Genomic DNA, 56,485 nt, shown 5'->3' with positions numbered 1-56,485 from the left:
AAAATAACGCAGTACAAAGGCAGTTTACCTGACGGAAATGAAGGCTCTGTTTACCTGTAGAATTGTATCGTTTTAAAAAAATTGGTACAATAACACAGTGAGTACTTCCGTACTTCAGAATTGTTCAAGTGTTGCTTACCAACTTGTGTCGTTTTGACCCGTTTATGACCACTTGTCTTATACATCTCCATTTCATCTTTTATTTGTTACATTTGTTTTTCTGTGACAGTTCAGTCTGGGTAATTAGCCATGCCATGCTGCGAGGCTCAGGACAGCTGAAAGCTGTCCATGGTTTGAAACACTCGACGGCCTTCACTATTTTACGTGCGTCATTCAAGTTCTTAAAACCGGCTCACCCCTGGACTACCTAAGAGGAAGCCGTACAGGGTCACACAGATTATTCCTTGCGTATGCATACAGCAATTTGTCACTACCTGGAGTGGTGTTGACTAAATTGTCGCGTGCAGTTAATAAAAGCAGTTGTCTTTTGTCGTAGTCAAAACCAGAGCCTTGTCTTCTGTTAGGGAACACTTTGTCGTGGTGACGCGCCATTGCAAAAGACGGAATACATTTTCAATCAAAATTTATTCCGCCTTTCCTAATTTCGTTGTGTACAATTTTACAATTAGATCTATCATATTGACAAATAACTTTAGAGTCATGATCAAGAAATGTACCAAGGTCGCCGAGTTAACTCAATACGCTGTTAGGGTTACAAACTCTCAGCCTCATTTAGAATCCGAAGTTTTTTTTGTAAATTCCTGTCAAAAAAAACTGTCCTCTTGTAGACACTGTTCAATTCCTCGTGGTCTTAACTAATTCTACGTCCTTCTTTTGTTTTGAAAACTGTTAATATGCCATTAAATGTTAATGATTTTGGCGTTGTCATTCTTGCGGTAAGCCTTAATGGTGGGAATCATGAAATAGTTTTGTTTTCACAGACCGGCGTTTTGGCTTCGCGGTAAAGGTCGGTCGTTAATGAAAGGCTCAGCCACTTGAAAATATATCATTTGTCACAACTAATTAAACTTAAAGAACTTTTGTCAGTCCTTTCATTTGCCTTCTGTACCGACACATCAATCAAGTTTCTTATCATTGTATTATAAAGGCAAATTCCTGTTTGCAAGTTTCTAGATAAACATGTGTTCGCCAGAATTAAAAGCTGGGGTATCTCTATGTCGCCTCCATCTCTCAGTTTCCGTTTTGAACTACAATCTTGTCTTTTCTCACTGTGTGAAATTCACCCGCTGTCTCGAGACAATCCCATTACTCAAAAATCTTTGGAATAAAGTAGGCACCATTCAAAATATTTTTGCAACAGGCAGATTTTGGGTGTAAGCTTGGGAAATTTTCTTGAGATGCATGGCACAAATCAGTCTTATTTTATTAGTCTTGCATCAGTACATTCATGTTTTTTCACTAACCTTTCTCAGTCATTTTAAACGTCAACTAAATCTATGTTTGCAAGCAAGGTTAGTTTGATGATCGAAAAACGGAAAAGAAAGTTTTGTTCTTTTCTGAATTGTTCTTATTACACATGCAAGCGTGTTTGAGTGTGCGTGTTTTTTTTTCGGGAAAATATATACGTAAAGAGTTTCGATGTCCGGAAACCAAGCTCAACAAATTTCCGGAAACCAAATTTATCATCAGCTCAAACGGAGGAATTTCAACTGCGATTCAACATAACCCACTGACAAGAAGCTTGCCTCACCACAGAGCACTGAAAAATAAAATGCTCACGGGCTTTTTTCTGTGCGAAAGAAGCGCAATTAACTGATATTAGCTTAACAACAAAGTTAATTACTTCAATATGCGAAGAAGCATACAAAGTGATATGTTTAAGCAAAGATCACTGGGTTCATTAAAACCTCGGGTTTTTTGTTTGCGTTAGACAGTCTCGTTTGCCCGTGGGGTTTTGAGTGATCAGTGAAGTCTTTTGTTTAAATCGGCAAATAAGGCCAGCATTGAAATTACCTTGACAAAAGGGCGCCGGCTACTCTGTTATCATGCTGAAAAATCATAGAATAGAAAACAATAATAACTCTAGTGCTGAGTGAATATGTATTGTTAAAATATCACATTTCGACCAACAGGATTGTAAGAATTTACTTAAGCAAAATGTTTGAACAAAAAACAATTAATGCAGCGTAGAGAATTAGTCTTCAAGGCTCGACGCAGTGAAAGCTTAGAATGTACGCGTTTGGGAGAAATTTGAGGAGGAACGTGCATTCTTGGCGAAGAATAGTGCATTTTCTCGTCACATCTCAATTTACCAAATGTTTCTGAGATGTTGAAAATGGCGACTAACTATTTTGGGCTAATTGATATTCTGACATTTGAAGCGCGTTATTGTGTTATGTGGTTTTACAATGCTTAGTTTGGCAAGGGTTTATTATGCAAAGTTCTCCGCTTTCGCAAGAAAAATACCGTAAAGGTGCAGAGTTTTGTTGGTGTTTCTTGCAAATGAAACGATATTTCGGTTTTGATACATGAAAGAAATAAAATGACATCGACCGTGATTTGGAAAAGGACAGGAAAAATACAAATTAGTTCTTGACATTTGCTCTGTTTAATGTCCAACTGAATTCTGTTATCAACGAAATCATTCGCAGCGAGGAAGGAATTCGCAAATAATACACAGAATTGACTTAACAAATCATTTCGCAACGAAAACATTCTATTTTTAAACTTTAATCGATGATATTGATCAAAAAAGGCATTCAGGTATTCCTAGACCGCGCATGCAGTATTTGTACTTAAAGTGACTCTGAGAAAGTCTGAGAGTGTGTCGGAATCATTCATATTTCATGTGTTGAAATTAGCTCAGATTATCATGAAAACAATACAGTGTTACACATCCTGGCGTTTCCGGGAGCAAGGTATTTACCAAATGACTCATTTTCCTGATGTGTAATTATGTAAGTCAATTCAATTTTGTCTCGGAATGTCCTTAAAAATCTGCGAAACACACGAAAGCTTTTAGTTAGCCGCAAACAACTCAGAATAGCCCCACGCAGGGCAAGTAAACAACAAATCCCAAAATCGATCTCTGGGCCAGATTGTTAGTGCAAGGAAAAGCATTTCTTCTCAGCAGAAGAAAACATCACAAATCTCATAATTTTGATTGATTGATGACAGTCTCGGTAATTTCCACCAATGGCGTCCGAGCCACTGGTGATTTAAGGGCGTGGCTTAGCTGGCGCGCATGAGTACTGGGAGAGTTTAAAGTTTGCCCACGTGGTTACACATTGTCAAAATTTAACAACGTTGTTGATTCTTTCAGTTTGTTATCAGTACTTTTGCACGGCACTGAGCTAAATAGCGTGCACTGTTGTAGCGAGCTACTCGGGCAAATTAAACCATGGAACCTCCTGTGTACTCTCCTCCAGCAACCAACCACTACGAACCGATGGAGGCCGAAACGCCTACACTACCCTATGGCACCGATTACAAATTGAAAATGGTAAATTTGAACGGGGAAGAAATCGCCGCGTTCAATGTCGAGGGGGAAGACCTCCTGTGCTTCCCGCAAGTGTACGAGTATTTTCTCAAAGATCTTGTGTCGGGCATGCACACTGTGTACACAAAACTGAAACGGATGAATATTCAAGGACGGAACTGTAATGTGGAACAAGTTCGAATGATGAGGAGTGTTGGAGCAATAGGTCAAGTTGTAAATCGGTGCAAGCTGATCTCGCGCGAAGATTTCAACAGACTTTATGAAGACTGTTTGCTTTACAGGTAAGAAAGCAGCAGTAATTGTAACTGTTTCTGAACATGTCGCTCCTCGTATTGACAATTCGACGATATTTTTAGGAACAATTCTCCGACTCGATCTCGAAATTCGAAGTTAAACATTAAGAGTTCGACGTAATTAATCATTTCAGTGGAAATGCGGGCTTCCATTGGGAAACCCTCACAATGTGTAGTTACACTTCTTGAATAAGCCATTGTTTAAAATTAAATGATTTCTATTCTGTTGTGCGTGTTATGCAACGAATTTCGTGCAAATTAAAACCGCATTTGCCTCCATTTCTGAAATTGCTCAAGATCCTTTCTGTTTCTTTTCCAACAAAACTTTTGCAAAGGATTTGTTTTAGTATCTCAGTGGATGCGAAGGAACTTTGTTTACATTACGCAATGGAAAAGCTTAAGTCAAAAACAAAGTATTTATGTTAATGGTTCACGGTTTTTTATGGCCCATTTGCTGTTAAACGGATAGCTATGAATTAACATTGTATTTGTTGAGAATATTCATGAATTTGGCTCAATCTGTTAGTTTGCGCGCTCTCATTCTTAAAACAAAAAAAAAAACATTTGTTTGTAAAGCCATGTCTCTTGTTGTGAAAGAGTTTTCATGAAAACTAGTTTCCAGTCAACAGGGAGGCGACAGCCATATGTGCAACGAATTGGCTCTTGAATTGTTTTGCAGTCAGATTGTTTTTTAAAACGATGCCTTTATGCTACTCTGCTTCCCGTTTTGTGAGGGAAATTGTTCCTGAACAAACAACGACGTGTAAACAAAATAGAGAACCCTCAGGAATTAAAGAAAACAAAGAAAGGCGTCAATAACTTGCGTGGCTTGTTTTTATTAAATTTGTTATTGAGCGGGACCTTAAAGTACAGTTTACCTAATTTTTTCCTGAGACTCGCGGGCACTGAACACATTGCCGTTGTGGTTGTTGCAAAGAAATAAGCGAGCAGCAGTTAGCTCTGGTTGTCAGAAAATCGTCACGAGAGAAAAATCATAAACAAATGCATTGTTATACAATTGGCAGATCTAACTAATTCTCCACGGACAACAAATCCTTTTATTAGGTTAAATTAAAATTAAAATTATTGCAGTATTGAAATTGACAATCTAAACTGGGTTACGTAATATGACTAACTCCTGACCATACAGAAGGGTTCGATTCAAGAGTATTCTCTCTCTAACGAAATTATTTTAAAAGTGTAACTCTTGCTACAATTTGTTAGGGGTTAAAAATGTTTTGAACCAAAAATCTGATACTTTGCTGTGTGACATAGACCCTGGGCGTAAAATGATGAAATAGAAATAACAGAAAGATTTTGAAAAACCATGAATCTTCCTCATTACACTGAAAGAAAACAGCCTTTTTTGGGGGAATATCGTTGGGGTCCCATTTCGCAACACCGGGTGCGGGCAGACTTGCGTTGCTGCGAAAAAAAATTCCGTTCTTTTTCTGCGAAACGAACATCAAAATTGTAAAAAGAATGATGCAAAATACTGAATTTCTTTCCATAATCTGTTTTCGTGTTTCAATGCGTCAGAGAAGCAGGAATTTTGGTCAAATGACTGGTTGTGTGGCGCGAGGTCGCTTATCTGTAGAACCTATCGCCAAATTCTCCCAAGAAATACTACAAAACTGTATTGAAACCATTGTACATGTGCACATCAGGGCTTCCAAGGTTGTCCGAGTCAAGTTAAAATCAAATCTTTTCCCACTGAAACTGTTGCTTTTACCGAAAAATGGTACGAAAAGAAATAGAAGTGTTTACGTATCACTTAAGTTTCTGTGAGAAACTTCATTCAAGTTCTAAAATAGGAACATAACTTGATCGTGATAAGGTTCTTTCACGGTTTAACAGCCGCGTGTTACTCGAAGCAGATTATGATGCAACTTTCAAGAGTTTTAATTTTGGTAAATGTCCAAAAATACCACTGGAACATCATTTGTTTCATTGAAAGCGGCCAACATCACTTAACAAGCTCCCATTCGATCGCAATTATCTTTCCGTGATAAATATTGTTTTCAAAAATATTCCTATCATTGGTAGATCAAAATTTAATTGTATCGGTTCATTTTTTCGTACCACGATGCTATCAAATTCAAATCTTTTGAGTAGGAAAGAGATGAGAGAGCGTTAAAAAAAAAACGCCATCTAAAAATAGAATCACGCAAATGGTTCCTCGACTTCTCGTGGTATACATGCGTCCAGCAGGACTTTATACCGATTTGTGAAATTGTCGCTATTCCAATTTGATTCCTCGCGTTTATTCCGTTTCAAATCTCCTCCTTGTTTTGAGTTTTCTCGTGACTCTTAGTTACAAATTACGGATTAATTTAATTTCAATACAAGAGACGGAAATGCTGGGCTTAAGATCCACTTTGAACTAGCCCGCTGATCTTATTAATGACGTGTAGTGCTCTATTTAAATCGAGAAGGTTAATATTTCATTCTGAAATCTCAAGAGATGGCTGATGAAGTCGATGGGTACCAAAAATTGAGAGACTTTGATCAGGTTTGAAGACGGTTGATCTGCACAATGATCTGCTAGAAGATTTATGCCGCCTTTTCAGCGTTTTCTAGCTACACTAGCCTGCTTTCACTCGGCTCCATTTGAACATGTCAAGCAATTCTTGTTAGCTTTTCCCAGTTTGCGTTAATTGTAATGCTCTTTGTATCTTTTCTCTTCAAGTAGTATTCTTGAGAACCAAAACTGAACGAAAGACAAACCACATTCATTTTGATTACCCCCAAAAAAGAAAGAAAACGACTTTTTTCAGGCCCCGTACACATTACGCCGGAAGAATTTGAAAACGCAGCTTTATTTCTACGGTTGGACCTACCGTCCACACTAATCCGTCACGAAAACGGAGCTTTTCGAAAACGTTCTTTAAACCGGAGGAATGTGAAAACGCCGGCTTTTAGTTTTCGTGTGGACGAAGAACATTTGAAAACGGAGCTTTTTGAAACCGATGACCTCGCGATAATCAAGCAATTTCTCTGCCCGAGTTTTTTTCTGAAACACAAATCCAAAATGGCTGGTGATTGTTTGGTCTTTTGTAAAAATTCCTCCGGCGTAGTGTGGACGGAAAACATTTGAAGCGTTTTCAGAGTGAAACCTCCGTTTTCAGACTCCTCCGGGGTGGTGTGAACAGCCCCTTAGAAAATGGGCGGTCCAACAAACAAGATGAACGTGCCCCAGCTGAAAACAAAATATAATGGTGACTAGTATCCACTTTGCAAGGAATTTTAACATTGGTAAATAAAATTTTAAGACACCCATATCTCGAAAACATTTTGCTCCAAAAATAATTTGGCTGGAATTTTCGAAAGAAGCCGAAAAATCAAATATCAGCTTTGAACATTTGGAATGTAATAAAAATATTGCAACTTGACGCTGAAAACTTCTTTGCAAATACTATTATTTTCATTCTTTTCTGATTTAGCCGAGGGCCGTTGATGTATCGCAACAGAATTTGGCTTCTTATTAATTATTCTTCAAGTTCTCGTCAGTTTGAAAACATTTTGTACAGAAGGGAAGCCAAACGAAGTGAAATGGTGAAACGTATTAACTAGATTATGACGAGACTTGTAAACACATAACATGAAACGTGAAATATCGTTCTGGTATATTTTGAATATTGACTAAATTTCCGACAGCATTGGTAATGAATTCTTTAGATTAAATATAGAGAATGTCAAGTTAAAAGTATGCAGTGTCTTAATTTACCGATGATGGATTCATGCCAAACACTGAACAAGCCAACATTTACTTTGCCTTTTCCAAGATGCCCAATGGTGGTTGAAATAAAAGAGGCTTATAGCTAAAAGGTCTTTAACTGAAGCGTTAAACATGTTAAAAAAATGCAGAATAGGTGGAGTTGAAACAACTATAGAAATTTTGGAGGACAGTGAGTTGTTTCTGATGAAGTTATCGGCGAACGAGTATTTTGTAAGCGGATTTTGAATGCGCCGCCATGCTGGTTACACGTCATAGAGCAAGCACTAAGCTTCGAAGAAAGGCGTAAACACATTACGAACTGTCTTTAATTCCCTTCAGTTTCGCTTTCTTGCGTTCCTTATCGTTTAAAGATCAGTTTATGATCAACCAAGCTTTAAAAAATCAGAACATTGTATCCGTAGACGGAAACAATTGTGTCATTTGAAGACGTGGACAGTTTCCGTACTATCATTATTAATTTTGATTTTAATAACATGTCAAAAGAGCAAACATTGCGGAGTAAGTGGTTCAAGAAGATTTGACGCCGTGAGAAGTAAACCAACGACACGTTATCCTGTGGAAACTTTTGTTTTGTGGGCATTTTGTTGACTGTATGAAACCTTTCAAAATCTTCAATACCGTAAACTTCCGCTTTTAAGCCCTCCTCCCCCCGGTTTAAAGGTCCATCTACCTGCAAACCAAAAAATACATCCGGTTATAAGCCCTCCTCCCGGATATAAGCCCTCCTCTAGCCTTCCTTGTTTTGAATTCGTTTCATTATGATGTTTAAAAGCGTAATTGCCAGTAACTAAAAAAACCTATTCAGCTATAGCTCGTTTGGAAACAGTTTTTTTTATTCCGGTTATAAGCCCCCTTGGATACAAGCCCCACCATTTATAAGCTCATCTAAAAGCCCTTACGAAGTTGTATCAGCCCAGGGATTATAAGCGGCAGTTTACGGTATTGCTGTTGGTGTTTTTATATTTGATTAGATATTTTTAGACTGAATAAATTTGATGTAACGTTGTTCTGAGAAGACTAATCTATGCCGACTGGGAAAATATGTTTACTTGGGGGAAATTTTGCACTTGGATAAATATTTTTCTAGTTTCTTCTGATACAAAGATGAACCTATGGGATGAAAATAACCTCTTCACACCTGTGTGTTGAATGGTTCGGAACACTTGGTAGTCTTCCATATCCTATTTTCAAGATAACGGTAATAATACCTGCATGCAGGATTCCAACAGCAAAATGACGAAACAGCTCTTGAACTGTTAGGGCGTAAACATGTTTTTGTTATTGGCTTATTCCCCAGCGGGGGAGGTGGGGCACTTTCTCATATGGGCTACATAGGTATGTGCCGCCCTAAAAGGTATGTTTTATTAGCCGTTTTGGTCAGAATTGCCCATTTTGGACTCAAAGAGGATACGGTGCTTGCACTCTGGTAAGTTTTCAATTGTGTATATATGTTTTATGAGAAGAAGCTACTTTTCCAATTAGCGCGCAAAAAGTCTCGAGCGGGCTTTTATCTGCTATGCTTCGTGTGTAATGCAATTTTCATTGTTTGTGGTTTCAGGGGCCCGGGTAGGCGCAAAAAGAATCCCGACATTCCTCCCGAGCTTCTTAACAACCCTTTTAAACACTTCAAAGTTGACCATCATGCTGACAGACCTGTCAACCTGTCAAACGGAGAACCAATGAAGACAGACGATGTAAACAAGTCAATATCACGTGATCCATCCCCGAACGCTGGTGTCAGTGTGACGTTTGAAGGAGTACGTGATGCTAACAACAATGCAACCGGCGCTGAACGAAAAGACTTGCAGTTTAGGACGCCGATTTCCCGACCACCGGAGCGCGTCGTGAACATGACGTCATCACAAACAGCAATGAATCACACGTCGCCTCATCTTCACGTCAGCCCGCGATACTCTACTACTCACGTGATCCATTCGCCGACGAACACGCCATCGTCACGTATCATTAGCCCGCCCAGCGGTGTTATTTTAGCGCCAAATTCACAGTCATGCGCGTTTAACTTTCCTCCAAGGCCCCAGGTGTCTTTGAGCCCCCAAGGAAACGTATTAAGTCCGCCAACAAATGGCGCTCCACCTGTCAGCGGTGCATCGACTGTACTGAACCACAGTCCTGGGAGATCGCCAAATGTTGGAGACGCTTTGAACGTTGAAGCTTCGGTACCTCATGTCAGCAGTACTGGCACATCTGAGCATGCGGAGTTCAGAAACGTAACCGCCAATGACACAGGTTCGGAAATGTCGGCATCTTCTCCACACGTGTTGTTACGAGAGGTTTGTTACTGAAATTTTTTCGTCGTTGTGATGAAGTGCGTTGTTTTACTCTTTTCTCTTTTACAGTCAAAGAAATAGTTGACGTTTGTGCCCGGGCTAACTGTATTTCTGATGTGCTTTATCTTATTTTACTCGACAGCCTGAATACAGAGAACCCGGATCTACGGGTTAGTATGAACTTAACAAATAGATTCCATGTTGCCGTACGTCTGTTCAGTAATAGATCACAGATGTGCTATAAACAAAAAAAAAAATGGGACACAGAGCGATAGCCGAGTGTCACTGATGTTCTAACACGTCTTCTGTGATATTTTAACTGAACAGACTCACGGCAACGTGGAATCTATTCGTTTTATATAATAAAGAAACAACAACAACAAAAAAGTTTAATGACGTCATCTATACGTCTGTCCTTTAATACATCATAGGTAAGAACCAATCAAAATGCGAGATTTGACTTATTATATAAAGTTACTCTTAATATTACCAGCTTAGTAAGGAGTCCAACTACGTGTCTCGTTAACATGTCGTTTCATTGTACAGAATACTTTGACCAGAGGCTCGACTGTTGTTGAAGATTTTATCTAAGCCACAAATGCCCCCTGTTGTTAGACCACTTACAGTCAGCTTGTGGCTACAACACTGAAATAGTTATTGGATGGTCTATCAGCTCTTCCTTTAGCGCCAAATTCTCACCTCTCTCACACATGAATTATTATAACTCTAGCTAGTAGAATTTGCTAAACAAAACACCTCGTTTCCTTGCCGATCGGTGTCTTCGCTGTAAACTTGATATAACCCGTATTCCTGACTTTTTATTGGAATTTTGCAGATAAATCACACGCTCACCCTTAAAGGACTGAAAGCTTGATGTTTTTCATTTCAAAGAGAAAAGTTCATTCTTTGGACCTAATTGTTTGTTTTGCAGAAAGCCTGCTTCTTAACATTCAAGGTCTTCTGAAAGTAGCGGCAGAAAATACCAGACAAAACGAGAGACAGGCTGTTTACGAGAAGAGTAAGTAACACCTTTGATACGGTACAAGACACGGATGCTGGCTGCCATGTTTCTCTAGAGTGAATCGTGCATTATAAGGCTAATGTCGGTAAGCTGACGCTTCAAGTACTAACAGGTTGCTTCGTGCAATTGGAAAGCGCTGCAAGGAGCAAAAGACCATTTTTTTTTTCAGTCGAGCGCAGTTCGCGCACCTCGGGCACATCGCGCGCTAAATTCTCCTCCCCGCACCCCCGTTATGCGTCTCTGTTTTAATTGGCTGTTGCTTAGTTACCACTAGTAATGACCAATCACTACACGGATGTCTGTAAAGCTTTGTCTGCAGTCTGGAGATTTTAGACTTCTTTCGAATGGAGGAAAAACGAAGCGCTGTGAGGAGCGACAGACGCGTTCGGTGGTATCTACAGTGCCAGTGATCTTACAACCAGAACCACGTTGTTCCAATCACTGCAGGACTCTTGAGTTTGTTGACTTGTCAGCGGCCCAAAAATAATTTTGAACGTCTAATTTGGTGACAGTAATAAATCCGAAAGCAGCGACAAAAATATTTTGAAACCACCTGGGCAGGAGATGTTTTGGAAGCGAAAAAATAGTGACAAAAGCTTAAACCGTTTTTAAGGGAAGCGTGTTGATTCTGTACAGTTTGTGGAAAGGAATGATACATCGAATAAAAGTTTGATACATTTCGTTGTGTCAAGAGAGAAGGGAACCCATTTTACCATTGCATATGACAAGGCCAAATACACTTATTATTCCTACTTTCCACGTGATCTAGTACAAATGACAAGTCCGATTTCCGTGTTGAAGACGAAAACATTTCTCGAAAATTGCTACAGCTGAGCTGCGATCTGTGGATACGACAGAAAAAAAATCGTCATTCTATGCGTTATTTGCCCTTCCTTCCCGTCTTTCTTCTTCCCTTGCTTGCTTGCTTGCTTGCTTGCTTCCTTCTTTCCTTCCTTCCTTCCTTCCTTCCCCCCTTTCTTTCTTCCTTCCTTCCCTTGCCAAACGGCTGTACGATTTTATCATGTTTACATATAGGCGTTTTTGCCTCATGTTGTTTTTTTTCCTTGTGGAAGAGCAACAACCCTTCAATCGTTAGACCTCTATGCCTCAATAACAAGTTGCTGTTGTTTTAATTGATCTTTGGTTGTTCAGATGAGCTTCGCCGACATATTCACCGAGAGCGAGAAGCTCGGGAGAAAGCTGAAAGACAATGCGCTGCACTGCAGAGAGGAAAGGGTAAGAACTTCTCCTTACTGAATACCATGAATTTCTTTTCATTTAAGTTCTGAGAATTTGGTGGTAGATCAAGACAATATCTCCTTGTTGACGATTTGATATCCCGGGTTGGGGCAGGGGGGGGGGGGGGACTCTCTTATAAAAAAGGACGGGGGTGCTTGTCGTACCTTTTAGGGTTTTATAAAAAAAGCAGTTTTGGTAGCTGTTAGGTGTTCAGCCTAAAAAACGTCTACAGCAGGAGCTTTCGCGGTACCTTTTGGGGTCTTGAGCCGAAAAAAACATGACAGGAGATATTTGACGATCATCTTTACGAGTAGAAGGTCAGTTTGAAGCAATCGTCTTTATCGCCATTAAAAATTATGCAAGTGTCAGTTAATGTGCTGTTTTAGAATAAGTACCTCTTAGGGGCGAAAATAGTTTTTCATTCCACGCCCACAAAACAAGATCTTGGCACCTCTTAATTAGCGGTTCTTTTCAAAATTTCCGACGAGTACCCACTGTTCTTTTGATATGAGAGGTTTGAAATACTCTCATATCGTTTTTAAGTTGATTGACTGCACCGAGTTTCAATTTACGTGACTTTGAAAAACGTTTTCTGTGATGAAGCCCAGCTTGTTTTAGCTTTATCTTGCAGCTTCATGTTTTTTCTTCTGCAGCTTTTCTCCAAAAGAAGCTCAAGAAAGAAAAGAGAGCAAAACGTAAGCTTGGCGAGCAACTCCTGGGTAAGTGCACAGTTTTTGTTATGAATACTAGAAATTATTTACGTTGATATTTTCTAGAAGTTTGAGGGACTTTTCGATGGCTTCGGGAATCAGTCAACCCTAGTATTTCTTTGTTGCAATATTCTCTTACAACCTGTGTCACAAGGGTTGAAAAACGTCATTCTTTTCGCATTTTGCCCCATCCCTTACCTGTGCAATGTTGAAAAAAAATTCAATTAACGTAAGTTTGCATTTTACCATTTTCCAACACTGAAAGGGGGAATTGGGGTGCTGACACGTATTCTGTAGGTATTACAGTTATGATTTCATGTTTTTTGGCACATTTTCCAAAAATAATTTTTTCTATAGTTGTAGAAAAGTAAAATATAGATAAAAGATACCATGTAATTTACCCGCTGCTCTCAGTTGCTAATTACACATATCATTGTTATTTGACCAGAGGAGCAGCAACGAAGTGAATTGCTTGAAGAACAGCTTAGAGAAACGACTCAAGACGCTCTTAAACAGCGGAATGGTAAGAAATATTCTTGTCGTGTTAGAAAGAGGATTTCAAGTCTTCTCCTCAACGACTAATCTACTACGCCGCAGACAGTGGTCTGGTCCTAGTGAAATTCTCTAGCGACCAGCCTTCCACGTAGACTAAGAGAGTAAGGGTGTTTTTCAGTAAGTCTCTGAAACACAGCCGAGTTTCCGACTCGTGTGAGTGTATTTTTCTTACCGTCTGAAACTGTCGACTGAAATTTTACATGAGCCTGAAATATGCATAGAGTGTTTTCAGATGACGTCACGGCAGCCATATTGGTGTTCCAAATCAATGAAACGGCGGCCATGTTGAACTCTTTTCTTATGTAAACACATCCTTTTGTTCCAACACATTTGCATGGGTGTTGACCTCGTGAGTGAAAACGCTCTTTACTGACCATCGTGATTGCCTTTGAGTTGTTCACTGTCAAGTTTTAATCTCATGTAGACGAGTTAATTCAAGAGCTGGAGAGAGAACGATGCGCGAAGATTGAGGCTGAGAGGAAGTTAAAAGGTAAACAACCCTCTGACAATATGTCTCCGACAACTCCTCTTAAAGGAGCTCAGTGACGGTATTTTGAGTTATTTTGGCCACAAACAAATTACCTTTAAATTGAAGGAAACCTGAAAGTAGTAGTTTACTAAGACAGAAAAACACCAAAGAGATAATAATAAACCATAAAGGAACAAGGATGGTTAAGGATGGAGAAGATTGATACGGATTACAAACCGCAACGAATAAACTAACTCACGTATTTAGCTCCTTTAAATGTAAACCCAGGGGTTTATTTAGGTTGAGATTCTTTAGCTTCTTTAGGGGAAGCTTCTTTTACAAGAGAGTTTCAAGGTAATGGTTACTTTTTATTTCTCCTGTTTTCTTTGTGACAGAAGCTCGAGGTGAGATTCAGAACTTCGTGCACAACTTCCTTGAAAACCCAACTCAAGAGGGGACTGGGCACCAGTCGGAGGAAGAACCAGAAGAACTAAACGTCGTAGAAGTTGTCAAGGACGACCAGATAGTAGTCAACACATAGGTCTGCAACGCGTGCTTATTAACCGACTGGCGATGGCTCTATGTCCATTTCGGGCATAACACAGGGGCGAGAATTTGAGGGGAAACTCGTGTCTGCGGTAACCGCGGCACTGGAGAGAAAAGAAACTTACATTATTGCTCGCGCTTTTTCTGGTGTAGATGATTTTGTTTGAGTTCATTTCTTTTGCAAAGTAAGCTTGATTGAACGCAGTACTCGATGGCAAAGTTCAAGTTGAAGTTTCTTTGTATATACTAGTCAAGTAACGTCGTTGAACCTCAGAAAAAGAACAAAGCCATAAAACAAATTGAGTCCGATCCATCATTGACCCTTGTACTACCTTCCTTGGCGAAAGGTTTGGTGCTTACACATCGTTACGAGATGTCCATTCAGCGAACGTGTTTCGCTCTGTTGTGATGTTAAAGTCCGGTCTGTTCGTAAACTACCGAAAATGTTGATATAGTTTTATAGCTCTGTAAATACCAAAGCGTAGAAATCGTTCGTGGCATACGTGTGAGATTTGATGATTATTTATTTTGTATATGACAAGCGCTCTTTTACATCACTTTGTTGTGCTGTTGTGTTTGTACTTGAAATGACCACAAATACAGAAATCTACTTTTATAACTCGTGTTTATTGCCATAGTTGCAACTGACTACTTTGTTACAGTTTTTTTAACTTAACATAATCTTAGCTATAAACACCTGAGGATCGGAAACAACTTGAGCGGTTTTACAGTGAGACTTCTCGAACCGGTCCACCTGGAGGGAAACTAACCAAACGTAAACTGAGATCCGTGGTACCCTTTTCGTGTCGACAAGTAATAACGGTCTGTTTGACATGAATACATAAGTACTATCGACTCCTCTGCGTCATATACACTCTCAGAGATTCAGTCCTTATAAATTTCGCTCGAAAAACTTAGCTTGATAACTCATTTTTCGGCAACTAAACCGAAACCGTTGAAAGGCGGACAAACTTTAGGATCAAAACTAGCCAATCAACAAATTTCCTGAGAGGTTGGCAACACTTCGTACTTCGTTGGGTTTTCAATTTTGTTAAGAACCAATGTTCGTACTCTTCAAAGTTATTGGTTTATTTGAGAAAAAGATCGCTTTCCTTTATTCTCAAGTGACGTTCTGATTGGTTAACTCTTTTCCAAGTGGCCCGGTTCGAGTAGTCGCACTGTAAACTATTTTTGTCTTTGGATAACACAGTTGTGATACACACACAACGACTCTGTCACCTTCTAAATGGAACTTGCCATCAAGACATCGTTAACTTCCGCTCTACGCTTAAAACTCAAGAGACTCCTGAATCTCGTGCATGGTTCGTGCGCAGTGCTGCAGTTGTTTAGCCTCGCTTTCATCTAATGTCTGTCTGATGACGTACATGACGCCATGGGAACCAAGCACGCAGGGAAGACTGAGAAATACGTCTTCTTCAATTCCGTGAAAACCCTGAGAAATAAAATAACAAATATCTGAGAAAAGTTCCTTGCCTTGCCACGTTTTCAACGCACACTACAAACAGTTTCTTTTTTTTCTCAATTCGTCAAGCGTCAAGCAATAAGTAAAAAGCGCGATAAAAATAATGTTTGCGCGAAAACTGGAGTTGATACGCACCGTTTCATTTTTCACCCCTGACCTGTCTCTTTCCGCCCAGACACAACTTCGTTTTCCCTTTCGCGCTTGTGTTTTTCGCTTCAAGTTCGACACACGAAAAATGGGCTTCTCATATCTTATTATTTCGTCAACGCCGTTTACGTTTTTAACGGTGTTTTCACTTAAGTGTAAGGCAAGGCGCAATAACTATTGAGCGCTATAAGGGATTCAAAAGTTCACAGAACCGAGTGTTCTTTTTCAGATATAAATAAGCAAGAGTACGAATCAAGCTCATGATTCCCCAGTGAGAAACGAAAATACGATAATGAAGTACATACGGCGTGCAGCATGTAAACACTTAGCAAATTTTCCCCTACGAGCTCAACTAATTTTGGGACCCATGAATCATAACTTGGGTCTTTCTTTCTCCCTCGCTATCCCTATTGCTTAGCAATAGTAACAATGTAGTACCTTGGCAAGGGTAGATATAGCATAGACGTTCTTCTGGTTTCTAAGCAACGCCTGGGTCATGGTGGCGACACTCATTCCGATGGCCCAGGATGTGTAACCTTTCAGTTTGATCATCTCATAGGCGCTGAATAAAAAAGTGATGAAAGTAGTAAAGAATAAATAATTCCCTGTAACAGATTCCGGCACTGATCACCGCAGCCAGAGACTTTCCCCAATTTTTTACATAAGTGCTTTCCCAGGCCAAAAACCTATTATCACATATAATGCATCTTTTCCACTTTTCCTTAGAACTGGAACGGAGTCAATCCAACATTGAGGTGGTGAATGAAATGTTCATTACATAACTGATACTGCGACAACCTCCACAAAAAACTGCAGTCACACATTAGTAACCTATAACTACCTGTTCCCTTGCTGACAGAGACCAGAACAAAGTTGTTACAACAATTTACCGCCCTCCAGTCTCTAAGATCTACGTATAAAACAGACAGGTTCCACAGTGGTTTGCTCGACAATCGCTTTGATCACTTTTTCATTATTGTAATTTTATATTTTGAGCAAGAGTGAGTACAAATAAAGATTGATTTATTGATCATGCAGCCATATAAATAAATCCCACAGTCTCGTAAATCCCGGCCTTACCTGTTAACAACCTTCTTGTATACCTCACCCCAATTTTCAGGATCATTTTCAGCCCCTATCTCTGGGTTAAGATCCTTGAGGTTCACTCCTGCTATGTTGACACCACTCCATACGGGCACTACAAAGAAAACAGTAAGGCAGTTTATTCTCAGCGGTTCGGAATCCTAAATCCTTGAATCTGATTGGCTAATCGCGCGGACTCCAGGATTTTCGCATCCGGACCCCGAGTACGGACCGCTCTGAAATTTCTAACTTTGGAAACTTTTCAAGCTTTTTGTTACACCGTAAAGCAACGTAAAATGTGAACAATCAAAATAGAGTCAAACAATTATGGATTCCGATACCTTTTTGTGCACGAAATGTGAAACGCACGCGTACGCCACATTTGAATTGAACGTCCATAATTAAAATTCAACGAAAAAAGGTGCTTTCAAAGCAATACCGTAAAGAAAATTAGTAAACAGGTTATTTGCAGGCCTTGGTCGGTCTGTGGTGGGAAAAACTGTGCCCGAGGTCTTGATTATCACCCGAGGCCGCTAGTCGGCAAGTAACATACAGCATATATAGTCGGAGGCTTTACTGCAAGGGGCTGAGAAAGGGGTTGTTATGACGTACCACTAGCGTCACCATGCTCGCCAATGATCCAGCCATGCACATTGTTTGGTGCGATGTTGAGTTTCTCACTGATCAGAAAATGAAACCGAGCTGTGTCCAGGTTCGTTCCACTTCCTATCACGTGCTCATGGGGAAGACCGCTGATTTTCCATGCCACATAGGTCAGAATGTCCACTGAAGAAATTGGAGAAAAAAACTGGTCAGATCACAACACTTTGGTGCCAGGTGAGAAATTTTAGTAATTTATATTTTACTCGCTAACTCTGTTCTTACTGGCTGAAAGAACTGTGACAGCTAAATGATACTGGCATAAATTGTGATATCAGACCTATTGATAAGACTTATGCATGTAGCTAGAGCTGGTTTTATTTCAACAGATAATATAGACCACGGCCCTAGCTGCACTCTCTGTTCCCGCCTGAAACAGGAGCTGTACCCAGGCGGGGGAGGTGAAAGAGCATGATAACCTGCACGCGCTTGCTCAAAACGCCGCCATGACAGAAATGCATGTCGAAATTCCAAACTGTATTCTTTAACTCTATACCCAGGCCACTTATATTTTTACCTCGGTTTGAAGGGTAGCCGGCCTGCGATAGACTAGCATCCCATTCAGGGGAAGCAGAAATATCTCGAGTTGCTTTGTGCTACAGAAACTGGGATGCCTCGTATGCAGACTACACCTTCTTAGTAGAAATTATAGCTTTTATTCAAGTCTGATTGCTCTTTCATCGTAGTGTGAAACTTATTAAAAGCGTACAGTTCTGTGTATTAGCTATCTCCGGATCTGTGCAATATCAACATTGCTATTACCTGGGTTAGAAACAATCATCAGAATTGTATTTGGACTGTGTTTCACCAGTTGTGGAATAATTCCTGTGAAGACAATCAGCAAATTTAAATACTTAAACGTGCAACCTCTCACCAAGCCACTTCCCAGGGCAACGACACAAGTCGTTGAAGCAGAGACCCTCCAGAGCAATCTTACCTTTGAAAATGTTTACATTTCTCTGCACCAGGTCCCTTCTACTTTCACCCTCTTTCTGGCGAGAGCCCGCGGTCACAATGCACAAGTTGGAATTCTTGCTAACGGAATAGTCTATATGGAATAATAATAATAATAATAATAATAATACAAAATACATCGACAGAAAGAAATACTGGCAAACCTGATTTACGGAATATGCGTTATCTAAATCATCCACCGTTCACCCATCAAACTCGTGAATTTTTCTTACCTAGTACGCTTTTTTTCTTTCTCAAAGTGTAAATTACAGGATATATAATCGAAATTTTGCTTTCGCATCCTCGCGTTCGAAAGAGATGCACATATAATTCACAAAAACAGATGTTACCAGTGCTCGCCTTGATGCTAACGTTCTTGACAAAGCGCTGACAATGCTGTAAGTCCAGCATTTCTCCTTTCAACTTGTCCTCGATCATGTCAATCAGTGCAATTTCACGGCAAATACCCTATCAAATGATACAATCACATTTCTTTCACGTATGAACGCCGTATAATACATACATTCAACTCAGATTACAACTGAAATTATCAGAGTAGCTCTACTGAGCTATGATCTTCGAGAAAGAGAAATTCGTAAATCAATTAAAGTATTACAATACTTAATTAGAACGCGAAAATACTAAAAGTTCATTTTCTTTATGGCTATCTAGAACTCTTTTAATTTGGTGATGTTATTGTTCTCATACTGTCTGGGAGCGAGTTTTTGCAGCTTGGTATGGTAACGGATACACTCGACTCCATGACTTGTTATTTTTGGTATACGTACAATGTAACTACCAACCTATCTAGTGTTTAATTCTGTCTTTGAACTGATTTATAGATAAATCGTGTTTTTAGTATCCGTGGTTCATGTGAACGATAACTTTGTAAATCGCGTCAAAGTGACGGGAACGAGGAAGGAAGAACGAAATAAGTAACAAGAAACATGAAAAGGAGAAAGAGAGACAGAAAGACAGAAGGAAAGAAAAGAAAGACAGAGAGGAGAGAAGGAAAGAAGAGAGGAAGGAAAGAAGGAAGGTTGAACGAATCTTGGGAGAAAGGAAGTGTTTTGGCAACCTCGATTCCAGTAACCTGCGATCAGGCGTTCTTTCGCTTTTTTGGCGGCGGGAGCGTGATCGCACGTTACGTTTCCAGTGTCTGCTCCTCCCGCCCTCTGGAGCACGAGAATACAGACCCTGGGAACGAGCTTGGTGTTTTGCACTTATTACCTGCTGCATAATGCTGTAAGCACATGCCATCCCTACTTGTCCTACTCCTACAATAGTCACTTTGGTATGGGATCGTGTTCCCTCATCGCCAACCTTTTGCATTAACTTTTCCTGCAGAGTTGCCATAACGACCAGGAAGCGATGTCACCTATGGGCTGCAGAATGAACTTGCTCAGCTGTCAGTCATTCAAGGGCAGTGTACTACGTTCGATTACAGTTTGGAAAACTACTTTAAATCTGGACGATTTTAATTTCGGACAGAAAAGTGCCGGTAAATTAAATCGCCCAAAATTTTTAAACAAACGAAATTTTACATGTAAGCGTCTGAAATCAGAACTCGGATTAGGCTTTGTTCGTTCTTTTTATTGCTGGAAAGGAAAATTTCTGTTTCTTTTTCTTTGAAGGCGCGGTAAAACTATTTTTTTCACAGATATTGTTTCAGCCCAATTCGTGTTTTGTAAGCGTTATTAACTTTCAGCAGTGTCCGAAAATTAAACGTCTGGGCTGAGAAATAGCGTCCGAAATTTTTAGCAAGTAATGCATTCTTTGATTGCCTACTTTACATCAGTGAGAAAGGAGTCCCACCAATGTAGTTAATAAGACAATTTCGAAAACTTAAAAGCACTGTGATTTGAAGATCTAAACAGTTCCACCCTCCGCTCGCCCGCCAAAAAAATATATATACGAAAAAACAACCGCAAAATTAACGTTCTTTGACTTCTTCCTTTTGTTTCTTTTGCTGATGACTTGTCTTAAAAATTTGAGTTATACCTACGATGGGCACCTTTTGTATTTAAAATGTACCAAATTCTTCTACTACTTTTCAAAACAGATGCTTTTTAACGTTGCGTCACGCACAGGTGGCCTAAGCTCTGTATGTGACTGCTGTAACCAAATGTGACGCAACGAACACTTTATCTATTAAGTCTAAAAGTCTATCCAGGAGTAGTCAATCGATAAAAATCGATAGCAGAAATCAATCGATTCAATCGACATCAATCGCCGATTGCTATCGATTGATATTGGCAATCGACAACTCACAGAAAATTTTTTTCATCGATTGCCATTGACTGGCAAAAATCGATAACAGTCGATAATTCCTGTCTTCAGGAGTATCGATTGTTATCGATTTAAAAAAAAAAAATCGACAATAACCACCCGGACCTTACAAAGATGGCTTTGTTTTAGTGTAAAATAATTTTCAGCATGCTACTAAATTATATTTTCCTTTTGGCCTACTCCTAGATCTATTCTTACGTTTGTTTCCTAACGCAAATAATTAAAATCACTAGAGCACTGACTCTGTTGTTTATTTTGCTTCATCTTAATGCCGACACTACAATGAGACTGGAGTGGAGGGTTTTACGCTGCTACTCTGGGCTGAGCCTCTTCCAGTGCCGTAAACTAGCAAAGAAAGATGTTAAGCCTAAAATGCTTCTGCCAGTTGTTTTCGTTCTTGTCATTTTGTCAATGATTATTGTAAAAGACACGCAGGCTATGATAAATTGACTCAGTAAAACCATTGTAGACAAATTTTGTCAAACATTTTATCCGTGTAACTTGTAAAAGGACAAAAATAATCTCCGATAACAATCGATAATAATCGATACCAATCGATGAATCAATCGCTATCAATTACTATCGGCAATCGATAACTCACAACTTCTTTCTTTATTACACCCGCTTTCAGTGTTACGTGCATAGGCGATATCTTTCTACATGCCATCTTTCGACATGCTATGTAACCTGGCCTACTTAAAAAATGTATTAAAAAAAGCACAACGGACTTCTTTACGGTCGAACTCGAATTGTAATGACGAAAGATTGATTTATTTGACATCAAATTAAAGTTAGGAGTATGAAGAAGTTATTCTGCCAGAAATAGGTTGAATGTTTTGAATGTTTTTTGTTTTGTTTTTTTTTGACTGTTTTTTGACTGTTTTGAATGTTTACACGTTGCGAATATTAAAAGCGGCAGCGGCCCAATTCTACCGGAAGTCACTATTGAGAACCGATCGACTACACTAAATCACTTGAATTATCCCGTAAATAGGGAAGCATGCAAAGTCCAAAATCTTCTTCTGCCATTTGAGGTAGGTAATTATCATTTACTTGTCATTTCCTCCGCTAATAACCGGAAAAACTACCAGTTTCACAGTTCAACGGTCTTTCATAGCATGTCGAAAGATGGTCGAAAGATGTCGCCTATGCACGTAACACTGAAAGCGGGTGTAATTTTCATTGCTTGCTATCGGCAATCGATATCAATTGATATCGATTGATATCGATTAATATCGATTATTGGTTTATCGATTGACTACGCCTGGAGTCTATAGATAAAGCGTTCGTTGCGTCACATTTAGTCACAACAGTCACATACTGAGCTTGGGCGTGCGTCACGCGATACACAGAGCGCTGTGAAGTGTGACACAGCTACAGGTCAGTGCGTCAGCACCAATGTTTATATTTGGTTACGTGAGGCTCTCGCACTCGAGTGTTTTCACAGTTTACGTAGGCAGAAGTTTTACCGGGCTGCGGCTAAATACAAGAATATACGGATGTCATAAAAACTCCTAGCTCTGTTCTACGGCTTTAAAAGCCTCATTTTAAAATCAACAAAACACTCTTACATAGACAAATTGAACACTATTTGCAAGTAAAATACAATTCGTTTCAATTATTTACAGATATTTACGCCTACGCAGGTCTGCGCCATAATGCCCATTTTTATTTCCTCTTTCCAGCTCGGGAAATCGAAACTGAAAATTCGTGTCGGGCCGTGACTTGCACCTAAGGAAAATCGCTTATATAGTTCGAAATTCACCCTTTGTTCGTTAACTTGTTAGAAAGGAGGAGATGTCACACAGAAGCGAGCTCTTGACTTGATAAAATTATACACCAAAAACCTGTGTTTCTCTCAGATGTAATAAACTGAAACAAGGCGTGATGAATTGGAATACGACTTGCACGAATAGTCAGCCTTTTAGGATTACGAAAATACCCCGTGTTGTTCAGGAAATGCAGACAGGATCGGGAATTGCTTGCCGGCAAACGTGGGTATTAAAACACACATAAATGCCTTTTGTTGATAAAATTTACAATTAGATAATTTACAATTAGATAGGATGCATAGTCCAACTGAAGGACACCCAGAAAATGCCATACTGGAAAATAAAGAGATAGAGCTAACCTGGAAATTAAAATCTTCAGCTTGGTTTCCTTCTGAAGTAATAACAAGTGATCAATGTGTGTCTTCCAAAATGCAAATTTTCTTGCTTTACCGGCTACTCCAAAGTCAACAGTTGTCACGTGGCCCTTTGGAAATCACACAAATGTCACTCTGATGGAATCACCTGCAATGGAAACGAAAATTGGCCCGAGAAACTATCATGAATGCAGTAAAACGGCGCGCAACGTATGTAAGAAATTTACATACACCAACTAATCGATTAATCTTAGTGATTCCCTGTTTCGGTCATTTCAGGTCTTTTGGGAAGGTTTTACAGACTTTGCGATGCGGGGTCTGGTAAAGAGCGATCAGCGGCTTCTTCCATTAGCGGCAGATGGCTGTCTTTCGCTTTCGGTTGCAGTAGTTTGTCGTCTTTTTGATATCCTTCAGTTATCTCGACGTGGTTGATCATTGCCCTCGTTTATCGACCTCCTTCTCTGCCGTCCACTGTTAACAACGCGCTGAATTCGTGAAACTTGACGTTTAAGCTATGCCACCGCAAGAAAACGAAGCAGATTCAAGCACGCCGAGTAGTTCAGCCGGTAGTAACCCACCCGGAACTTCAACCAGCCCTAACTGGTCTGCACTTAGAGTAAGTAATCATTATTCACGTCTTTAACTGATTCAGGCCTGTCAAAAGTAAGGAGCAACGTTGATCCTTGTTTGTTTTGTGTTTGATATACCGTACAATGCAATGAAAACTATTTCAAGTTGTCGGTGTTCGTGTTGAGATAGTTTTCTTTCAGCCACAACAGGTTTTAATAATTGTGTTCTGGATTCAAGGCTATATCCATTAAAAATTATATATTATGTGTAGTCTTCTAAAGAAACGTATCAGAGAAACTTGTCGTTTTAATCACACGCTTGCCGAAGTTACAATATATTGCATATAAACGTGTTTTTAAGGTGAAGTAAAAAATGCCGTTTGCAATGATGCAAATTGTTTTATATTATTACGTGATAATTAATTCCGTGAACGGTATGATTTTGAAGTGTTGATCCGATTTCTTCCAATAAATCAACGCAACAATTACTTCCAAAATATCGTTGAGTTTCGGTAATAGAGTAGCCGATCGATGCATGAAGGTGTACGTATTGGTCATGTGCAAATGTACTGATCTGACTTCCGTTGCACAAGTTTTAATAAAATAGCTTAGTTGTTGTAAGTGTTTTAAAACTCAGGGGACTTGCACGATTAATTTTCGTGTTGTGTTGATTTTCTCTATAATATGGCTCTCCCTATTTATGGTACCAATTGGTATCTTTATACCAGAAAATATTTGCTCAAGGCCATTTTGCCAGACAGTTTCAACACATCATTTGCGAAATAATAATTTCTGCTTGAACCAAAACTCTGTTACATATTATGCATTTAAGATACTCTCTTTAAATTTTGCATTACTGCTAAATATGGATGGTATATATATTTTGACTGTAATCAAATAATTTACTTTAACATTCTAAATTGCAGCAATATCTGATGGACAACAAAATTGATTCATTATTATGGCTCACACGAGTCTTCACAATCATCTGTTCAATTCTTTATCTGCTCCCATTTTTTAGGTAAGATGCATTATAATTTAATTTAATTATAAACATTTTATATTCTTCAATAAGGATGGAACTTAAATTTAACAGGAATTAGTATCTGGGTGAGTGAGCATATGAGAAAAAAAATATATGTACCAATATTTGTTCAAAAGGATTCAAACTTGTTTGAGGGAGTTATCAACTGCTAGATGTTGAAGTTGTACTGCAGTGCAGAACAATTTTGCAAATTATTTATGGTTTTTTGAAGTTTCCATAATTTATGCAAAGGGAATTAACTTATTACTACACTAACAGGTCACTATATATTTAATGCTTTTAATTTATTATAAACAAGATACCCATTGTCCAACTTCTAATCAATTTCTTTTGACTCCAGCAGCAGTTGGGTAGAAACTGGTAGTATATATTTTTATTTTGTTTAAATTGACCTTGTCTATACCTTCTTCTGTTTTGTCTTCTTTTGTAGTCCCTTGTTCAGTTATAACTGTTATAAAAGAGTGTTGATCAGTTCAGCTGCAACATCAGCTTTAAGACTCCACCAAAGGCTTCCAGTAAGTGTGCACATAGTAGTTGTTTTAATTCATTATTGTTTTCATCATAGTTTAGACCGGGAGTCTATAATAATTGTACATATTAATACCTAGAATAAGGCCTTTGCTACAGATCTGTCAAGATGTAAATGTTATTGTATATATTGCATAGTAGTCTGTGAACATAGAAGGATTTCAGACTTTAGTTTCACTCTACCGAAAAACAAAAGGCTGAAATCCGTCTGTGTTCACAGGCTAATTGCACAGTGGAAAGTGCATGGTGGCTTAGTAAAACAGCCATGCTTAAGTTGTGTGTATAACTGCAATGATCAATCATATCTTCATTGTCTTTCTCTGCAGTTCAAATATATGATCTTTCATATATTTGTTTGCACAGCAATGTTTGATAACACAAATTCTAAAGTTCAAAACTAAATCAAGGTTTTTACATATTACACCTGTTATCAATCATAATTGCAATAGAATTGAATCCAACTAAAAATTGGGGAGCTTGTGCAAGTATATCAGATTTGTTTTTCATTGAGGATTAATTTTCATTGGCCTTCTTCCCTTCTGGAGTCAGATGAGAGGAACCTCTGCACCCAACTGATTTTAAGTCAGAATAATGTCTGGCTAAAACAGAGTGTAGATTGAAAATTTTTAAAATCTTTGATGTTCAAATTTAATAGGTCTATACAATAATGTGTTACGGTTACATTCTATTACACATTAAAAGTTCCAAATTTTAGGTTTAACAGTAAATGATTCAGTATTTTATTATTCCTGTTTTATGCTTGTAGAGATTCCAGTTTTCAAGAGAGTACTTTGGACTGTTACTTGCTGAAGACAGCTGTCATTACCTTCTTTACAGCATCATGTTTGTTAATTCTCAACCAGTCACAAGTATCCTTTGATTCAATCTGCAGTGATGAGAGATGTTTGAAACTCTACACAGTTGAATGTCTATTAAGAGGCCACCCCTTATTAAGCGGCCAGTTATCAGAGTCCCAGAATTATTGTCAGTAGAACAATGTGAATAAAACCCCTATTAATATAACCGGCCACCTCTATTAAGCAGCAGTGGCCACCTTTTGGTTGCCCCAATGAAGATTTCTCTATTCTCTTTACCCCTATTAAATGGTCACCCCCCAAAAATAATACTGTTGTTTAGTTTTGTTTTGGAAAAGACGATGACAGATAAGAGACTGAAGGTGACAACTAAGTTGATGAGTGGTAAAAACATTCAAACACATGTTTATCATGACTGTCTTGAAGTGATTCCATGAACTAAAGATGGTATAAGATATTTACAGTACACCCCGAGGGTGGCCACTTAAGAGGGGTTTGAATGTACTACAATAACTGTAGAACATGTAAGACTAGAGGGTCCTGAAAGGGCTGGGGGAGGGGGTGGATAATATTTTCCATTTCCCAGCCTTTTTTCCCAAATCCCAGTCCCAAATGTGCCATTTTTCTGTCCATGATTCCTTGTCTCAGTGACCCAAATGTCATTTTCCCAGTGAAAAAATACTTGTAAGCAAATCCCAGTTCCCATTTTACCCTAGGTTCAGGCCCCTCATGTAAGGGAACCATAATAATAATTATTACAATTATATTATATTAAAAAAAATAAAATAATAATAATGATAACGATAACAATAACGATAACGATAATGATAACGATAACGATAACGATAACGATAACAATAATAATAATAATAATACTAATACTAATAATAATTATATTTCAAAATAATAAATTAAATGTAATTTCCTTAACTAAAAATTTCTTACCAAGTCATCCTAATTCCCGTCGCACTTTTTGCTCTTCTTCATACGGTCTCCTTCACTAAAAAATTACTGAGTGTAAGTGTGCAGCTTTAATTTGTCATTTGATTATTTTTATTTGTTCATGAATACCTTTTTCATGCTGTCAACCATTGCACAAAATTGGCTGTCAGTAACATGATTGTTTGATTTAAACATGTCTTTCCAAATGTCAGATTCTTGGAACTGGAGGAATTCTTAACATGTCCCTAATAAGGTAAAATCTCAAGTTTCATTTTAGTCCTTTTCGTGTGCTTGCTGAGTGATGGTTAACTCAACCATGCCTTGGTCATTGTTTGCTCTCTTTCATAAATGTATATAACGTGGCACTTGTAATTTGAGTTTTGCAGGAGTGTTGCTACTCCCCTTGGATAGCAGCACATATAAATCCTTGCTAATCAAATATCTTTTAATAATGATTGTTTTATTTCTCTTATAGCTCAGCTCGCAAGGCCATTGAAAAGGTGGAAATGAATCAACAGGGACTTTTGAGGTTCATTGCCTGCACGGAGATCATGCTTATGCCCGCTGTTATTTTAATGATGCTAAGGTATATAACTATCCAGTTGCATAGACCTGACTGTGTATAATTTCATGCATAACTATGATCAAACTTTCAGATCAGGAACTATTTCTTTTTATTACCTGAATCAGTCTAACATAGAATTCTTAACTTTGGCTTGAAGAAAAAGACCATGTAAATAAGAAAGATTTTCTCATCATTCCAGTTGCACCTGTATCGATTTTCGGGTTTGAATTGGTTAAAGTGCACCTAACCCCAAAAATTTTTTTCGCTAGAACGAATCTACTTAGTATTTGAAATAGTTCTGCGAAAAAATTTTTGGATTCCGTTAAATCCTTGATTTTCTGTGCCACGACGAAATCTCGAAAATAGCTCCAAAACACCGCCATTTTGTTTCACGACCGAGTTTGAGGAGAATGGGTCCAGCGGCTCTTGTGACGTCTACCCAGGAAGGTTGGATATCTCATTTCCTCTCATTTCCTTCAGGATGGTGCAATACACATTCGAAAAGTGCGCAGAAACGCCTTCCAGAGGTGCTGTCGGCTGTTGCAGCAATATTCCAGATTTAAAGAAAGATATACTGTACAATTTACTGACGATGATTGGCTAATGGTGCAATAAAGACGTAAACGATGGTTGATTTTGTCGAACCGAAACAAGCGAACTGAATCTGTGAGAACCATTGAAGAACTCTCACTGGAATTTGTTCCGCAGACTTTCGAACGCTATTTTCATAAATTTTCTGCTTAAAGCTAACCAGCAATTTGTAGAAATACCACCGACAACCTATATCTTCCAATCCCGCAGTATTTATAACATAACCGGCAAAGTTGTGTGATCCGGTCATGATCAAGAAGCGTTATACTGATACGTAAATAGATCGCAACTGTACGCCGCTAACCAACACTTATTTCTCTTTCGATTTAGATGAAAGTCGAAGATTAATCCTCTAGAATTACATGATAACAAAATTGTTAGACTCACAGAGTTTTTCGAAGGTTTGGAAATCAGCAGTGTGACAAAGATTCTGTGCAATAGCGTCGAAAATATGACCGCGTAACATTATCTGCGGACCGCTTAGGGAACACATCCTTTTCGCTTATCCGACGAATTTCACTGCAAACTTTGAGAACAATTTACATTGGTTATTTGGAGTTACGACTTAAAACGTGTGACAATGTGAAATCGGTAATTGTATGAAATGTTTCCTTCCGCCTTGCTTCCCGCAGCTTCAAAAATACAGGTCCAAACAATACGATTTTCAATCGATCGAAGCCAATGTTTTGGAGGTCATCAAGTCTCGAAAACTGCAACACGTACGTCGCTCTTATAAACGTGAAGCATTCAACTGAAAGTAAAACACAAACTGGATTTAACAGAACCTTGACAAAATACATTCTCGGTAAGGACAAATGTAAACGGGCTATAAACACGCGTGGGAATCTTATGTTTAGTTGACGAAATTACCATCCAAAGCAGTCCTTGAGTTTTCTTTCCTGCTGTTCGTTTGCCTGCTCCTCCACTTCGTATCTAGCTTTCCATTCCTAATATACAAGCAGCTCGTCCGCAAAGATGTCTTCCCCGTCGTCGCTTGAAATATTGTAAATTGCTCTAAGCAGAGAGTTCAGAGTTGTCGAACGTGCTTGATCGGAGTTTATTTCGGAGCCTTCCGAATCGAAACTTAACTCTGACTCCAGTGACGAAAAAGAAATGATTCTGAGACAAAACTTGGACGTTTTAGTCCCAAAATACATCGGAACGATTAGTTTTGCATTCTATTTTCTCGAGCAAATACAGTGAGTTGACTGAGGCGCTATTGTGTTTGGTTCCTGGGTAGACGTCATCAGGTACCGCCGCCCCAGACTCCCTAAAACGCGGTCGTGAAACACTTAATCGCGACTTTGAAAGGGCTTAGAAAATCGAGGATTCAACCAAATTCAAAAATTTGTTCGCCCAAATGCTTCAAATAAAGTCTAGATTTGTTTTAGCGAAAAAAAAATTTGGGGGTTAGGTGCACTTTAAGTTCTAAACATGATACAATGGTGCATGTAGTGAATTTTTGTAAAACTAGTTGCATTTAAGTCAAGGAATGGCCAATGCACATGTTCATACATAAACTTTATTTAGACTCTAATTTGAGAGTACATGTAGCTAGAAAGCTAACATCAATGAGATTTTAAATAAGCCACAATTTATCATAAGTCAAAGTATTCTCACATTTTGATTGGTTCTTACGTATGATTTATTGATGATCTATTGGAGGACAGACACACACACAATTTTGTTACATAATCAGCTTGTGTAGTTTGATTCATTCTATCACCTTTCAGGCATAGTCATATGTAGAGTGTTTGATAATTAGCATGCATTGTCCCGCAAGCCCAAATATATGCAGAGATGCTTCTGGAACTTTCTATTATTTACATAGGTATAAAAACTTGTAGGTTTAAGTCGGCATTTTCATTCATTATCAGTGTGTGTGTAAGCAATAAAACTTTTGCCATTCGGAGTAGTTAACAAATTTTACGTAGATAAGATCACTAACATTCTTTTTTGTTTCTTTGTTATATAAAACAAGTAGATTCCATGTTTCCGTGAGTATGTTCAGTAATAGATCTTAGAAGACGTCAAAATGTGGTCAGAACATCAGTGACACACTCGGCAATTGCCTCCTATGTCACTTTTTTATTCTTGCCACATTTTGATATCATGTGTGATCTATTGCTGAACAGATGCATGGCAACATGGAATCTATTTGTTAAACTGATGTCATATACAGCACGTTGATCAATGATGTCATACATTAATGCTACTCACTTGAAATCACTTCAATCAGTTTACATGTATGAATGTGCATTTTCAGTGGTCAAGTTGGTATTGTCATTCCCTTTGTTTATTATCGATTTCTGGGATTCAGATATGCCTCCAGACGGAACCCCTACTGTAGGTAAGTGTATTTTGTTTTCCTCACTTTTAAGAAAAAAATATTAATACTGTATTTGAAAAAACTTATTTTGCCTAGTATGCTTTTCAATCTTTCCCAAACTACTTTCCCTGAAAAGTATATAGTATTGACAGAACTTGTGGTTCTTATGGCATTTGGTAACTCGCTTTAAACTTGTAACTATGGTCTCACTTCAATGTGAAGAGAATATTATAAACAACAGCAACATATGGCTTGAAGTAGTGGCAAAGAAGCACTGTCAGTACATTCATGTGCTGCATGCAAACAGGCAGATCCTTCTGCTAACACTGACAGCTAGTATGTGAATATATGATCTTTCATAGTGGAGCTCTGGTGGCCCAAAGGGCCGCCAAGTGGAGCCCCATACTCATATAGGAAAGAAAAAGAAACCCATGAGTTGATTTTCTCATGGTTATCATGGCTAGCGGTATTGCTCGTGGGCGCGTACACACAACGATGATGGCGGCGGAGGAGTTGCCCAACATGGCGGCCATACTCCAAAAAATAGGTTGACAGAGACATGCAGCCTTGGTTTACCATGTACTTGCTTGGTATTGGACATCCATGTTATGATCAATCGACACCTGTCAAAACGAGGTATCCGCTGACCAGTATTACGTGACCATATCACGGGCTCAAGTTAACAGCTCCTGGAGGTCACATGTTTTTTGAAGTAGACCGCTGACCAAGTGCTGGTTATCAATTGGATCGCAGGCTCATATTGGGTTAGCTTGTTGGAAACAGGGCAGGATTGTTCGGAAGCTGGTTTACGCTAACCCAGGATTAAAAGTCAATGGAATTATAACTTTTTCTTCCATACAAATGTTTTTTGCTGTTTTGTTTTGTGTATATGGTGATTATTAAAACTCAAAACAGAGGGCCAAACAATATACAGAAACGTCACCACAAAGTTACAAAACTCAAATCAAAATTCTACCTTTTTCTGGGTTAGCTTAATCGGGCTTTGAACAACCCGGCCCAGGAGCTACGCTTTTAGGCTGGCCTAAATCTATATGTTATAATTATTCACTTGATTGTATTCTTCACCATCTATGGGTATGTTACGAACTCACAATGTGACCAGCTCCCATTTGTCTTGATAGCTCAGTTGGTAGAGCACTGCACCGGTATTGCAGAGGTCATGGGTTTGAATCCTGTTCAAGCCTGAATTTTTTTCATGCCTTGATCTCACAACTGCAACTGTGATGATCAATCATGTCTTCTTATCTTTCTCTGCATTTCAAATATATATGATATTTCATATAATATTATTCACTTGCACTGACAGCTAGTGTCTTCTTTACTGAAGAGTTGTTAACATTTGTCACAGCCATTTTTCTTCCTCCTTCCTCCTTCCTCCAAAGTCATATTCTCACACAAAAAATTGTCAATAATTATTTTTATATATTTCAGACTTCTTTTTTCTGAACTTCGGCAAGCATCTGAACAGATGGCAGGTCATCCACGCTGCCCAGGTTTTATGCGGACCCTTGTGTTCAAGTTTACAGCTTTCATTGCAAGGCTGGCTCCTCCTATAACGGCACCACCCCCTCAAGCCACTTCTTAAGAAAAAAAAAAAAATGTAATTGTTATTCACTGCTGCTGGGTTAAGGCATGTGTACTTATGAACAAATATTTATAACTTAGACTTTAAAATTAGTACGAAGCTGGCAGAGAATAACAGATAGCTTACACTATGAAACAATGCACATGTTTTCAAACCTGTCTTGTATTCATTCTCAGCTGCAAGTTGTTGTTTGGACCAGCATTGTTCCATAAATTCAAAGGTGCTGTTGCACAATGTTGACAAACCTGTTTTGTATTCATTCTCAGCTGCAAGTTGTTGTTTGGACCAGCATTGTTCCATAAGTTCAAAGGTGTTGTATGTTTAATAAATAGTTTTAGAAACCACTCTTGTTCTGTTGGAAAGGCGTGAATCTGATTGTTTCTCTCATTTTTTTCTATGTAAACAATAGTGTTTCTGTCAAGGAACTATCAGATGATAGTTGCCTGAGGAAATTTGATTTTCTTATACAAATATTTACTTGAAATGCAAAGCTTTAAGGGCAAATATGCTAGGTTTAAGAACATCAAATTTTCAATGGGCAACTGTCAGACTGATAGTTCCAAGACATATATTTACATATAACCTTTATTTACCCTCGGCGATGTTTATAGCACAAGTACTAGTGGGGCTGAGCAAACAACTGAAACAAATGACTCAAATCAAACATAACATTGTTAAGAATCCCAACTGGCCGGAGGCAAACCAGATGGCTATTTACAAGCGTGGCCAAGGATTGGAACTTGGGGTTACTGAGAAACAAATCCAGGTAGTGGTCAGAGCAGCAATCTTGGACAGAATAAAATGGAACAATTATCCCCCATCCTCCCCCCCCAAAGAAATGATGAAGGTGCAAAGGAGCAAAGATGCGCCATTTTGGCATCATTGAAATGGGGGGAGGGGTGGTCCAGATGTTCCATTTATTTTGTCCAAGACTGAGGACTCGAACCCGGGACTGCTGGATTGCGAGTCCAACATGCTAACCACTCAGCCTCACTGCCTCCTCCGCTGACATAAACACTTTATTGCCTTTATTGTTCACCACTAAATTTTCCTCTGCACACCTGTTCAAAAATCCTATTGAATTACTTTCAACTTTTTTAAATGAAAGGAGGGAAAGCCAAAATATCCAAAGTTTTGATCTTTTTTGGCTTTCAATTTTTTTTCTATAGCCCGCTTGTTTACAGAAAATTTTCAGATGACTGCTATCCATTCGGGTATTTTCCGCAGACAGGCATTATGAGCTGATGGTGTCTCTCCGCCGAGGAGCACTATCATGTCACGTGATCATTTTAAACCAATAAGAATCAGAGAAAATTTAGTTGTGAACTATAGTCGCTGATAGATAATAATCGCATGCCTGCTGCCCTTGAAACTGGCAATTATTCTTAATTTTAGGCTTAATAATGCACAAAATTGTAGGGTTTATGTGCTGTAAATAGATGCTTCGTAAATTGTGGGAGGCAGAAAAACTGGGAGAGTAATTATTAAAACTGTGTAAAAAACCAAATATTTAGGCCTGAATATGGATTGGTGAATATCACGTATACTGCAATATTCTAAGGTATTCAGTGGCACAAAAATAAAATACACCTCAAAAATCCTGTTAGTATAGGACCTGCTTTCCAAATTCAACTTAAATATTCCAGGTTTATATTGCAGTGTGTGCCTTGAATACTCTACGATTCTAGTGTCATGTAGATGTTTTACTATGGTTTAGTGTGCACATGATCAAGAGGTAAAATGTGTAGCTCTTCTACAGCCCAGCAACCCCATGGGAGAAGGGGAGAGTATTTCCTTATATAAGCTTTATGGGTATGCCCTGTCAGGAGGGGTATGGTTTTGGCCTCACTGTCCTACAGTGTATATGTAATTGTATGAAAGTCTGTCCTAAAGGGGGTATGGTTGCACTAATGCTGATGTTAACTATTTAAAAAAAAAATACCCAGCAATCCGAGATCAGAGACATGCCTGCCAAAATTTAGCAGGTTATCAGTCAACATACACAATTTTCAGAACAAGAAAATAATTTGTTTGCACCCAGTTCTATGTACTAAACAGAGTTCTAGAAACGGAGGGTAAAAAATAGAAACTAAAACTATACATCAGACGTAACTAATAAGTTTTTGTTTTTGTAAGAGCACCATGCACAGCACAGTATTACTTTGCATTACATTAACTCGATCACATGCACCTGCACCAGCACTCCGTGGTAGGATGGGTGACCTTTGCCATTTATAAATGTAGGTGACATCAATGAGTAAATCAATGGGTAATCAGTTGATTGGTCATTGACATACCAATCATGAAAGAATACTACAGTTTTTTTGTCATTGATTTGTCATTGATCGGTCATCAATAATGTCATAGCTTCAGACTATACAAAATTGAAAATAAAGAAGTAAATTAAAACAACTTTGTGTCACAAATGGAAACTTTATTTAACCCATCTGGGTAATGATGACATCTGAAGCATCAGCCTGTTTACTTCAATGGAGCACTATAACAGGAAAGTCTGGAAATTGTAGCAGATGTGCAGTATGATGGGTAATCAATGGGTAATTGTTGAGCACTCAGTAGTTTTAAAGAATAATCAATGACATCGATGAGTAATTGATGTCATTGATAAGCAATTGATAGGCCACAAAATTATTTGTCATCAAGTCGTTGATTACTCATTTTTGTTATACCTACCAACTCAACTACGTTTTCTGATTGGGGGAGAATGTGTCACATGCCAATGGGGAAAGCTCACTTGACTCAACTTGCACGTAATTAGGTCATGCTCCTTGATACTGCAGCAAAATTTGTGTGCCAGCCAACATCAAGCAAACGATATTTCAGTGTTTTTTTTTTTTTCTATTTTTGAGCTGGGAGGTTAATTACTTAATGACTGGCTCCACAGGAAACAGTGAGTTTTGTTTCCCTGAGACTCTCAATGTCCCCCAAGGCGAAGCTGAGGGGAACATTGAGGTTTCTCTTGGGGCCAGTAATTAAGTGCTTAAATCAATGAATAATCAGTTGATTACTCATGGATTCCCCATGATTGATTACTCATTGATGTCATTGATCATCAATTAGTTGTGTTTGAAATAGTTGATTACTCATGGATTCCCCATGATTGATTACTCATTGATGTCATTGATCATCAATTAGTTGTGTTTGAAATAGAGTACTCATGACAATCTAAACAGTAAACTTTATTCAAGCAAAGAATAGAAAAATTAGTGTCACATACCAGACCAACATGGAACCCATTGGCACTTACTTTACCAACATCACAAAGGAATTCCTCCACTGCTATGAACTAAAACATTTTCTAGCCTATGGGCTTTGTCAGACTTGTCAATGCAATCCATGCTCTAATTGAACACTCCAAAAATTTTAGAAGAGATCAGTTGAGCAATAAAAAGCTGTCTTATAATAAAATTTTGGGCGGTGGGTTCCACTGGGAACTATAGGCAACTCATACAGTACAGTAGAACCTCAATATGACAAACCCCTATAAAATGAAGACTCCCTGCATAACGAATCATTACTCATCAGTTCTGTGAAATGTTTGGGAAAGAACCCTGACATGACAAACCCTTGTTATATTGCACATACTACATCATGCCCAGGTGTCACTGAGTTTTGTCGCTGAAGAGCAGGGAACAAGGACTGCCGTGCTTGATGGTTAGGTTGCATTCAAGTGCAGCAGGCCCACAACACCACAGACACTGTGCTCCAATGAAAGAGGGACACCTGAGGACATGTACTTTGGGGATTCATCATGGCTGCTTCAAGTTATGGAAATAATCTCAAACATTTTAACACTGAAAGATGATGTTCAGTGCCGCTGAAAATCAGGAGCGATGAAATCTGCTCCATTCATTGTAAACAACACATTCAAATCTTGATTTTTCAAGCCTCAACTAGCAGCTTTCATTATTAAAAATATACAAAATTAATGCAGCCCATCAGCAACTGGAATTTTTTGAGTACAAAAAGTTTTGAAGTACAAGACAAACTGGTTAGTAATTAATGCAATTGAACCCTGAGCTCGTTATCTCTACGTAATCATGAAATATCATGAAAATCTTTTACAAGCTTGCATGCTCACAAAACATGCAAACATGAAGAGTAACTTGCATCATGTGAGTAATGGGAGTGTTGTTCTGCACTCTTCGAAAATATTGCAGAATGTTTCACTGAGATTAACGCGATTTAACACATTATTATATCCTGACTTTGAAGACTACTGGTCTTGAGCTCTGAGTGGTTTGCCCCTGTTCCTTTTCCTCAGGAAGGCTTCTCGGGGGTGGTCTCGAAGGTGCCGCAGGGGTGGCACGTAAAGGAGGCAGTGGAGGTAATCTGGCTGGTGGTGGTGAATAGAGCGATGCTGATGGTAGGGTGATCAACTTGCACTGCATGGGCTGGCCATCAAGTTTGCGGTTATGATATCTGCTAAATGCAAACAAAGCATCTTCTTTTCGTAAATACACCACCTCCGCAGTTCCCCTGCCAAGCATTTTACAACTCCTCAACTCACCAACAACACCAAAGAGTTCTTGAACGTCTTGTTGAGTAACTAATGGGTGTAAGTTGGAGACTGTGATTCTACAGCTTGAAGGTATCTCTTGTTTGGATGATATTGGTCCCTTTTCTGTCTGAGATCTGTTGCTCTTTAGACTATGATCCAATCTCCCCTCAAATACACTGTCTCTTAATCCATCTCCAGTGTCAACCTCGGCGTTGGTTGCATAGAGGTCATTTTCTGCAGCCATCTGACTGTACGATGCATGACCCCTCTTCTCCTTGTCTCTTCTCTTGGCATTCCTTTCCCGCTCTCTCTTCCTCGCTTCGTTTTGTCTCTCTCGCTTCTTCGCCTCGTTTTCTCTCTCTTTTCTTTTCGCCGCCTCGTTTCTAGCTGTGATTGTAAGATACCCTGCAATTATGTTTGCTTCTCGCTCCAAATCTTCTTTACTCCGCTCGACTTTCGCTGTGATTCGGATTGAGTCCCCCATCATTGTGGCTGATCGGTCTGGCGGGACCTCTTGCTTTGTCGTGATTTGAATCTGGCCACCAGTTGAAAGCGATAGCGATCTATTCTGCTGGTGTAAATCTTGCCTTTGTTCTCTCCTGCGTTCTTCTATCAAAGAAATGGAACGAACAAGAGGTCTACCCTGGTTTTTCTTAGAGGAAATCTTTCGCCTCGCGTCAACCAAACTGCTGGATTTGGACTTGCCCGTGAACGCGCTACTAACTTGAGCCTTTTTCACCTGCTTTTGAGTCAGAGTAGACCGCAGATCTTGCGACCTTTTAGCATTTCGCGATCCTCCGACACCTAAACCTACTTTTCTTCCACTTTGCAAAACTTTGCCGCTTCGAATTTTCTTTTTAAACATCTTTAACTTCTTCTTAACCTCACAAATAGCAAAATTCTGAACACGGAGTGAACGCGCATAGATGTAAAAGGATTTTTCATTGGCTCTGAAGAATAATGAAACTCTAACCAATGAGAGGCTTCTTTAGAAATTAATTTTGCATCGAGCTCACGGTATATTTGCACAGCGGAGTTATTCTTGACCCGTTACCTTGTCCATATATGCTCAACGGTTCGTTCTTTTCAGCTGGTTCGCAGAAATGTGGTGACAAGAACAATGTTACACGGAAAATGAAATTTCTTTTCTCTTTTACATAGTGCCGTGCCGTGTTTGCATTACTATGGGGAAATTGCTTGAGGTCTTGGCGAGCAATCATACATCACCAGTTTGCCCTGTGCTCACCAGACCTACTGACAATGATGATTCGCCAGGCTGTGAGTACAATAATTGGGCATACGCTCTGTTTGCGGTGGTCGCTTTCATCATTGTCGGCATCCCGTTTGTGGCCTTCATTTGCTACGTACAAAGGAGAATACAGACTAAAAAACGAGCTAGAGGTCTTACTCGCAGTATTAGCCACGATAGCTCAAGCCCCTATCCATATCAGGTACGGTTGAGCTGCATGCATATAGTATAATATATAAGCAAAGTTAACTTAAGGTAATTTCCTTGAAATAAAACTGCCAATAGATTTTTGTTCAAACTTTGTCCACTGAATATTTATCATATGAGAACTTTAATTATAACATAGAAAAGGGGGGTGCCCATGCTCGTTAAGGAGCAGTGAGGCATTAAAAATGTCCCATTTTAGCATTATTTAATGCTTATTAGAAGAACGCATTCCAAGTTATTGTAAACTCTTTGTGAGCCCAGACTCGTGAAAACACGCCCCAAACTACAGTCAATACTTGTGTCAGACACAAATAAACTTTTTAAGTTTGATTTTGACAGACAGCTGAATCCTTGTTAAAATATTGGAACCAAATTGCTTGCCACAGCTATCAAACTGCAAAATAGAAAAGACTACAGTGCAGCTGCTATTTTCCTTATAATTTATTCAATTTTCAACGATAGAAATCAGATCAGTCTTTTCTCACTCAAAGCTAATGATTAGTTGATTAAAATGACTGGAAAACAATTTGGGGTGCCCAAGCTCGTTAGTGAGCTATAGCCATTTTTCAACTGATAGAACTCAATATCAAGGCAAATCCGCCATGTTTTCAATGTACGCGTGCACGAATGCACTCTAGTGACACGATAAATTGTGCAGTGAGGATGCGCAACGCAAATGTGAGGAATCACCTTAAGCTTCTATGGAAAGAAGCAAAGCTTAAGCTTACTTTCTTCTTGTGATTAGTTCGCTTCCAGTCAACAATAAACTAATTATTTTAGGCCTTGTGTGACACCTAATCACGAAATATATAGGAAGCATGGTATGTACTTAATAAATGATTAATGATATTATTTTCTGCGATTTTTATCACTGATATTATAAACCAATTTTGATTGGTCTTTGTTCGATTACTGGCCACAAAATGTTTCTGTGAGGTCACTTTTCAAAAGTCTTCACACTAAAAAGCATCACTAGACCAAAACTCTGAGATCTTTTATATGATCTTCACAATAAACCTTCTAAGAATAATTTATTGTGAGACTCTATTACATTGTATATTTTAACTCAGTGACAGTTTCAATACACATGTACTACACGATTCATCTTTTTGTGTGATGCTGGCAAACAAGTTGATAAATATGCAGTAAAGGTAAAGTCTGCATACAAGCCAAGTGGCCCATTAGGTTAGCGTTTATCTCTGGTTTCTGTAGCATGAAGTGACTGTGGGTATTTCTGCTCTTCCCTGGATGGAATGCTTGTCCATTGCAGGGTTACCCCCAGCGTTAAATTAGCCGGTACGCATTTATACGCTTGGGTTGAGAGAGGCACTGTGGGAGTTAAGTCTCTTGCTCAAGGACTGTGTTCAGTCTGAACACAACACTAATTTCCCAGTCAGGGCTTGAACCTGGACTGCTCGATACAGAGACATTAGTGCACTAACCATGAAGCCACTGCACCTTGTGGTTGATAAGGAAGTACTTCTTAGATTCACAATTAGTCCAACACTCATATGTCCATTTCTTTCACAGCCTATCTACAAAGAAGGAGCTGGATATGCTAATTATGGAGCCACAGCTGAAAATAGCAGTGTTGAGGAGCAAGCTATCAGATGTAAGGACATTGTATATTAGTCTTTTTTCAAGAATGTACTTGTTGCTTTTCAAGAAACCCATATTCTATAAATCAGTAGCCAGTCTTATGAGTGCATTAGTTGTTTTTCATCCATCATAATTTTTGTAAAAAGACAGTTACATGTACGAGTACCTCAATTTTCAAGTACGTTGGAATGGAATCTCTGCCTCAGTTGTATATGATTAACAGAGGCTGCAATCTGTGAGGAAAATTAATAAATGCTGAGGAGTGTTTACTTCTTAATCTTTGAAAAGCTACTTCAAACCAATGCAGGTATTAACTCTCATAATCAAATCTTGCTGTTCCTGTACTTCTGGTACATCATTTTGATGCAGCAATTAAAAACAAAAGATCAAAAAAGGAAAATTTAACTTGACTTGAGATTAACTTGACTTTTGACTTGAACTTGACTCAGGGTGGAACTAAACGACTCATGCTACAATTAAACTCTTCCCTAGACAGCCACCCATGCTCAACTCAGGATTGTTGGTAGGAAAACAGTTCATGCCATGCTTCTTGAAGCTTGGCAAACATACATGTATATTATAGCACCGTATAGTAAGCCCTAGTATGGAGAACCATCATAGAGAGAAGGTTTGGACATCCATACCTTCCTAAAAGTATAATTGTGGTGAACACCATAAATCAGTGTTTCCGCCAGAGCGTGCCATTGCGGGAATCCCACGTTAAAATCAGAGATGGCCCCCAGAAAAATGAAAAAAGGACCAATTTGGCCCTTTCTCTTTACAAGACTCCAAGCTTAACACAGGCATAATATTTTAAAAGCCATCCCAGGGCTCGAAATTGTGATTGATACGGTCGCCAATACAACAAGCAGTTCATCCTTGGCGACCAAAAATTCTGGTTTAGTCGCCATAATATGGCATAATGGCGACTACATTTCTCTGTGTTGACGATCAATAACAGTTATTTTGTCACACATTATGTCCTTCTAGAGAAATCGTATTGAAAGATCTTTGCTTCTAAACCATTCAACATAAGAAAAGAAGTCAATCCGTCCTTTTGCTTTGCTGTATTGATTCTCTCATATCGGAAAACTTCCAAATGGCTGACCGTGCTTGAAATCGCCATATAGTGCATTGCAACCCTTGATCATTGACTATGTTATGTATGCCTAAGGATTGTTCTCTTGTAATGCATGGATCCTTCATACTACTATCTGATTCAAAAGAAACTTTATTGAGTAGAAACACTTCAAAAAGCACTTACTATTAAATTTCATCATAGATCCTAATGAACTGCCTTATTTTCCTTGGTACACTGATGCATTTTTTCCTTCTGTAGCTTTCAATTTAGTGGCCCCTTTCCTAAAAAATTGGCCCCTAAAAAACATCTTCAGGGGCCACTTTGGCCCTCAAGTAAAATTTTCTGGCTGAAACACAGATAAATACTGCAGATTAATAGTAACCATCTCAACTGTTGTTTTTAGCTCCAAGTCATGATTCTACAACCAGTCTGGGTGATAGACTAAGCCAACATCCAGACACCACTAGTGTGGCGTCCAGCCGTGCAAGTGTGATTCCTACCTATGATGACGTTTCTTTGGGTCAGCGCAGTGCTTTGATAGCAAATAGAACTCGTCATCCCTCTAATGCAGAAACCCAAAGGGGTGGAAACAACCAACCTCCTCCAAAAGAGAATAAAAGAAGATCATCACGCTTGTCAAGTGACAGCCAAGAAAAGGGTGTGGATCAACCAGGACAGTTTTATGACTCTGTAGATGTTGTGACAAATATACCTAAGATCCAAAAACAAACTGTTCCTGATAGTAAAGACCGAAATCAGGCACCGCGCAAACCCCCAAGGCAGCTCGTAAATGATGTCAACACAACAGTGACTGAGGAGCCGGTGTATTCTGTGTTGGAAGGCCCTGAACCTGAAGGTGCCTCTCAGCCCCCATCAAATGGCGTCATGATCCCTGAAGTGAGTGCTGCAAGTGCGATCCATGAGGATGTGAAACCAAGTGAAGGAGGTGATGGTAGTTCAGGAACTGGTGATGAAGGTTCTCCAGAGTATGCTGTTCTGGAGCATGATAAGGATGAAGATCAGACACAAGATAATGAAAATGAACAGGGAGACCAAACACACAGCGAAGAGAAACCTTGTTTATTAGGTGATGAAAAACCAGCAGATGACTCTTGTTTTGATGAAGCTACTGCAAGCTCCCCTCCAGATGACAGATACTTGCCCATTCTTCCTCCTACTCCTCCTGAAGAAATCAACGAACCATCAAGTGAGAAGCAAGCGTTGTTAGAATCAAGTGGTTCACACAAATTTGATCAGTATTCAGTCACTCCAAAAGCTGTTTCCAAGTCAAGAACTGTAAGTTGACAGTAATATAACCTTCTCAAGAATGGTTTATGCTAGGGATGAAGTTAGCATCAAAGTAAGAAGTGTAGTAGTCCTTACAGATAATACAAATATCAGAGGGAAATATTAACAGGATAAGGATCAGAACAGTCTGATCTGTCTGAGTGTGACTATAATTTTTTAGTGTTTGTATGGGCTATTTCATGTCTGATTCAGATTGTAATAAATACTCCAGTGCTAAGTATAATCTGTCCTTGAATAATATGGCCGAAATAACATATGGCTTCCCTTTATCAATTAATGTGACAATAGTTTTGCAGCTTTCCAGAATCCTGAAACACCATGCTTTAGATCAACGAATATACTCTGATTACAAGCTTCTGAGGGGAAGACATTACAAAACTATGCTGTGTTTATAACCATCCTTCCAAAGTGTTGTCTAAGTCAAAATGTCATTTTCCATTAAAAATGCACTTTGTCATCATGAGATAACCATCTCTAAAAAAGTTTTCATTTTCTGAGTACTGACTTGACTGACTGGTAAGAAAATAGCAATTTACAGGTTTTTTTATTTCAATTTCATCAATCTAGGACTTTGAAGAATTTCTACTGGGCAAAGTCAGAGATTTACCAGCAAATGAAAGGAACGGTATTTTCCTTATTCGTGATTCAATTTCTTCCACTGGATCAAAGGTATTTCGAACTTTCACTAAAAATCGTTCAGTATTGATAAGTGTATACATACATATACAAAGTGAAAATGAAATAATGGAATGCAAGTTTGAAGACAAATCGTGGGAGGTTGGCCACAAGCCTGTCATTGATATTAATGCGGTTGAAAAAACCTTCCTGTCATGATGTGTTCCTTATCAGTATTTGGATATAAACCAACTATTTCAGGGCTGGCTTTTGAAAGTGGACAATTTTTTCAAAATTTCTTATAGGTTGACAGATCGGTATCTGTGCTCATTCCATGCTTGCTTTTAACCAATCCCTGCCAACCAGGCCTCCCTGGTTCATGGTGGGTTAGTTTATTCTGCATCATGAGGTTCAGGCTTATCCTCAGTCAAGCACATTATGTTTTTTTGGGGGGGAGAGGGATGGGGGAACTCACCATGTTTATTTTATTTATTTATTTATTTTTTTTCACTCCAGTATAAATAGGTAATCATGGGTTGCTGGAGAAACCTGACCCATAACATTCTCATCCCAAGAACTGTGTTTTATGTATGATGACATTACTAATTTTGCACATCTTAGATTTTGAATCAAGTCAATATTGCATCCTTACCTCATAAATATACTGCTGTGTTTTGCAGGTGCTAACCATGTACTGTTGGAAGTCTGACTCAAACAAGGAGCTTTACAATTTCAAGGTATATTTAAATAAAGAAAATGTGAGAGGAGGTTGCATCCTGGCCTGGTAGTGGTGGCATGGTGTTCTGCGGCCCTTGACTTTGCAGCCACACTTTGTAAACAGACCCCTGCAAAATTTAATATATTTGTTTATTCAGTATCTCCAATTGGCAAAGGTACACTAAATACCATGACGTTTTAATGATAAAAGGCATGTACTTTTTATGGAAAACCAGCACATCATGATCTGAACACATTTTCTGTTTTGCTCTTTCAGATCAATTTGACAGAAGACGGACAGGCATTCCTTCACAGGAGTTCAAAAAAGTTTTCACATTTAAGTGGACTTTTGGCATATCTCAGGTGTCCAGAAAATTGTGTGGTCATTACCTGCACTGTTTTTTCCTTTGTTTAAACGTGATGAATAATAAATGAGTTTGGCAATCTGTGTTCCTAACTGGTAATAGTACTGAGCATCAAAGTCGATATTTTTTGGATGTTTTTGACCGTTATCCGGTTCAACCATGTCTTCGGAAGCTGATGTGAGTATTCCTTTCTCTTTCAGAGAACACAAAGACATGCTGCCTTGTGTTTTAACAACTCAAGTTTTCCCATAATTGCAGAAGTGCATCTTGAGCCTTGCGCGATACGTGTCCAGCTGCAAGAGGGGAACTGCATCCTGTAAAACAAAAGAGCATGTAGTATATATTTATATTTATAAGGTAATATAGAACTCCACATAACGTGAATTAGTATTAGATATTATGTCAAAATGATATCATTGCCCATGTTTCTCTAAAGAAAGGCTCATTTAAAGGAGTTCAGCCACGGCATTTTGAGTTATTTTGGCCACGTAGAAAATAACCTTTGATGAAGGAAACCTGAAAATAGTAGTTTTCTAAGATAGAAAAACACTAAAGAGATAATGATAAACCATAAAGGAACAAGGATGGTTAAGGATGTAGAAGATTAATACGGATTACAAACCACGAATTTGAAAAATTTAAGTTAAACTTTTCAAGATGCTCAAACCGTGATGTAGCTCCTTTAAAGCAAGTTGATTACATGTAGGTGACACCTATCTTGGTCGTAGAGGGTTTTTTTTTCTCTGAAACACATTGGCAACTTACTATAAATGGGCTGAGCCGGTAATCTGATGTTCAAAAAGAAAGGAAAAATCCTTCTGGGACAAGGTTACCCGGCTATACAATTCCGCAGAGGACTAAATGTGTCTTGCGTTCAGAGGAACACTTTTGGGTAGCATGCGCGTGTGTAGCGATTCTTCGACTTTGCAAAATTAAATAGCTTAGAAGTTTTGGTTTCATAGCTGTTACGTCTCCTTGACTTTAAAACAGACAACTACTAATGAGGTATATTGGAAAAGAGCACGAAAGAGTAGCATAAAATGATGTAAATATTACACTTGGAATTGTAACTTTATACACACCACTTAAATAAGAAATACGTTTATAAAATAATGGCTGATAACACAGACGTCCATTAAATGGCGAGCTGTTTCGCAAAGGCTCTGTATACAACATGGAGTTGCCTTAATTTTATAAAAGGAACAGATAAATATTGCTCAATGTCGGTTTACACAGCTTGAGGCAAACACTTCGCTTAAGCTTTCTCTCATGTTTGCGTTTGGCTGTAATGATTTAAAACCCCTGTTTCGTACAAATTTTGGGCTATGTATTAATCTTTTTGTTCAGGCCATGCTGTTGCTATTTAATCTGCTAGAGCTTGCTAGTTAGGTAGTAAAAGGAACTCGTTTTACTGTGCAAACGTACCCATAGTTCAGAATAGTTGAAAAAAAAAAACCGTGGATGTTATTCCGAAATGTAAATTGCATGTTGAAAATTCTCTGGATGGACTTGCGACACATATGCCAAAAAGGATGTCGAAAGTAATTAACGTGAAGCGGAAGAGGTATAATGGAAAATTCAACCTATTACGTCAGTCATTAATTCCCCTCTTCGATTTTCCTCGGTCTGACTATCCTAGTGTATTTTCGGTTTGTTTTCACCTCTGCTGTTTCTTGAAGGCTGCAAGAAAATTTCAAAGTAGTAACACATAGAACACCTTACCTGTTTCCAGCCCCCATTTTTTTAGAGCACAAATAACGTTGGAGACGAGTGTAAGTAATGTCAATGCCGTTTGCAACTGCAGCGTCAAAACAGTTGACAATCTGAAAAAGGTCCCACGAGGCTAAAGAACGCGAGAGTCTGGGTACCACGTGCCAAGTTGAAAGAGTCGGTGTGGGCCGCGCGCGTTGCAACCTGTTTATTGATTCAATAGCAAACAAGCTTCAAATACATTGAAATACATTCATGTAGGTGTTCCTCACCAACATCCCGTGGTAAACTCCTCAGTGAACATCTGCCTTATTGCTGCAGAGGAAGGTGCTCTTTTTAATTCGCTGGATCCTGCCCGATTTTGCGTTTGCAGGGAGAACGTGAGAGTGAGGTTGGTGAGTGAGATTTGAGATCGTCTTATTTTGTGAGAAAGCATGACCCATCCTCGATACATTTGCGAAATGTTATTTCATGATACACCTGCTACAGAGCAATTACGACTTCTCGCAGCCGTATGGTAAACGTTTGCGATTCGGACCTGCTAAAGGTGTTTCAACTATGCGGCTTATCGATTTTCTCAATATTGTGAACTTAAATGTTGCGGTTAAGTCAGTAATTTTCATAAATTGATTACTTTAAATTTTCATGAACCATTGAATATGCTTTTATTCTGATGCAATGTTATTTTGTCTATTTTAAGATACCTCGCGATTCACGTTCATATACCGTTTAAATCTTTAATAACATATTGTTTATTGGCGGTGAAATTCGATTCAGTTCTATATTTGAGAATTTTGTGGATAAGAAACGTATTAGAGCTCTGACTTAGCGTACTGAACACAGCAATTTAGATTCCACTATGCAGATTTGGAATATTCAATGTTCCCGCTGCAGTAAGCCAAGGCAATATTTTGTCTAAACATTCAGTTTTCCCCTGATGGAAAAAAAGCCGAAACCGTTGAAAATAAGCTATTAGCGTAGCCCGAATAGAAATCTAAGTGTTCTGAAATGGGAATATCTCCAAACAAAAATTCACGTACGTACGTTATTCCAGGTGAAATTATTTTTATGCTAGATCGGGTCCCCGTGAGCGAATGTGCCCTAATATCGAACTAATGGATATTGAAAACTGGCTTAAAAGCTTAAAGCAATATTGATTACTGGTTTCAAATCATTCAGCTGTAATGGATTTTGTTCTAAATACGGATTTTTAATGAATGCTTGTCAACAGCAAGATGAATCTATCCGAAAATAGCGCCGCTAGGAAAAAGGAAGTTGCATTGAAAAAGAAAAAAAATAAAGGATTTCAACACAAATAAAATAGTTGCTTCTACAGAGGTTATGCCGTAAATAACCCGCCCAGATGCTCAGTTTATTTTTGTTGCCATAAATCGCTATAAATCGACACTGAGTGGAAACTGTATGAAACAGCGAACAGCTTAAAATTTCCGAAACATCTTATGGGTTCTGTGCATTCATGTAAAAAAAGTAAGAAAAGAGAAACTTTTCTTTGATAAAAGACAATGCGTTTATATCAGCCTTTCGAAAGTAAATCCACTACAGCTGTAATGAATTTAAGAGTCTATTTGGAATATTCGCCCTATCTGTTCAAGTGGTTCTTTTCTCGGGGTAAAATTCGAAACGCTTCTTCTGAAACTTACTCAAGTGGTCTTATAGCTTTGTAGCTTTTTTTTCTGGAATTGTTACAGGCCCTTTTATCTAAATTTCACTCGCAAGCTTTTCATTTCTTTGTTTACTTAGTACAGCTGAAGTTTCATTAGATGAATGTCGTGATTTCTGACCACACGTTTTTCGTCTAGGTTTGAGAATATCAAAGATGCAGATCGAGAGGATCTGTAAAGGCCATCACAATTTATTTTTACGGCACCTTATTTTTCTTTTTTTAATCCTTTTTTGAACAAAAAAAAGCACAAAAAGAAACCTTGTATTGTAATTGAACAGGATTATGCGTGTAGTCACAGACATGAATACCCTCTCGAGGTGAATTGCTAACGTTTGACAAATGTTTACAAAAGCAGAAAATAGTTCGGAAGATTTTAATAACATTTGTAGAACTCGCATGTCAAATTGTCATGGCAAGTTCTATAGAAACATTCGTTGCAAGGAAACTCGTTCTTACAACAATTATTTAGTGAAGAAAAAATGACAGTCTGTTAGATTAGTACTTTCTACAATGCACTTTTTGTCGAGACTTACAATAATGAAAAACTGTCGTTGGACTTTTTTGAGCCGTACACTTAAGGCTCTTATAGAGCTTTATGTACTTAGAAAAATCCTTGTTCAAATAAGCTCGGTTTTACGCCCTTTAACTTTGATTCTGGTCAATAGAAGACTTTCGCAACGTGAATATTTTTTAAAAAATCGGGACGTATAATCACACGAAAGGAATTACCAACCTTCCTGGTGCAACTTCCGTTTTCGAGTTTAAAATTAATTAGGAAATGTTTAAGATTGATTAAACTGCTTTGATTTATTACTCACTGTCGGTAGATCAAATTTAAGAGCAATAAAAACAAATGAAAGCCTTTAATTGAAATAACGCCTTACTGAGCACCTCCCCCTTAAAATTAATTTATCAATGCATGATTCTTTATAAATACTTAACTTAAGTGATTTTTGTGAAAGCAATTCAATTTTGAGAACTTCGTAGAACGAACGGTTAGAATGCGAAGCTATTTAAACTCTTAACCCTCTCTGATTAGTCTCTGCGACTTTCACTCAATTTTGGTTTCACGTTGGATTCATTTATCTAATCTGAAAAGATAATTCTTCTGTTTTGAATTGTCATTATAGTGACCTGAACTTGCCGGAAGAAAAACCTTATCTGTCACCGAGGGGACCTGTCAATTTATGATATCTCTGAAAAAGACAATTCTGTAGTTTCAGAGCAGCCGTCTGATACTGCAGAACCTCGAGGTCATAAAATAACGAGCGGCGATTCGAAAATCAAAAACTGTATATATATGTAACAAAAAGTGTACTGAAGTGAGAAGATTGATAGAGATAACCATTGCACGAGGACTGAGAATCTCGTTTATCACGAGACCATAAAAAACATCACCAACATACAACAAAACGACGGCCCGACGTACAAAAGGTAACTTGCTTTCTTTTACATATGATACATGTTGCTTCAACAGTGAGGGGCTCATCCGGCCGGCTCCGAGTCAATTCTGATCGAGGTAGCTATGCAGAATACTTGGTTTTGAGAAACTGTGAAGGTAAGGGAGATGTGCAGAGAAACTGCTATCAGAACGTTTCACCGAAGTCCGAACGAGCGAAAATAGAAAAAGAAAAAAAGCAAGTCAGACAAATAGGTAGATGCTACTGTTGTTGCCCCACAATCATTGACATGTTTACCGTTTTGGATATCCGGGATAAGAGAAAGGAGTACAGATGATAATATCATATCACAATTCCCCTTTAACACAAGTAGATAAGAAAAAGCACGAAATCGATCGATATCTGGATTTAAATTAAGCTTGCGGTGGTGGGAGCGGACTACTCTACATGTACAAATCTGTACAGCTCCGACGTTTACGGCAATGCTTCAGACGAGCACACGTACACGGGCACTCTTGCCTGGGAAACAAAAACAGGAGAGATCTGTACAAAGACATGTTCTTTAGCTTGCCCTAAGCTAATTTAGAAAGGTGTTGTTGATAGCCAGGCCGTACTAGTCGGAGGGGATTGTTGGTCCGAGAAAACTCAGAAACAGATTTATAGTATGACTCAGCTAAAAATTACATGTAAAGCTTTCGACAGTGTTAATGGATGGCTAGAGATTGATCAGCCTATAACCATGCTGACATCCACGATGTTTGTTTCATAACATATAATCCGTAAATTTACGTTCGTGGAATTAAACTCTTTCGCTAAATAGAACTTCCTCATCTAAATATAGCTCCTTGCACGTACGTTCTATGTTCGTTCTTTCAAGTAATCTAATCTAAAGCAGATAAAACCGAACGTTTTAGTTGTTTTTAAGTCTGTGACTGATAACTGCCATCCAATTTTAATCAGGCAGCGATTTTATCATTTCGAACCCGAGTTCGCTGACATGCAAATATATTACTGGCGTCAAGTTCGGTTTAAAGCACAAACGAAATCTCGGATGCAAGCTGCAATAGTGAGAACATGCGACTTCTCTCAGCTCAAGCGACTAGCCCTTGACAGGTTGTTTTACAAACTTTCTGTTTACGCCGGTAAATATAGCCTTTGTTTAGTTGAAATTCAGGTCCTCAATGAAGATTCATTTCCCACGATTTTACAGTCATGTTTTTGAAACTTTTACATTAGCGCAAATGCACACGCCTAAGAAAGCAGCTGGGCGGTTTTCATGTTTTGCCCACTTAGTTAGGTTTAGCGGATATACCCCAGAACTATTTTTTTCTGTAAAAATGCTATATTCTGCAGCATTTCTCAGTTTTAGGCAGGAATCAAATATTGAACTAGACCGCAGGGATATTTCCTTCTTTGCGTTGGTCTCATATCATTTTTGTTTTTTTGTTTTTTTTGCAAATTAATTAAATTTCCGGAAGTATAATAGGTATTACATTCTTGGTCATGTTGATTCCTCCTTTTGATTGTGCGCAAATTGAGGGTGCGATTAGGTGCAACACGCTTGAAGCGTAGCCTGTGGAAAGGAACGCTACTTAATATTAACCAACTGTTATTTTAAATTTTCCAGATTGTTGTTTATTGTCAGATGTTTCTAGTTTGCGATGACGATGCACACGTCAGCCTCGGAGCGTGTAACTTGGTCAGTTCTGTACAGTAGCCTAGCTGTGTTCACCATCGTTGGGAACTCACTCTCCATAGCAGTGTTCCTCAACAATTCAAGACTTCGCCGCATGCGCACAAGCCTTCTACTGATTAACTTAGCAGTCGCTGACCTGCTCGTGGGCGCTGTTGCCGTTCCCATGTACATGGTGTTCCAGTGGCCACAAAGCATCATAGCGCAGAATAGCACTTTCGTCATCTCATACGAAGCTGTTGATCTGTTAACTGGCTTTGCGTCACTGTTCAGCTTGTCTGTAATCGGCCTGGAGCGAGCGTTTTCTGTGTTCTGGCCACACAGGCATCGAGCGATGGGAAAATATCCTTACTTTGCAGCTGTTCTAGTTTGTTGGTTCCTATCCTCGCTACAAGTGCTGCTTCATGTTTTAACCGAGCACAAAATCGTCGATTTTACGGTCTTTTTCTACAGCATGATGTTTGCGCTCTCATTTGTCCTGGTTGTGATGCTTGCTACGTACACCGCAGTCTGGTACAAAGTGCGGGCTCGTCAGCTAGAGCTTAGCGACCGTCGAAGAAACAGTCGAGTGTCGATGGAACGAGAGCAAAAACTCGTCTTAACACTAGCCATTGTTACCGGTGTCTTCTTCATTACTTGGCTGCCTTTTCATTTACTGAACACCACGCTGTTCTTTTGCATTCCCTGCCAAAAGAAAGTGAGGATAAATACCATTCACGCCATTAAACTTCTTCATTACAGCAATTCGTTCATGAATCTAATCATTTACAGCTGTCGGTTCCCTGACTTTCGGCGGACACTTTGCCAGTTTTTCGGGAAATATTCAGGGCGTGTTTATCCCATGCAATCAAATAATAACGGAAACCAAAGTTCAATGAACACACATAACGTTAGTCCTCCGGTGGAAATGGAGGGCGCTAGTCGGATTTCGATTTACTATCAAGAACGTTAGAAATTCCACCGACACTTAATACACAGTCTCATATATTATTGGGGGTCGTACATTCCATAAACCGCCATATTTTGCTCATTCGAAACGGTAGACCGCTTTCGTTTTCTCCTGAAAACGAAACCGCCCTAGTAGTAGGACGATAATCCCCGCGGGGTACTCCCATATAAAAAAGGACGGGGGTGCTCGTCGGGAAGTCTGAAAAGAACTACTAAGTGGTGGCAAGATCCTGTTATGTGGGCGTGGCTTGAAATCTTTTCACCCCTAAGAGGTACCAATTTTTAAACAACACATTACCTCCTGTCAATTTTTTTTTCGGTTCAATGCCCTAAAAGATACCGAAAAAGTTTCCGCTATGGAACTTTTGAAGCTGGAAACCCTGAGAAGTACCAAAACTGCTTTTTTAACCCTTAAGGCGGAGCTTAACATGAAGGCCGGGTTTTGGCTGGGTATTATGGCTTCAACACAAATATCTCGTTCACGTTTCAAGCAGTCAAAAATCTCTTTGCTCATCCCACATATCTACGTTTTGGGCTGTTTTGTAAATTTTTTGGTGAGTTTTGGATATATGTGGGGATAAATAGATTTCTCAAAGGATTAGCAAAATTTTCTGGAAATAGGACATTTTGAAGATTTCATGTTGTTTTAAAATTATAATTTGAAGTTAAAAATTGGTAAACGTACACCAAACAGTTGTGCACCAACCTGGGGTACCCTTTCGGATGGCGTTCAACTGTCTGGTGGTATTCTAAAACTTTTTTCCTTTTAATCCCTCTTTAAACTTCCCTAAACTTCACTTAAATTCATGTAGACCCTCCCCTTAAAAGGCACGACGAGCCCCCCAGACATTTTTATATCGGAGCCCCCCCGGGTAATAATCATCTTTACCTATCTTTTAACAGTAAGTAACAAATTCTTTACGATATGTTAGCTCAGTGATCGTGTTTCTCTTCAGACATACCAAAGTGTTTCTAAACAAATTGGTTCTACCTCCGTTCCGTAACCAACGAACAAATGAAAGGTTTTGCACGAACACTCGTTTTGAAACAGAGACACAAGGTAACTCGGAAAATGGCCTATTATCTTTTACTGTAGAATTTCGAAAGTAACGGCCCCCTTCCCGGAAAATAACGGCTCCCGGAAAGTAACGTTAATTTTTTTTACATTCCTATTGAAGCCCGAAAGAAACGGTCCACCGAGAGTAACAGCCCACCCGAAAGTAGCGGCCCTTTGAAGAAGTCAATAGAAAAGAAAATCTGATCTCAAGCGCAACACAGATGGATCAGCCTTACTGCAGGACTGAACTACTTAAAGAGTTATTTATTTCTGGGTTTATATCGAACTTAAGTGCATGAATCTATCTTGAAACTATAATTCATAAGGTGTACCTGTCTGGCAGCAGGGTCAAATGATACAGTACCATTAGACACATCAAGATATAATGCAACCATTATACTTTTGCCTTGCAATGCCAACATTAAGGGACTTCTCGCTATGCAGTCTGCTTTGTCTATGTGGGTACAGTAATTAGTAACATGCATAAACGAAACTTTTAATTTCATGATACGCGGCGTCCGCTTTGTTTAAAACGTACCAGTGTTTTTTAACCATCCGAAAGTAACGGCTGCCCGAAAGTAACGGCTACACGAGAGTAGCGACCCCTTTTGCCTGCTAAATCCGAAAGTAACGGGGGCCGTTACTTTCGGAATTCTACGGTATTCCCCGTCATCCTCCGCGTATAGCAGTGTTTACTATCCCCAGTTTAATTTTATTTATTTATTTTTCTCTTTTTTTAACCGCCGACAGTCTTCTGTTGTCGCCTTGCACGTGCGATGACCTGTATTTCCTGCTCGCTAGCTTGTTTCCATGACGTTGGTCCCATCCACACTACGCCGGAGGAATTTGAAAACGGAGCCTTATTTCTCCGGTGCCTACCGTCCACACTAATCCGTCACGAAAACCGGCGGAACTTTTCGAAAACGCTGTTCAATCCGGGGGAATTTGAAAACGTCGGCTTTGTGTTGTAATGTGGACGGAAAACATTTTGCAACCGAAGCTTTTCGTAAAAGTAACGATTGGGTCACGATTTCCCCGGAAAAGTTTCATGCAAACACAAATGCAAAATGACCAGTGACTGTTGCGTTTTCAAAGTTTTAATGTGGACGGGAAAAAAAAAAATGATGCGTTTCCAGAATAGCCCAGAGTGAAACCTCCGTTTTCAAATTCTTCCGGCTTAGCGTGGACAGGGCCTTGGGGAATGGACCCTTAGAGAAATGATGGCGGGGAGGCGGGGGGACATAACCAAGTATCAGACACATTTAAGTGATATTATTGCCTAACTGATGAGGCTGCATTGTATTTTTTGTTTGGTGTTTAGGGAAATATCGATTCTCTTTATTCATTCCCTTTGTAATAAAATTCATTCTTGGCATGCAGTGAATCAAGGTTTTAGCTATGATTCTGTGAGTGGCCGTCCAGTAACAAATATGGGACCAAAGGGCCTATTTCGCTAGGGCCCTGGCATGAGTTTTTTTTTTTCACATCCCCATCCCCCATCACTTTTTTAATGGTCCGTCCCTAATTAGCCTGAGGCATTTGGGTGTGAAGGCTCCCTTGGGAATATACAGCAATCAAGGTTAAATACAGCGTGTATGGTGCTTATAGTGTAAAAAATTAAATCCAGATAATCGCATTAGTCGTTTTGCTTCGTAACTAAGTACGGCCATAACACCCCAACATTCAGAACCCATTTAGTTTACTGATTTATCATTTTTACTTTTTATCTCCTGACTTTTATTGTGATATTTAGACATTTTATTACTGTAATACATTTCAACCTTTATTCTGCGCATATTTTGGGTTTAAAAAAAATAGTTTGGAGGCAGATCTTTGAATCTAATAGTACGAGTGTGCTCTACTACAGGCCTTTCCTTCGGCTGGTTTCAGTATATTATATATCGCAGCATTATCGCAACCGAGAGACGGTTTGGCCGAGTGGTTTAGGGCGCTCGATTTGAAATCTGGAGGTCCCTAGTTCAAATCCTCCACCCTACCGCTATCTAGGCTGCGAGTAGGCTCACCTTTGAGTCACGAGCGCGAGCGGCGAAGAGCAAAGCGATTCGCTGGGAAGGAGTCTAGTGAAGAGGCCCCAAAAATGTGATTGTCTCGTCTCGCGGCTTCGCCACTCGATTTCGCGCTCGTGGCTACGCCGCGCGCTTGTGCTCCGACGACAGCCTGCTCGCAGCCTAACCGCTATCTGGATTTGTTCTCGGTAGTCCTGAATTCAACTCCTCGACCGCGTTGTGTAAATAGCCAAGTCTTCCACCTCCCACCAGTTGGAATTTTTAATAGTTTATGTTCCATTTACAATGTTTGGTTGTTTATTTTTATAGCCTCCCCAATTAGCGCAACATTGCTAAATACATTTGGCACTGAAATAAAAAGGTATTTAACATTATTAGAATTATTTTCATGCTTTGTTTTTTGTTACGTAAATGCAATTTATTCCCGAAGGAGATAGGCGGAAAGAGATTTCAGTATTATTGCTCAAGCGCTAACACTTATTTACATAACAGATATCTTTCGGAAGAGCGGACACAAGAAAAATATTCTCAAACAGCTGCTGAAAACACGTACTGAACGTTTTTCACAAAAACAAGCTCCTAACTCTTTGATTACTAACTGCGCATGATTGTTCGAATTTGACGTATGACATCTACAGATGAAAGATGATCACTCACATAACCAAGGGAGTAATCCAATATTACGGTTGTGACTTCACAGTGAGTACTTAACGCTGCTGATCTGTCTTTCCTTGTCTCTTGTGCCTGATCTGACATCAAGATGAACTCTAGCAATACAGATCTAACCACGGATACTTCGAGCCTCGTTTCGTCCGAGTTATTTTGTCCACCAATACAAACATGGGTTTTAAGGGACACAGCCTCGTTCAAGATAACCGCAGCGGCTACAATCATCATTTGTCCGGTTACCATTCTTCTAAACATTTTAGTTATCATAGCCGTAAAAAGGAGACGGGACTTGCAAAACATCAACTCGAACATTCTGTTGGCAAGCATGGCGGTAGCTGGTGTTTTAGTGGGTGCTGTCTCCATGCCATTTACCATCATTTCAGATGTGTTAGTCCTTGCCAAGTATCTAGACGCCGGAGTTTTTTGTGGAATAGCTTTCGTGAACGACATGGTATTGTATGTCGGTAGTTGTTCGTCTGTGTATCATCTCACTGTAATTGCTTGGGAGAGGAACGTGGCCATACGAAAATGGGAAGATTATAAAGTTATCGTTACCAAAAGCCGGGTTAAGAAGTTTGCAAGAATTGCTTGGCTGTTGGCCGTGTCGGTTCCAATTTCACCAAGCATAATGAAAATCGCCAGTGTCGAGTACAAGTACATTCTGTTCGTCGACATAGCTTGCGTTCTCCCGGGAACTGTTTGCATCGCGCTACTAGGCTATTTCTACATACGAGTTTATTACGGTATGCGCCAATGGGAAACCGAGAAAATCAGGGAGCTCTCTTGTCTGATCAAAGCTAAGTTGGCCACGAAAGTTGCCAAAACGACAGCCATCCTAACAGTGGTGGTGCTAATTTCGTTCATTCCGTCGTTAGCCTTCCTGCTCTTCGGAGAGATTTTTCCCTCACTTCGCAGAAGCTCGTTTTTCCGTTGGTCGGTGATGCTGGCTCAGCTCAACTCTGTCTTCAATCCTGTTCTTTATTGCTATAGAGATCGTCGCTTCAGGGACGCATTTTTAGAGATATTAAAGTTGAAAAAGCCCGCATCCAGTGCACAAAGAAAATTAGAAAAAGATTGCTTTGTTCATACATTGGATGACCTCCAAGGCATTTACCGCATGCCAAGATCAAGAACCTACAACTTGATAACAGACCGCAGCAACAATGATGACCAGAGGGCTGGTGGAGAAAAGGCTCGTATGAGACGCATGACAGTTGCACCGACTGAAATAAACACAGCGATGTGTGTTCAGGTTATTACAAAAGGGCCAGGAATTGAAGTTGAACGCGGTGTCACTGCAAAAGAAACTCAAAGTCATCTTGAAGAAACCATCGATTTGCATCCGTTTAAAGCATCAGGCATGCCTTCAGAATCGAGACTCGGTTCCCCACAACAAGTCCGTAAGAAAATAAGGTCAAACTCCTTGCAGGATGAGCAATTATTCGTCGGGAAGGTTGGCAGTCAGCTCGGTAAATGTTAGAAGAAAGCGATTGGAAACCCAAGGACATCGCTACCTCTCCTGAACATCAACAGAAAAACAGGGATTACCAGAGGCTATAAACGCG

At 39.1% G+C, this 56,485-nt stretch overlaps 6 protein-coding genes across 7 annotated transcripts; 4 read left to right on the top strand and 2 right to left on the bottom strand.

The window, feature by feature from the left end:
• Positions 1-2,730: 2,730 nt before the first annotated feature.
• On the top strand, positions 2,731-14,939 carry LOC145496883 (uncharacterized). 2 transcript variants are annotated; one of them, XM_081476656.1, is made up of 9 exons: positions 2,731-3,741; positions 9,051-9,783; positions 9,923-9,950; positions 10,712-10,798; positions 11,954-12,037; positions 12,694-12,759; positions 13,199-13,273; positions 13,730-13,795; positions 14,173-14,939. In XM_081476656.1, the coding sequence occupies exons 1-9, from the start codon at positions 3,362-3,364 to the stop codon at positions 14,313-14,315; spliced, it is 1,662 nt and encodes a 553-aa protein (XP_081332782.1). In that variant the 5' UTR covers positions 2,731-3,361; the 3' UTR covers positions 14,316-14,939. The 2 variants fall into 2 exon arrangements, with proteins under 2 accessions (XP_081332782.1, XP_081332781.1); XM_081476655.1 differs by having other exon boundaries at positions 2,733-3,741; positions 14,170-14,939.
• Positions 14,940-15,032: 93 nt separating this feature from the next.
• Positions 15,033-23,138, bottom strand: LOC145496887 (L-lactate dehydrogenase-like). Its single transcript, XM_081476660.1, has 9 exons — positions 23,068-23,138; positions 19,878-20,032; positions 18,998-19,115; positions 18,631-18,741; positions 18,456-18,518; positions 17,646-17,819; positions 17,031-17,148; positions 16,389-16,512; positions 15,033-15,773 (listed from the first exon to the last, which is right to left on the bottom strand). The coding sequence occupies exons 2-9, from the start codon at positions 20,001-20,003 to the stop codon at positions 15,609-15,611; spliced, it is 999 nt and encodes a 332-aa protein (XP_081332786.1). The 5' UTR covers positions 20,004-20,032; positions 23,068-23,138; the 3' UTR covers positions 15,033-15,608.
• Positions 23,139-23,576: 438 nt separating this feature from the next.
• LOC145496889 (transmembrane protein 33-like) lies at positions 23,577-35,158 on the top strand. Its single transcript, XM_081476662.1, has 9 exons — positions 23,577-23,698; positions 24,578-24,672; positions 25,127-25,211; positions 25,991-26,093; positions 26,989-27,056; positions 27,194-27,234; positions 27,457-27,567; positions 30,404-30,487; positions 31,919-35,158. The coding sequence occupies exons 1-9, from the start codon at positions 23,597-23,599 to the stop codon at positions 32,070-32,072; spliced, it is 843 nt and encodes a 280-aa protein (XP_081332788.1). The 5' UTR covers positions 23,577-23,596; the 3' UTR covers positions 32,073-35,158.
• Positions 35,159-35,252: 94 nt separating this feature from the next.
• LOC145496885 (uncharacterized) lies at positions 35,253-37,513 on the bottom strand. The gene has a single exon (XM_081476659.1). The coding sequence runs from the start codon at positions 37,454-37,456 to the stop codon at positions 36,287-36,289; it is 1,170 nt and encodes a 389-aa protein (XP_081332785.1). The 5' UTR covers positions 37,457-37,513; the 3' UTR covers positions 35,253-36,286.
• A 147-nt stretch (positions 37,514-37,660) lies between these two features.
• LOC145496884 (uncharacterized) lies at positions 37,661-47,344 on the top strand. The gene is made up of 7 exons (XM_081476657.1): positions 37,661-38,042; positions 39,578-39,659; positions 41,131-42,023; positions 42,603-42,704; positions 43,331-43,387; positions 43,645-43,730; positions 43,933-47,344. The coding sequence occupies exons 1-7, from the start codon at positions 37,776-37,778 to the stop codon at positions 43,982-43,984; spliced, it is 1,539 nt and encodes a 512-aa protein (XP_081332783.1). The 5' UTR covers positions 37,661-37,775; the 3' UTR covers positions 43,985-47,344.
• On the top strand, positions 45,812-53,395 carry LOC145496888 (D(1A) dopamine receptor-like). The gene is made up of 2 exons (XM_081476661.1): positions 45,812-45,833; positions 50,154-53,395. The coding sequence occupies exon 2, from the start codon at positions 50,188-50,190 to the stop codon at positions 51,169-51,171; it is 984 nt and encodes a 327-aa protein (XP_081332787.1). The 5' UTR covers positions 45,812-45,833; positions 50,154-50,187; the 3' UTR covers positions 51,172-53,395.
• Positions 53,396-56,485: the final 3,090 nt, after the last annotated feature.

The sequence above is a fragment of the Orbicella franksi genome, chromosome 9 (assembly GCF_964199315.1).
Source record: "Orbicella franksi chromosome 9, jaOrbFran1.1, whole genome shotgun sequence".
In the NCBI taxonomy this organism is placed as follows: Eukaryota; Metazoa; Cnidaria; class Anthozoa; order Scleractinia; family Merulinidae; genus Orbicella; species Orbicella franksi.
This window is presented reverse-complemented; position numbering and strand designations above follow the sequence as displayed.

Bases quoted from the DNA above. Each gene is read 5' to 3' on its own strand.
- LOC145496889 (XM_081476662.1), top strand. From the start codon at position 23,597: ATGCCACCGCAAGAAAACGAAGCAGATTCAAGCACGCCGAGTAGTTCA. The intron at 23,699-24,577 runs GTAAGTAATCAT...TCTAAATTGCAG, and splicing joins CTAACTGGTCTGCACTTAGA to CAATATCTGATGGACAACAA. The intron at 27,235-27,456 runs GTAAAATCTCAA...TTTCTCTTATAG, and splicing joins CTTAACATGTCCCTAATAAG to CTCAGCTCGCAAGGCCATTG.
- LOC145496884 (XM_081476657.1), top strand. From the start codon at position 37,776: ATGGGGAAATTGCTTGAGGTCTTGGCGAGCAATCATACATCACCAGTT. The intron at 39,660-41,130 runs GTAAGGACATTG...TGTTGTTTTTAG, and splicing joins TGAGGAGCAAGCTATCAGAT to CTCCAAGTCATGATTCTACA. The intron at 42,024-42,602 runs GTAAGTTGACAG...TCATCAATCTAG, and splicing joins CTGTTTCCAAGTCAAGAACT to GACTTTGAAGAATTTCTACT.
- LOC145496888 (XM_081476661.1), top strand. From the start codon at position 50,188: ATGACGATGCACACGTCAGCCTCGGAGCGTGTAACTTGGTCAGTTCTG.
- LOC145496883 (XM_081476655.1), top strand. From the start codon at position 3,362: ATGGAACCTCCTGTGTACTCTCCTCCAGCAACCAACCACTACGAACCG. The intron at 12,038-12,693 runs GTAAGAACTTCT...TTTCTTCTGCAG, and splicing joins TGCACTGCAGAGAGGAAAGG to CTTTTCTCCAAAAGAAGCTC. The intron at 13,274-13,729 runs GTAAGAAATATT...AATCTCATGTAG, and splicing joins CGCTCTTAAACAGCGGAATG to ACGAGTTAATTCAAGAGCTG.
- LOC145496885 (XM_081476659.1), bottom strand. From the start codon at position 37,456: ATGTTTAAAAAGAAAATTCGAAGCGGCAAAGTTTTGCAAAGTGGAAGA.
- LOC145496887 (XM_081476660.1), bottom strand. From the start codon at position 20,003: ATGGCAACTCTGCAGGAAAAGTTAATGCAAAAGGTTGGCGATGAGGGA. The intron at 19,116-19,877 runs GTAATAAGTGCA...ATCATTTGATAG, and splicing joins CTTACAGCATTATGCAGCAG to GGTATTTGCCGTGAAATTGC. The intron at 18,519-18,630 runs GTAAGATTGCTC...TTGTCTTCACAG, and splicing joins AAATGTAAACATTTTCAAAG to GAATTATTCCACAACTGGTG.